Raw genomic sequence first — 67,495 nt, 5'->3', positions numbered from 1 at the left:
GCCGGTCGAGGAAGTCGGCGTGCCACCTGCCTGGCTTTCGGAGCGTGTGCCGTCATCGGCGAGACCGGCGGGAGGGAAGAAGGCAGGGCTGTCGTTGCCGTATAAAGCCCTATGCTGACGAGCGAGTAGTTCCCGGCGGCTTTCTTCGCTCATGGCGGCCGGGCTGAGGGAGCGATCGGACTTGTTTCCAGACATTTCGGCAAGCAGGCCTTTGAGAAGAAGAAAAGAATTAAAACCATGTTCGAAGCGGGAGCCATGTCCCAACGTAATATACAAGCCAACAAATACACATGGGCAAAAAAAAGTATGTATGGGGAATATTGGGGAAGAAAGATGCATGTGCAGAAAAGGCTCCAAAGACAGATGCTACCACGTACTTCGGTTGTACTGTTGCTCCTGGTGATAGTTGCGGAGCTCCCTCTCACGCTGTGCTGCCATCCGACGCTTCGCTTGCATCATTTGCTCTACTTCATTGGGGCGACCCTGGAATCGCTGAGAGGCATAGAAGCCCTGGACATTGGGACTGGGATGCATCCGAGAATCGAACTCGCTGATCGAGTGATGACGCTGGCTCATTGAGTTGACCATGCGGGGATCTGCCACTGGGGTTTAGAATGTGTCGTGATAAAATCAAATGATCTCGCAATATCATACCGTAGTCGGGATAGGGACGGCCCATCATCATGGGCATGGAATCCCTCCGGGGTGCAGCCCACAGCTTTCCACTCTTGACGAGGTTGTCAATAGCACGGTCGACCTCTGATGGATGTTAGCATGCAACCGAATTCTTGCTTGTCACAGAACGAGAAACAGGCCGCAGATCCGACACGGCTAACAAATGTATATGCTTGCGCACTACTGGACGGTCGCAGCACCAGAGTAGGCGAAACAATGCAGGGGAAGTTTATCCGTACCATCGAACTGAGAAGAAAACGCCGGGATTTCGTCACGCTGGGAGACGGAACTCGATCCTGCATAGAAGAATCGTCGTGAGCAATGAGAACCGTGATACCTACACTATATTCGGTGATACCAATCCATACCTGACCGCGATGGGGGAGCAGGTTGCTCCCAAGAGGCCTGGCGCGCGGCCGGTGCCTGCCAACCCTGAGGCTCGTAGTATGCCATGTTTACCGGAAGAGACCGTGGTACGAGGACGGACGGAGTCAAGCTTTGAAGCGATGGGGATGGATCCGCTCGAAGGCAGTCAAGAAAGGCCTGTCTGGATATGACGAGTGAGTAAATGTTCTGGGTGCGACAATAGACTTGAACGGCATTGACAGAAAAGCAAGATGCGACTAGAGCGTGGAGGCCGAAAATAAAACGGGCCAGGTGGCCGAGTCAGCGCACAGGAGTGACAAAATGGCGGATGGCGACCAGCGATGACATCGATCAGACTTATTATTAGATCTCCCAATTTGACTCCTCAGGTATCGAACTTATTTTTTCCTTTTTCCTTGCCTGCCTTCAATCTTGTCCCCTTTCCTTCCGGGCTCTTCACATGACAGGAATGAGGTGCGGACGCAACAAACTTTAATTGATGCGAGACACCAAGTTCGATTCAAGGCCAAGCGGATGCAGTGAGATATAGTGGATGGATTGCGTCCTTGTGGATTTGCGTTCCTCTAGAACTCGTGGAAGTGGTGTCTTATGGTCGAGTGCGGCACAGAGAGGGAAAAAAATGAAAATGAAAATAAAAAAAAAATAACAATGCTTCGGGACGGTAAAAATCCCAAAGAAAATTGTAGACTTACCAAAGCAAATGGATGTTCCCCTGGAGCAAAAAATCCCGGACGATTCTACCACGAGCGAACGAGGCAGAACAGGGAAGAGACAAACAGCTTCTCACCCTTTGAAGGCACGACAGACCAAAAAAAAGTCTGGCGCGAGGGATTTAAAAAGGGTTGGAGGAGGCGTGGGGGTGAGTGCGGGAAATAAGACAGGGAAGGGGGAGGAGGAGGAGGGAAGAAGAATGGCGAGGAAGAGGGAGAGATTGTAAGTAGGAGAGTGAGTGAGAGGGAGAGGAGAAAGGCGTCGGGTAGCAGAGGTGCAACGTCGAGGGAGATTGAGGAGGACCGGGGGTGGAAGAGGGGAGGACCAAGAAGAAAGAGGAGCGAGTAAGAGAGAGAGAGGAGGGAGTGAGAGAGAGGGGGGGCAAGGGAAGGGAAGCGAGATGCGTGGATATTATGATTTTTTTTGGCCCGGGGATAAGAAACACAGATTCAAAGAGAGGCAGCCAGCCAGAAAAGCTGCTAGGTAATAATAATGGAAACCATTTATCACTCCTAAACCAACTCACTACAAACTAATCACTAATCAATCAATCCGCAGATTTCCATTCGGAATGGACACCACCACTACTACTTGTAGATACTCCGTACTAGATCCTATCTATCTTCGCCCATCGACCAGAGAAGGTCAGGAATAAGATGGCGGTCGTGGGACGAGAACCAAAAAGGAAAGTAAAAAAGAAGAAATTAAAGAAAACTTAAGGTGGAAAGGTGAGAGGAAAAAAATTTCGAATCCAGTTCTCCATCCCTCTCCACCTTGGGAGAAAATGCGCACACCACCGGAAGCTCATGCTAGTATTTCCCAAGTAGTCCACCCACACACGCACACACACAACCCGTCAGTCTCCAACCTGTTTAGGAAAGGTTCAAGGAAAAAAAAGGGTGGGCATCGGACGGATTTGCATTGTTCTGGTTGGCAATGAAGATTCGGCTTGTTGAATCGCTAGTACTAGTCCACCGAGGGTCCGGTCCTCTTATTCTTTTTGCTTTTGTTTCTTTTTCTTTTTCTTTTCTTGTCTTTTCTTTTCTTTTCTTTTTTTTTTTCTTTTTTCCCCCTCCTTCTATTGATACCTTCCAGTTTGTATGACTGCCTTTGACGAATCTCCTTCATGGTTGGTAAACAAACTGCAAGCAAAGAATGTGAAGATTAAAGGGTCCTTGGTCTACAGCTCTCCTCTTCCCCATCGACTACGTACTTTGGCTATCAATAGAATCGTTTGTTCTTCAATTGACAGGTATGAATCCATGTGGTATCGTTTCCTGGAGTCCCACCTGTATTGGCAACGTACTTCCGGTAACTATTACTGGATATTACATTCATGTTACCCGTTCTACCTCGCAGGTGACTTTGCTGACAGCATCAAAACCGATGGAAAGGCAAGGAAATAAATGAATCTTGAATTTGGGTAGCAATTAAATGTGTTCTGTAGCAAATATTTGTTGATCTGTTGTATGGTTTAACCTCATTAAGGTATCTCTCCTTGACTGCTCGATACGTGGGTTCCATTAGTAGTCAGTTGCACCATTGCGGACTTTTTTACATTTTGATATGGAGTCCCTCCGTCGTAGCCGGTAGCCGGATATTTCGTGCACTGGGCAAGGACCTTGTACTCCTATGCTTCTATTAGCGTCGGCCCGTCAACCTTTTTTCTCAAAGAATTGTCCCACCCACCTTGGAATGCTAGTTACAGTTGTCATCATCTGAAGACTATCTTGGTAAGTAATTAGATACCAAGTAGATAGGTGCAGATTGACCATGGGAAGGGCTCTCGACTCATTCTAAACCTTGAGGGCGTATGTCTTGTCCCACCCTGCGTGTTCTGGTTCAAGCACCTAAGCAGAGATCAGATTCCCAGAAAGGTACAATCGATACTGAAGGAAGGTACTTCGTCAGTCATCCATCCCCTTATTTCGAAGTTGTGTCTATATCTACCCCCGACCAGGAACATGGGGATATGTATCGTACCACTATTGTCCTGCAAGGAAACAATACATGTACGACACCGGTATAGGTTTCGGTCTTGTATTATATCCTACCGATTAGTAAGTAAAAGTAGCTGAAGATAACATGACTGGATGATCAGCTCCAGACTACACAATGATTCTCTTAAGACCACACTGATCTGAAAATGACTGAGATCTTGGATGTTTTCCACAAAACGAAGACATGGGAACCAAACGGAATTTGAACAAAGTCAGTAGAGTCATTGGACCTCGTGGGGATAAATTTGGAACTTGGTATGCTCCTAATCGATCCAAAGCGGGCTAGCGTGTGGTGGTCGGCCACACTCCTTGCGGGTACACCATCTCACCTCCATCGGTCCCCGAGTCAGATTTGTCTTGGAAATCCACCCCGGGAATTAGCATCTCATTCCACGTCCTTAACTATGAAATATACATACTATGTACTCCGTACTATCCTCATAGTCTATTTTGTCGTGTTGCGATGGCTCTTCCATGGCTGGGCTTGAAATGAATCTTCAGCAAGGGTGTCTCTGTCCTGCAATCTGCACATCATGTGATCACTGTAATCCTGTTCGGGCTCTCCTTGACAGCAGCTGCATCACACGGTCGGCGAAGTTCTTACTTTGTAACTAGTCTTGTCTTGTCCGTCTCCAATCAGAAGTGGTGGGAAGTCCGGCATCTGTCACGGTTCAACCTTACGTCTTAGTAATGTTGGATAAATACTCCGTATCGCCTGGTGCGCAATCCAGGAGGACTGGTGGTGGGGCATGGCCAGTTCAACACGGATAACACTCGGACCGCCGTCCATCCCTCCCCCCTGGCTCGCTCCAAGGAGGAACATACCCAAATCACAAGATGGGTTTGTCCGTCGTCATCATGCTGCCAGTGGCTTGGATCAGCATGTCAACCATCATCCATCATCCAGCCTCTGGAATTGGGGAAACATTGGGATAGAAAAGGATCTTCCCAGTGGCGGTAAGATAAATTTGATGAGGAAATGTCAAACCAACTCCCAGTACTCGTTAAGGGTCCCCCTACGGCGTTATATTCGGCCGACATCGGATGGGGATCTAAGTTGAAGTTGACTTCGACGGTAGACCGTTGGAGAGGAAAACTTGTCCTACATAGTACTAGTATTTTTGTGCCAAGATATGTGCATACTATCTAGACTACATCATAGAGCATACTAATGATGTTTCGCTCAGCTGCCGCGCGCCTCTGCAGAGAGATGACCTCTGTGGCTGGCCGTGCTGGCTTTCTTGCATATTAGTTCTCGCAGCTCAACCCAAGTCAACAACTTCTACGCCACTCTGGGGTCCTTGGTCTTCTTATCCAGTTTTGGCCTGTAGACGATTCTAACCAGGTTAATCAAGCAGGTCTTCCGAATGATGGATTCGGGAGGCCCCCAATTAGGCAGATACTGAGTACTACTACTAAGGTACTCTACTAGTAAGGTTCATAGTCCCCCTCACCAATCATATTGAGATGTCAAGCATAGCCGCTGAGATCTTTCTGTGCCCAGTCTACAATTTCTTTCCATCTCTATAAGCTAACCGCAGCTCCTGCATGCAACTTTCGTCACCTGAACGAAAGGAGGCCAAGACCGTATAAGCAAAACCTAACCTACCGATACACAGGCCGAAGGCCAACGTTGTATGGCTTGCTAGAAAAGTCGGAGCGGAACCTCGAGGCAGCGACAATGTTCACTTCCACCTTTACGCAGCGATATGAGCCATCTATAAACATCGTAGCTCACCGGCTTGTTGAGCTGAATTTTGATTTTCTGGGAATAATTCCATCCCAACAAAGAGGGTGTGGCAATCTGCTCTATCGCATCTCCACACAAACTTAAACCGTTATGTGCGACAGGGAGACATCGGCCCCGTCATCACTGCAAGTGTTGGTGTAGTGGCTGAGAGTGGGACAACACCTGGCCCTTAGAACGGAGAAGGGAGTAGGAGTTTCAGACAGAATATGTATGCCAGTAGGCTAGACTAGACAGTTGATCCAAGACAAACGGTTGTTTGTGAAGAAGCGAGTTTCCAAAGGGGTTTTGGTGGAGTGGACCAAGGCAACTGGCCTGAAGTTCATTGGAACGCTGACTGGAGGCGTCGGCCACACGTGCCGCCAGCAAGACGCATTTGACCGGACTAAGGGCCGAGACAGTCGAAAGTTGAAACTCTCCCTGACAGGCGCACGGGAAACGCGGGGCAGAGAAAAGGGGGAAGAACAATGAACCCAGCCGGGCATCCTTAGTGGCAGGAACAGACTATTGGAAACCTTGAGGCGTCGAGTCAACATGACTTCTACCGCGTACCGGCGATTGAGATTCACACAAAGAAGCAAGAGGAGATGGGTTATCTAGACACTTTTCAGCGTCGGACATGATCGGGACGTGGCTCCCTTCCCCCCCTCTCACTACCATTTCGTTCCGCCCTTTCTTTGGTGCGGAGCGCTTCACTGCTTGTTGGAAACCCCCATTTTGTTACGGCCGGCTTAGCAGCATGAGGGGATGAACGGCTGCACTTGAAATCAGCAAGCAGGACGGAGGACATTTAGCCGGTCTAGATGTCGCATGCATCGGTGGTAAGTACTAGCATAGTGTACGGTAAGTAAGTACTAAACCGGAGGATGCACGTCACCCTGCTGAGCTAGTCGATTGGCCAGCTCATGGACGGGGATAAACAGGGCAATTGCTGCAGGTATCTCCATTTCGTAGAAGCAGATACCAGCATAAGTATGTATATAGATAGTTGGCTGCGGGTGTGAAATGGGGCATTACATTGATTGCCTCATGAATAGTGAATAATGAGAGGGAATTTCAGGTGGGTATGAGCAGGATCACCAAATCGGAGCAGGTCTCATAGGCCAAACAATACTAACTTATCATCCCAGATTACTAGTAGTAAAACATAACAGAAAATAGAAAAAGGCCCCTGTCTACTCCTCAATAATCCTCAATGGCTCAAGTAATCAAATATTCAGAACTCTTAATCATATAGTTTGTATGCCTGAGGCAGTAAAGGGAGAGAGGTGGGTTCGATGGGGAATAAAGAAACTACGGATGGAAACGAAGAAACAATTCAAGAGGGGGGAAAATGAGAAGTTAATAGGGGAATAGGGGAAACTGAAAAAGAAAAATTAAAATCAAAAACAGACATCGTAGATGACACTCGCCCTATTGATAGGAGATTCTTCCATTCTTTCCTTTCTCCATTCGCAACCGCCGCAATTAATTTGGCAAAGGCCAATAGCCTCCGATATTACCTGCCTCGGTGCAGACACGCCTATTTACCTCCAACACCACCAACCACTACCACCGCGGACTCCGTAAAAAACTACTATTTACTACTACTTTGTACTACCACTACTGCTCCTACTATTGTTGCTGTTGCTAGTTGACTCCTTCCCCGGCTAGTCCCCCAAGTCCATCAGGAGGGACACTGACCAGGCTACCTGTCATCTATCTGGGGCTACTTCCTTCCTTGCTTCTGTGCTTAGGTGAGTGACTGCTGTTCCAAAACGTGTTGTGTTGGTTCTTCAATTATCCTCAATCTCGCTTTCTATTGCTCGGTGTTCTTCTCCTCTAGAGTCTCACCCCTTCTGCTACAACAACCCCTCCAACGGACTCCCTTCATGATTTCCTATCTCTCTTATTCTCTGTAGACACTTGATTTTCTTTGGTTTCTTCCTGTAAACATCTTGCTTTCCCTGAGTCGTTTCCCATCTCTTCTTTCATCTCTTTCCTTATAGGAAAAGAAGAAGAAAAAAATAATTAAGGAAATAGCTTCCTTCCTTCCTTTCTTCTTTCTCTCTTGTTTTTCAATCTCAAGTGCTCTGTAAGTTTTGATCTATTTTTTTGCTTTTTCCTCTCTCTCTCTCTCTTCTCTTTACCCCTGTCTATTGTTGTTTAAAGGCTTGTGTGTGTGGAGGGGTCTATCTTCCCATAGAGCGATAATAGTTCCCTCTGGGCTGGAAGCATAAACGGCGGTTACCCAGCCGTGCCCACTTGTCGGAACGCCTGGCAGAGTTTCCCGCCGTTGGAACGCAATTGCAGTGTCCCCCCCTGGCTCTGGCTCTGGCTCTGGCTCTGGCTCTGGCTTTTGGCTTTTGGCTTACCTCCTCCCTCTGCAGCAAACCAAGCAATCACACCAACTACCACCACCACAACCACCAGCAGATCTCCCCCCCCTCCTCTTTGGTGCTTGCTTCGTCGATTGACTTGCCTAGCAACCTGTTGGAATTCTTCGTATATTCGTTCGCTCAATCACCTGGCTGGTCCTTACATGGAGCAAATTCGGTGTTGCTCTTCCGCGATACGACTCTTCCGCTCACCTTGTGTGGTTTTTTCCAGTGTGCCCTTCCTCCCGGCTAGAGGCCATCGCTCTCTCCCCTTAAAACACCGTCTATCTGTTTGACGATCGCCCGGTCCGTCCACTCAGTGAACCTTCTGCCCACTCTCCCCCGATTTACCTCGCGCTGGAAATCCCCATACCTCATTCACTCCTGTCTCCGGTCTGCTTCAGATTCTATTCAATCCAATTTCTGGCGGGTCCACTATTGCGAGAGTTGCTCTTTGCCTCCCCTCCCGTCCCCCTCTCAAATCGAGGACTGCGACACCTTTTGCCCGCGCATAGCACAGCACAGCAGCACAAAAGGCGATTTTGCTGACCTATCGCTGGCCGAGTTCTGCACAGAGTCCACTGCCTTCCCTTCGCCCCCGGCTCTCGCTTCCCCTACGGCTAGCATTTGTCCCGACTAAGACTCCCGCCGTGCTCCCGCTCGTTGACGGATTATATTACACTCGCTGGTGGCGGACTGTTTCCCGCCCGCAAGGTTGGATTTTAGGTGGACCTCGACTTCAGCGTCCGATCACCGTCGGACCTTCTTCGTCCCACCCTTCCCCGGAGGCCAACGTTGTTCGACCAACGTTGGAGTCGCTATATGATCCCAGACACCCATGGGAATGCTAAAATCTCTTCCATCCCAGGTGGAAGGTCACCGGTAACAGCACGGAAGGCCTCGAATATGCCGTGGAAGTTATCCACAGAAACGTCTCCCGAGGCAAAGAATCGGCCGCCATTGACTTCGCAGCAATCCAATTCCCTGCCCTCCACGCCATATCAACATGCGCGAAAAATCTCTTTTCACTCCAGGTCACCTTCGCCCCCGCAAGGGAACACCTCCCCTCGCTCCACCCACTCCGAGTCTACCCATCTCCCTCCCTCGTTACGGAAACAATTCTCAGGCTGCAAATATGAAACCGCCATGGCTTTCTTCCGTCGGAGAATGCCATACTCCTTGGGTGCCGACCTGCTGCCGGAGGAAAAGGATGGCCTCAAGGAGCGGTTGGAGCCAGAGGACGAGAAGAGACTCAGCGCAGATATGCTGGAGGTATATGATCAGCTCCTGCCGTCAGCAGAAAGCGACGACCGGCGACGTCAATTAGTCCGCAAGTTGGAGAAGCTCTTCAATGATCAGTGGCCAGGGTGTAATATCAAGGTTCACGTTTTCGGTTCGTCGGGGAATAAGCTCTGTTCAAGTGATTCAGACGGTATGTATCGGTTGTTTGGCATACGTTGTGTGTGGGTGTGTGAGTTCTAACAAGGATTCCAGTGGACATTTGTATAACTACCACCTATAAGGAGCTTGAGCACGTCTGTCTCTTAGCGGAGGTACTAGCCAGGCGTAAGCGAACCACCATGTGCCTTGCTTGCGTAAAGAGTTGCTGACAATGTTTTGGGATACAGATGGTATGGAACGAGTCGTTTGCGTATCGCACGCCAAAGTGCCTATCGTGAAGATCTGGGACCCGGAGCTGCGATTAGCGTGCGACATGAATGTCAATAACACTATGGCACTGGAGAACACGCGGATGGTCCGGACATATGTGGAACTTGACGAACGCGTGCGACCCTTGGCTATGATAATCAAGCATTGGACGAAACGGAGGATTCTCAACGATGCCGGTATGTGTCGAGTCGTCGATTTTGGACGGACAACTGGAGCGAGTTCTCGACTGACTGTCCGCACACAGGACTTGGAGGCACACTAAGCTCTTACACGTGGATTTGCCTGATAATAAATTTCCTACAAACGCGAGACCCGCCCATTTTGCCGAGCCTTCAAGCTCGGCCTCACAAGAAGAAATTGACAGCGGACGGGATAGTTTGTTCTTTCGATGATGACCTCGATTCTCTCATTGGCTATGGGCGAAAAAACAAGCAGAGTCTCGGAGAACTACTCTTCCAGTTCTTCAAATACTATGGTCATGAACTCGACTACGAGCGGCATGTGATATCTGTCCGTGAGGGGAAGCTCCTGTCGAAGGAAGCGAAAGGCTGGCACTTGCTACAAAACAACCGTTTATGTGTGGAAGAGCCGTTCAACACTTCACGGAATTTGGGAAACACAGCGGACGACACATCGTTTCGAGGGGTCCATATGGAGCTGCGCCGGGCATTTCAAGCCGTTTCCGAAGGGAACCTGGAACACTGCTGCGAACAATACGAATATCCACCGGAGGAAGAACGCTCATGGGAGAGACCGCCGCCTCAACCGCGTCCTGTGCTCACTGCAGCACCACCACCGTCCCGCGGAGGTCGTGGCGGAGGTCGTGGCGGACGACATTCGAATCAGTTCTCCCGAGGAGGTCATTCCGGTGGTCGTAGGGCTTCCAACACACCGAATAAGTCCGGCAACTTCCGACAACCCAACGGTATGACCGCCTCTGAGCTTTCTTTGCAAGCGCAGCACGCACAGTACCTCTTGCATGACCATCTCTATCAGCAAATACAGATCCTTCAGGCCCAAGAGCAAGAATTGCGGCTCCAGCTGCAGAACCAGGCGCTCCTCACCGGGAGGCCGCCGCCGGTCCTTATTCGCCAACCGTTTATTCAGTTCCCAATGCCTCAACAACAAGAATCCTCTGGCGACGATAACTCTCGATCAAGGTCGGGCACCGTGAACCATCCGCCTCTCAACACACCGCACCGCCAGAACGTGTATTACAACAGCCATTACCTCCCTGTGGGAGTTCCTGGCGTGCAGGGAAGCAACACAAATCCGCCGTCGCCTTCAGCCACTACTGCCATGCCGGACCTTCGGCGTAGTCCGCGTCGATCATCTGTTGCCAACGGATCACCGGGTGGGTCACTCCGAGCACACTCACAGCCGGCTCGAACGGTCAATTCTCTTCCGAGTTTTGCGCCATTGTATTCGATATCTCAGATGGCGGACAGCTCGCTGGGGTCGAAGGCGCGCAATGCTCCAGGTTCACCCGACGGTACACAGAGCGACGAGAACAATACCTTTATGCCGAGCAGCCTTCCCAACGTGTCCCGCTCAACCTACTTCGATGAATGCCGACCGAATGAGTATATGGGTTATTACCTTGCAACTTCCCCGCAGCTACAGACGTATCATCAAAATGCTTTACTATCGCCGCTGTCTCCAGTTGGGCTGGCATTGCAGAATGGCGGCGTTGTGCCGTTTGTTGCAAACCCCCAAGATTATATGGCGTCAATTGCGGCAAATGAAGCGACCGGTCAAGCCTCAGATAATGGGACTACATTGCCAATGAAACCAGGGTCGACGCCGCAGCGTGCAACTTCGCGATCAGCTGCATCTGGCGATCGGAGCGGACCTTTGATCGTGGACGGCTCGGTGCCCCCTAGTGAACAGCGTCTCTCAATATCGGCAGAAGGCTATGACCCGTACACGGCCATGAGCCACTGTACGTCGAATTCGGATGACTTAAATATGGATACGCCAGCGAGCGTCTCAGACTCCTTGTCTCAGGAATTCCAGGACAACAGCTCGGTCGATATTGATCAGCCGCCCTACTTCGGTCGCCAGGGCGTTGACATATACCAGACCGGGAAAGCGGCTGATTCCTTTGTTAATGGACACGGTGCAAAGCATAGTCTGCTCTCTAGCCGGTTGCAGAGCCTTCATCTGGCAAACTCCGAAAAGACCCCCGAACCTCAGTTGAAGAATAGTATCGAGAAGATGAAAGCGCCCCAACCAAACCAAGAAGCCGCGGAAAGAGACAACCATCGCTCGAAACAGGCGAATTCAGGGGAGAAACCACTGACCACAGGGCCATCGCCAGCGGCGGACTCGCATTCTTCTTCTAGTGGGAAACGGCGTTCTAATGGCGTGGATGCGTCTGAACGGACCAACGGGATTCCACACAAAGCGAAATCCAAGAATCACAATCAGCCTTCTGGTCCAACCGATAACGAGAAACGACATACCATTGCACAATCGCGAAAGGCTAACGGTGTCAGTTCGACACCAGACTCTGCTGTTGCTCATGCCGGTGGTGGTTGGCAGACGACCAAAAGGAAGCCGAAGAAGAATGCCAGACATTCAACAGAACACAGGCATGGCTTGCATAGTGGTGCAGAGCCTCTCCCAGCAGATGAATCATTGAGAAAGGGGGGTTGAAAATGTTAGATGATGTGTCATCGTGAGCATTTTCTGTTGTCCTTCGTATTGCGATGCCTCCTGCAGTCTCATCTAGCACAGGTCGCACGCGCAATACCCTCGGCCAAGCCGAGCCATAGCTGTGCTTGGTGTGGGAGCCCCTACCAGGTTTGTCTGTTCGCCGAACCAGCATCGGGTAGGGAGCTNCCATGACGGCCATATAGCGTGTTACATGCATGGCCTTTGTACAGCCTTTGCTACGATTTTACAAGTGCTTACATTTTTGGGGAAGTTGGGCTTGAGTATACCATCGAACCCCTCGATTGACTGGAGGGATGTTTCATGGTACTGTATAAATGAGGCGGCGTCCTCTTGCAAATGACATGATTTCGGTTGCACTTGTTTTCTTGCTACTTGTTATGGAAGTATATGGCCTTATTCCTCCATCCTTTTTCTCTTTTCATGTTCACTATTGGCGTTTTGCAAGGTTAAATAACGGAAAATTGGCAAGTCAGGGGGGGTTTGGCTGGTTACCATGGGTTACTTGTGTGAATTGCATATGATATATGTTGTGCCGTCCTCTATATCGTTGTCCATCTTATACGTTGTGATTGTGTTTTGATGTGGTTTGGAGCTTACATTGACTCCTTTGGGTTGTGATTGAGGGCTTTCCCCCCCCCAGGCTGTTGGTGCCATTGCATACGGGCTGTATCATCTCTCCCCTTGCTCCCTGCAGTGGTGCTGCATTGAGGGCAACAATACGCAAAAAAAAAAAGAAAATGCAGACCAAATGAAATATCCCTGCGGAAGCACTTCAGCTCCAAGTGGGGAGGAAAAAAGAAGTGTTAGAGCCGATTTGAAATGAGCTCTAAATCGGAGCCGAGTGGCATATGGCCTAGATGGCCCGTTTTTCTTCCTTCGTCTGGCCGGGTTGGTCTCCTCGCCCTTTTTTGTTTCATCATCAGTTTTTGTTGTTTTCCACCCGCTTTCGAAGATTATAGTCCATCGGCATGACCGTCATCATCATCATTGTCATCACCAACATCATCATTATCATTGTTGTCATTGTCATTGTCAATATACCATCATAGCAGGGAGCCGGGCGAGCGGGTTCACATGGTTTGACTTTCACAGGTTCTTGTTTGCGTGCGTGTCGATTTGTTGAAAGAGCTGCTGTTTCCGTTTCTTCTTTTTCTCTCTTGCCCATGTTACATATTCATTCGCATCGGTCGTGGTTGAGCAATGGGGGTTGCAAATGTAGACGTTGGGAATTTACATATATAGCAGAAAGAAAGGACAAAAAAATGACAAAACCTTGTTGACATCAAGCTTGTCGTCTTCCGAGTTTATGCAACTATTACCAGCCAGTACTGCAATCGTATGTCTACTGTGTTATTTACTTGTCGAGTGAGTGAGATTGCGCTTTAGTACCGAATGTCTAGTATTGATAGTATGAACCCATAATATAACTCGGTTGATCGGTTAAAAGATGTACAGAAGTAAAAAGGACCACTAGTTCTACAGGTTTCAGACGCTTGCTATCTTTCGAGATGAGACAAGCGATCACTTCCACCGTAGATAGAATCTAGGAACAACATAGGTAGTAATGAAACAAGAAGAAGACAACAAAATAGATTTCTAATAGTACATGTAGGATCAGAAGCAAGAAAGGGCGATATTAAAAGGTAACACAAGCAATATATGACAGGAGAAAGGTGATAATCAGATGAGATAAATACATATGTACGGGATAGGTGGTCATGGCTTCTTCGGCACTTGCAACTCATTGAAATGAATCAATCCGGTGCGGGTTCATTAGGTATGAATAAGCGGGTAGGGTAAAGATATATGGGATGGCATGTGAGTGAGAATGATGATGGTAGGGGTGGTAGTGGTGACGGCAGCGGTGATAATTCCCATCTAGCAGAATGCCTCTATCAGCATGTAGGGGAAGATCACGACGCATGCTGTCCAAAAGACCATAATGCATTTCAACAAAGCCAGAGGCAGCTTGTAGAAAGGTGGCTCGGTGATGACGAGCCACAGAGAGAGAAAGGCGACACTGAAGAAATGCCAGAATAGAACGTCCGGCTTTTTGATCAGTCCACCCAGAAGACCTATGGGCCCGCTGGTCATTCCTAACTCAAAGTAACGGAAGCAGCCCCGTTGGAGAGCACGCATATTCTCGTCTAGATTTGCCCCAGTGGGGTCTGGCGTTAGCTGCTGGGACGCTGGGTGTGATGGATGGGAAACAATGTAAAACGAACCTTTAGCAGCAAACAAGGCATAGAGAGCCTGCGCCAAAATGTTGATGACTGAACATGTTTTCTTCCGTTGCCAACGGAAGGAGGACAGCTGTTGCAGGACGCGCTCATGATTAGCGAGGGAAGGGACCTTCTCCGGACTCAGCAGATCACGAAGGACCACAACGTCGTTGAATGCGACGGTCATTCCTCCACCGGTCAGCGGATGCCGCATGTTGAGCGCATCGCCCAGGATGACCAGACCGGGAGTCTTGTTCGGGGTACTAGGCAGATATGAGTTCGGCATTGACCGCAGCTGACCCTTGTCCAACGCAGCTACGAATGAAGGCTGAATGCATTCGGGAAGGGACGGGAGAACGACGTTGCGAAGGTGGTTCTTGACGCCGCCGTTCTTGACGGAGGCCGACGGGAGGTTCTCTGGGATGTCGATGAGGATGCGGGTTTCATGGGTGCCAATTTGGTAGACGAGGATAGGGGCATTGTCGCTAAGGAGGACGTGGCCATGATAAGGCTTGGGAAGGTCTGCATCGATCAATTCCAAGCCCCAGAACCTGGAGCGGACCTTGGGAGTATTGGAATGGTATTGCTTGCGGAGTTTGGAGGCGTAGCCATCGGCCACCACCGTAAGATGGCCAAAGTAGCAATCCTTCATGTCGCCGGTCACACACTCGACACCAAGAACCTGCTTGGTGTGGGAGCAAGTGACCAAGTCGGTGGCCTTGGTCTCCACCACTGTGACATTGGGACAGGCCAGCGCAGCAGCTCGCAGCTTCATGACGAAGCGGCCATGGTGGAAACAACGCCCTTGCGGGGCGGGCGACGACGGGGAGGCTTTGGGGTAGGTGAACGAGACGGGTTTCCCAAAGTATGTCACATGGTAGCCTTTCGCTGGGATGGCATCAATGTCTTCGAGACAATCAGCAAGACCCAGTTTCTCAAGCGCCTCGACACCGCCAGGCTGTAGTAACTCTCCCACGATCCGGTCAGGCTCCTTCATGGACGCCTCCAGCAGCAGGACGCTGCGCCCTTGTCTTCCAAGTGCGACCGCCAATGCACAACCTAGGATCCCGGCGCCCACAATCACGACATCGGCATGGTGGTGGATCAGCCTGCGCTGTTTGGCGACATCGGCGGAGGGGGTGGTATGGCCGTTGGCGACAGCGGCGGCCATTTTTGATGCGGGAGACCGGAGGGGATTTGCGGCGGAGGTAGAAAGGTCAAGGGAGGTCAGAATCGACAGGACAGGGAGGAATGGCAGGTATGCAAAGGGCATATTTCGATGGCCGTGGATCGGAGAAAGAGAGTATATAATGCTGCGAAGAACGAGCAGGCAGCAATGAGGCAGGGATGAGGGAGAGAAAAAAAAAAGTACTGGGGTGTGTTGGGGAAGGGAAAGTTGGAAAGTTTGTTGTATTGACCAGGAGAGGGAGTGGCGTGACATGTGAAAAAGGGACAAAAAGGGCGCGCGCGGGAGGAGTTGAGCCCATGGCCTGATATTCTTCCCTCCGCTACTAAAACTAGCTAGTTTCTTGATAGTAATCGATCTAGACCATCAGAAAAAAGATTTCCTCTTTTTCTTTCTTTCTTTCTTTCTTCTTCTCATCATGTTTGTGTTTAAAGGTGGTTGTAATCTTGGCTTAATACTGAATATCGCATATTCTGCCACTGATTCGTCAATGATGATCTTAGCCAGTATGTTCTCATGTTTGGAGAAAATAACCTGTAAATCCTCTGATACAAGATAGTATAAGGCTAGCCTGGTGCCACCTGTCTGACCAAGTAGTACTGTGTAGTAACTAATTAACTAACTAACTAACCAACCAACCAACTACTACTACTACTACTAAGTTGTGAGCCTCCATTGAAGCCGTTGATTTGCCTGTTTATTATCTCCCGCCGCTTTTATCCCCATTTCTGGTGCCGCTTCAAACCATGGCACCTTTTAGTAAGACCATACATACATACATCTTGCACAATCTTCTAACAAGAAGTGAAACAAACAAATCATCATTTGCGAAATTGAATGCCTCGTGGCACCGGTTCGTACTTATGCAATTTAGGCAGTAACTCGGTGGATGCTGCCAATACTTTAAAAAAAGTCCAGCCGATGCCGATGCCAAGAATCTGACGTCTGAACGTTCATTGAAGCCGCGACTTTCTCCAATCTTGAACCGCTACAAAACAAAACTCTCTGTCCTACAACGCGCATCTTATTGTGAGCATGAATCAACAGCGTCATCCTTTCTAAATCTTCTCGGAAAATAGCCCTTTCCTGAACCCACCATCCAGTTGACAATCTCCACCACCCTTTCCTTATCCAGCCATGAACAACGACCAATTCCGCCGCCTCGTCCTCGACAACCCTTCCTCCAAACCCGCCAAATCCACCAGCCCAGATGCATCTTCTCCATCCCAACAGCAACCACGCAAAAGCATTGGCAATGCGACACCCGCAGCCGGCGCACTGGGCTCGCGCCTTCGCTCCAGCATCCCCATGACACCGTGAGCTGATTCTCTTCCTGTCCCTCAACCCCACTTGCGCTCTTGACCCTTAGTTTACACGATTGATATCACTAACCACGTCTCTTTTCGTCGCAGCCGCTCCATAACAAATGTCGACTTTGCGCGCCAACTAGCCGAATACCGCCGCGAAGCCCAACCCGCTTCCAAGAAATTCAAATCCTCCGCCGCCCCCAAGGGAACGAGATTACCGTCCGGTTATCAAGATCGGGCTGCGCTGTTGCGTCAGAAGGAAGCAGCAGAGGAAGGCGATAGTGCTGATGATGGATCGAATCTGGAGAAGCGCGTCAAGGCGTTGGAGGAGATGGTCAAACTAGGACAGATTGACCAGGCGACGTTTGAGAAGCTACGTGCCGAGATGGGGGTGGGTGGGGACCTGAAAAGTACGCATATGGTGAAAGGCTTGGATTGGGAGTTGCTGAGGAGGGTTAAGGGGGGTGAGGATGTCGATGTCTTGGAGAAGGAAGGGGAGAAGGGTGAGGGAAAGGAGGAAGAAGATGTAGCAGATGTGGATGAGGAGCTGGATCGGGTGTTGGGAGAAAAGGGTGAGGGGGTGAATGCATTGTCTGCTGCCCCGAATGAAAATAAGGAGAAAAAGAAGAAGGGGGTGATGGTGCAGAGAAAGTCGAGAGATGAGATCCTCAGGGAGTTGAAGGCCAGTCGTGCTGCTGCTGCGGCTGAGGCGGCGAAGCCGGCTGAGCCCGCCTTAGGAACTAAGTTTAGGAGGATCGGGGGAGAGTCCAAGGCGGAGAAGAAGCGATGGGTGGAGCAGGATGAGAATGGGCGGCGCAAGGAGATTCTACAGATCACAGACGCGGAGGGCAGGACAAAGAGGAAGGTGAGATGGCTAGACAAGCCTGGTGAGGTTGGTGGTGGCGATGGGCCTGCTGGATTATTGATGCCGGACAAGGATGCGAAGCCGCTGGGCATGGAAATTCCAGCAGAGGTTGCATCCAAGGCTTCTGCGCCGGCGGAGCACGACGACGACGATGATATTTTTGCTGGCGTCGGAGATGACTATAACCCGCTTGGTGATCTACCGGATGATGACGATTCGTCAGATGAGAGTGAGGATGGCGAGAAGCCACCAAGGGCCACGGAACCAGCTCCTGCTGCCGGTGATCCGAAGAAACCGGAGGCGACAACAAGCCGGCCTCGAAATTACTTTTCTACGTCTACAACGGATGAGGTTCCTGAGATAGACCGGTCGAACCCGTTAGCGAAGGATCCTACGCTACTAGCGGCCCTGAAACGGGCTGCTGCGTTACGACAATCCGAGGAGGCTGGTGCTACTAATGCTGATGCTGGAGATGTCGACGACGAGACGGCGCTTCGACGAAGGAAGTTTCTGGAGGAGGCGCGTCGGCGGGAAGCTTTGGATGCGATGGATATGGATATGGGCTTTGGGGGGAGCCGCAACGATGACGACGAGGAGGACGAGGAGGTGGTGCTGGAGACCGAGGGACGCGGCGGGAAGAAGAGGAAACGAGGGCCGAAGAAGAAGAAGGGCGACAAGGACAGTGTGACGGATGTGATGCGCGTGCTAGAAGGGAGGAAAAAGGAGTGATCCTTGAATGCTAGCGTCTTGTAACACGAGTCAGCTCCTCTGTGGCATAGGTGGTGCCTGGGGAGAAGGAACCCAGTCAAGATCGCCAGGTAAACACGGGCTAGCCTGTAGTCACACCTGAACCTTTTTTTTTTTTGGACTGCTGTTGCCATATTGTGCTCGCTGCATCATACAGGAAACCAGATGAGCAATCCCTGTGGCATTCTATCCCTTCCTGGAACAGCAAGTGATATGCTATCGTGAATCCACGTTCGAGAGGTTGTGCTTCTACAGGAGCTTATACAGCAGTATTGGCAGCATATCCAACGCATCATCTTCAATTGACCTACATGCTCAGTAGTAGGCATTACTACTATATATAGTCATCATGAAAGACCCAAAATGGTACATTAAGATATCATTCCATGAATATATTGTATTCCGTATACTTTGCCCCCCATCATCAATGTTCAACCCACTATTATAAGGTGTTTCATAGTTCCCAGCCACTCATCCGACCCATATTATACATCCCCAGACTAACTCAGCTGAGAATAAGTCTGTATTTAAGGGTAACAGAGCACACTATCAACATAAACCGGCTCCGACGAGGTATGTTCACCCGGCTGCAGCAGCGTGTTCCGTCCTGTGCAGCCTACTCCACTATAGTATACATTCGAGTCAGCATCTTCAAAACCCCCTTCAGAACCCTCAATATGCACTAAATACACTCAAGTATCGTGGGAAAAAGAGTCACACTTACGTAAACAGACGGCATGTCTTGGAGAGGAACACGCCACGAACTTCACTGTGACAGATAAGATAGATGTCAACGGACCTTCCCTTTCGTTCTTTCTCTTCGCGAGGACATCAGGTCGAATTGATGTTGTTGGTGATGCGACTTACAACTGCCCAACTTGAGTACAGTCATCGAACGGGATGTGGACCGTATGGCTGCCTTCGTCTGTCTCAAGACCAATCTATCCACAGCAGTGGCTTTGTTAGCAGACGACTTCCATGCTTATAGATTTGCATTGAGGTGCGCAGGTAAAGTAGAGTAAGACGTACAGTCGTAGTCAACTTGGCACTACCAACTCCGGCTAGGAGCAACGTGCTCAATAGGGAGATCACTTTGAAAGAATACATGATAGCTGGATGTGCTCGGCTCAAGGATATCAGTTAACCACGATTATGAGAGAGAATAGAGGTTCTTAATCGCATGCAGCAGTAGCAGCAGCAGCAGTAGTAGTACAGAGAACAGAGTAGCGCATATTTAAGAACACTCCTCCAAGGGCGAAATGCCAGGTATACATAACTTTTCCCGGGTACGGCGTATCCCTTGCATGGGGGGCAATCGCGTTCAAACCAAGGGGGAGGGAGGGCGTGAACTGGGTCATTTACCCCAGCCACTCAATATCCTGCCCGCTTGGTTTACATTTAGTAAGTACTAGCTAATTATGCATGTATGCATGCAGAAAACTAAGGTTTGCGCTGTGTGCCTGGGCGCTGCATGATGCTGCTTTTTTTTTTTCCTCAGCCATACATGCTTGCGACATCCATCGATTGGTGCTCGCATCGTGACAAACTTGGGGACAGACGTGCTTTGTACATGGAGAAGGATGGTTTTCTTACCTTGTAGAAGGGATTTATTGAGTGGGAATTAGGGAATTAAAGAGTTTAGGTCTATGTTTATTAACTCTGTTTATGGCTGCGGGTGCATTACATACACAAGGGGCGGCTTTAGAGGTATACAGTACATTCCATTATCCGGCTAAAAGAAACCTGCCAACTAGAGCAAATCCACCCAGGGAGAGCGTGTAATGCCTTTAGAACTGAGCGCTGACATTAAGAGTGGGGACTCGAGGCTCGAGTTCGGAGATACTAGTATCTAGATTGATTTACTGTGCCAGGTTAGTGGACATCCAGACTTAGTCGTAGTATGCGCAGCCTATCTACTAATTCAATTCACCCACCCTCTTTGAAATTGTGCCTCACTGTAGTTGAAACACTGCACAGGGAGCAACAGCAGTGTATGGACCCATACTGTATATCGATCAGTGAGGGTAGTAGTATATTCGATGTTCACTATATATCCTACTACCCAAGTCATAGTAGCTGCACTCGTCTGAGACAACATTGCAGTGAGTATTAGTAATGATATCATACGGTGGTAGAGCCATTTGATAGGTGCTCCTCTGATGGGGCGGTACTAGGTGTCACGTAAAGCGAGTTCGATCACGCTATATGGAAATAATATGGAACAGATGCGTGCTAACGACAGCCGATTAACCATGCCCTTCTTCAAAGTATATGGTGGAAAAATTCATGTAATTTCAAATGGACACCGAAACAGAGCCAGAGAACAAGATGTAACTATGAGAAAACCGTGCATGAAAGACTCATCAAGCAAGAACAAAAAACAGAACCCAGTAACATAACTCCAACGCCCTAAGCCGCTGACAGAACGCTGGCTATATGCAAGGTGGCGAGTGATAATTTCGAGGGAAACAGTCAGCATCAAGGGATGTTCGAGGCTAGTCAAAGCTAGGATGATCCATCAATCCATGCGTTGTTGGGGTGTTCTCCTCCGGGTCTGCCAACGCTGGCAGCTGGTACCGGTCTGGTACCGTCGGCCACGCATCCACCCCGTCTAACAGGGCCACGGCTAACCCACCGCTCTCGTGCATGGACAGATGACAGTGGATGAAGAACGGACCGGGGTTGACAGAATGATAGCGAATCGCCAGCCAGCTATGGTTTGGCGTCGATGCCGGCGTCTGGAAGGTGTCGCGGAGTTGAGGATTTACCAAATTGAAGCTATCAGGGATGTCTTTCTGTGCCTCGGCCACGGTAGACCATTTCCATACTCCGTAGCCCCAACCGAGGACATAGAATTTGTTGGAGTGTTTGTGAATCGGGTGCTGCGGCTGTCCGATCGTGGACATATTAAAGATAAGGTCCACCCAGGTGTTGTTCTTGGTCATGACGGTGTATTCGGAGGGAATCGAGGAGTAATTGAAAAGTGCCGGGGGCGTAAGATCCTCATTGGACATGGGATAACTGGCTTGGCCGAGGGTCCAGCGATAGGAGGCGTTATAGAGCTTGACATTAAGGATCTGGGTCTGGTCAGGCTCGGGAGCAGGGGCCTCATTTTCAAAGGGAACGATGTCGGCCTCATCGAGAATGATAGTGCCGTTGAAACCAAGCGCAGTGCCGACTTCATTGATGTACGGTGCGGAGGTGTTGAACTGGCTTGGCTGGGAGCCGGTGTAGGACATGATGGCGGTGCCGTTGATGATTTGGTTTGCGAACTTGTTAGCAACGCGGACGGTATATATGCTAACAGGTTGGTCTAGCTTCACAAGGACCGAGTACCGCGCTCCGGCGTACACATTGATAGCGTCGACCACTAGGGGCTCGACATAGCGGCCGTCGACCGCATAGAGATACATAGGATGTTCATCGATAGAGAAAACCAAGTTGGACGTGCCAGGTAGGCTGATGAGGTCGTAGCTGACGTATCGGGACCTCGGGTCGACAGAAAGCACTTCCTGTTCCCCATCGGTCGGTACGCAACCCTGGTAGTATCCCGACGGGATTTTTGTTTCGTCGAACGGAAATCCGCCCAGACGGGCTGCAAGGGGTGGCATACAGCTGGTATATGGTGAGTGAACCGGTCGAGTTCAAGGCCGAAGCTAGTAGACTTACCCCATATCGGACATGGTTTTATTTCCAAGCGCAGTCCGTTCACCCGATCGGGTGAGAGCATTGATGTGGTCCTGCGGGGGGCAGATGACCGCCCCTTTACCATTTATCAAGATGGCATTGGCACAGGTCGCCTGAACGCCAGAGTCTTCTTCGATCTGCAAAGTCTCCTCGGAGGTGAAAGCTCGCCAATCGGAGAGCATGATTGGATGGGTGTTCTTTTCAGCTTGCAGCATGGCCTGGAGTTCATACGGGACGGTGCTGATCTTGCTAAACGGTCTCTGCACGTCTGAACGCGGTTCTACATAGATAGCACCATAGAGACCATCGTCCATCTGAGCTCTTGTGTGGGCGTGATAGGCGTAGGAGCCGTAGTCGGTGGCCGTCCATTCATATTTATATTGCTCACCAGGCTTGATCATTTCTTGATTGAGCCCCGGGACCCCGTCTGACCATGGGGTGCCATACTGAGCGATACCTTGTTCGTATAAGTCAGTATCCGACAGGACAAGGGTCGAGGTTTGGGAGAGGCGTATTGCCGCGCTGCGATGAGCTTACCGTGCCAGTGGACCGTGGTGCCGAATGGCATTGAGTTGTTGACTAGAACTCTCACCTGGTCGCCTTGGTTCACGCGGATATTCGGTGCTGGGACTTGGCCATTGGTGTGAATTGCCTTACGGGAAATACCCGCCACATTGCTATCCTCCCATGTCAAGTCGAGTCTAAAATCAACGATGCGGGAGGAGGAGGACTGGACGAGCCACGACAGGACTGGCAGAACCAGCGCGTTGGGATGGGACCACTTCATGCTGGGAGAAGTGCCAGGATTGGAAGAAGAGGCGGATAATCAACGAGATAACCCAGTATGAGCAGGGGAGGGATGTGCGATGAATACGATCTAAGATGTTGACCCGGTCGAGGGCGGGACTTATATGCTGGGACCGCCATGCTTGCTATTGTGCTTGTTTATGATGGATTTGGGCAGGTTTCGCCAGAGCTGGAGCATTAAAAGATAGTTTACCGAACTCGGGCCAGCAATGTCGGCCTAAGGAGTGGAATGCAGAGGAATGCGGTAGCGAGATTGACTCAAGTGCGCTCATAGTGTTGGGAGCATCTCTTTTTCCCAGTAGGGGTTGGAAGGGTGGAATGAGGCGAGGATGGCGTCTCCGATCTCGATCCTCGATCGCTTTCGCTTCCGGTGCTGCGCTCGGTGCACGTGATCTCTCTGGCCTCCCGCAAACAAAGCAGACAAAAACTGGGAAACGTTGGGAAACCATCATCTCTACTAGAAACTACGTATCTCGAGACTTGGTCAGTTGTGGTGCTGACCCAAGTAACTAAACCTTCTCTCTAGTACCTATACTGCTATACTGCTATACTAGTCTATCAGTGTACTAGTGCACTACAATTTCTATCCATAGTATCTGGTTCCTCCCCCCACTGTTAGTCCCACTCTCTCCGGGGAGGATCAACCCGGTCGCAACCCTTGGTTCGCTCTGCTCTAGAGATTGAGATTATTCCTCTCTAATTTGAGAAGTACAAGGTGTGCAAGACAAAGTCATTATCGCCAAAGCACTATACTTACATCAAAGCCCGACATTCTAGACAGCATTACTTTTTGTTCCTCGGAAAGGAATAACAATAACAACAACAATAAAAATAATAATAATAGTAGACATGCCGGTGCGCTGAGACCGGCCCGCATAGTATAGCCCAGGCCCCTGCCTTGCTGGCCGAGAACAGCCCGCATCCGTCGCTCACCCATCTTGGTCCGATCGGACGCCACTCCGTGATCATCCTCAACATCAAGCCACTTTCATATCGACAAGCCCCCAAGTTCATGGTGGATCATAGCGTATTACTCATGGATCTCCCGCAAGCGCGGACGGCTTGTACCGATTCCCTATCCTGTTTCTACATGGCATACTCCGACCTCGAGTTGTCAGATACCATGAGGCGGAGACCGGTTTCGGCCATCCACCTCCCTGCCAAACAAGGCACGACAGGAGACCACCCCAGATGACCATTCCATCTAAATTGGATGCTTCGCACTGCACTAAGTTATACGTCCTACTAATGGGAATGCTTTGGGTTTAGAAGCAAAGATGAGCACCATAACCATCTTGTTGCTGCCTTGGAACTGACCGGCCGCCTCCGTACAGAATAGCACTTGTGCCTCATACGGTATGCTGACAGTGTACGAGGGCCTGTTTACAGACTTACTTATCTGGCTCAGGCTATCTGGCATATCACAGCTCTTGGATTGCTCTCTTTAGTTGTCTTGTCATAGATGGGTAGTCAAATCTGGATTCTGGCATTTGCCCCCTTACCCAAAGCAATGGAGGTGTGACTGCGCTGAACTCTAGAAGTAACAGATCAGAGCTTCTAAGAATTACTTTCTACTTTTCTAACAGAAGTCATCACTGAGAGATCCATCAAGAGGATAGTATTCTAGTGACAAACCCGCAGCATCACATGGCAGGGAGCCTTAGTATCGTCAAGAAAATATTTAACCGCACGCGTCTCTCTCCAGAGGAATGACTGCCAGGCTGCCTGTCTCTGAGATGCCTCATCTCCTGCAGGATATGCATCGAGTACTTTTACATAAGAATTTATCGAGCCCGATAGGTTCCACACTATAGAGTGCCTGCCATCCATCTAGGGGGGGTTCTCGGGAAATACCTGCAAGCACATTGTTAGATCTCTCCTTGCTTCCTCGGCTCAATGTCATGCATGAGCCCGTCGGTAACTTTCTGGTCCATTCATCTTGTCCCGATACTGTCGGCCTTGCTCAAAATCGGAACCGTGTGTGTGAGACAGCGATTCGGTTCAGGATTGTCACTATTCAGCTCTGTTGATGACGCCTTCGGAGTCGCATGCTCCATGGCAAAAACCCAGTCACACTGACGTGCCTGTCAAACATGCTCGCTTGGTATTTGATTCGTAGATTAGCCCGCGGCCTATGCAATTCAAGTCTGCATGAGGGGGGGACTTGACTCGGTCGATACTACTAACAGATGCCTCCGCGGTCCATCGCCGCAGCTATTGATCAACAACCAACGCGTTCACCAACATGTCATAAGAACAATAGAAATACAAACTGAATGAACTGAGTAGTGAAAGGATCAATGAACTTGGGCAATATTGTCCAAATTACCATGAGGCTGGGAGTCTTGTAGAACAGGAAATCAGTCCGTAGTAGAATTGTAACTTCTTGGATCAGCATCCTGTGTTGACAATAAATACGTCACCCAGTCCCATCTCGGAACCTGGCAGAGGCATCAATCGGAAATGCATCTCCAACGCACATCCACGCCTCGTTAGGTGGCGCAGACTAGCATGGATAAATAATTGGTTCTGGGTGCACTTACCACAGGACTATATCTTGGCAACCCCGCCATATTGTTCCATCGTGGTATACTTGGTAGATGGTTAGTAGTAATAAGTAGTATACAGTAGTAGCAAAGTAGTAAACCGCGCTATGCCTGTTGTACTTCGGAGGTCGGCCCGTCCAGCCGCCCCCCCCAGCAACTTCCATCCCCCCTCAATGACTACTAAGTACTTCCAGTTGGTCTCCTGAACTCAGACAGGATTGGATCATGGGATTTCTGAATCCCAGTCATTTCTTGCTTGATGTCGTACTGCCCTCGCTCCGCTTTCTCCACTCTCTTTAGCGCGGATCCATCCTTCTTGGCGGACATCCAACATGATGTAGTATATAAACATCCATCCCATCGTCGCTGCCTGATTCTGATACCCTTCTTCATTGAAATTGTCTCACCTTCCGACATTCAAAAATGGGTTCAGCAACAGCTTCAACCTTGCCTCCGGACTTTCTCTGGGGTTTCGCGACTGCCAGGTATTTTTCCACCCGTGTTCTTCTCCCCACTCAGCCAAAGCTGCATTTCACTAGCAGAGTGCTAATTTGCTCATCCACAGCTACCAGATTGAAGGCGCAGTAACCGAAGATGGCCGTGGTCCTTCTATCTGGGACACTTTCTGCAAAATCCCTGGCAAGATAGCCGGGGGAGCCAACGGAGACGTAGCATGCGACTCGTACCACCGTACAGCTGAAGACATCGCACTGTTAAAGGAATGCGGTGCTCAGGCTTACCGCTTCTCAATCTCATGGTGAGAATGATGTCATGACCGACGGGTAATGAACCGAACTGAATTCTAAACATCCAGGTCGCGCATCATTCCCCTCGGAGGCCGCAACGACCCCATCAACGATAAGGGTGTCCAACATTATGTCAAGTTCGTCGACGATCTTCTAGCAGCGGGGATCACACCCCTTGTGACACTGTTCCACTGGGATCTCCCCGATGCATTAGACAAGCGCTACGGTGGGCTCCTCAACAAGGAGGAGTTCGTTGCAGATTTCGCCAACTACGCGCGAGTCATGTTCCGGGCCCTGGGCTCAAAAGTCAAGCATTGGATCACCTTCAATGAGCCGTGGTGTTCCAGTGTCCTTGGGTATAACGTCGGTCAGTTTGCTCCCGGTCGGACGAGTGATCGGAGCAAGAGCGCAGAGGGAGATAGCTCGAGGGAGTGCTGGATCGTGGGGCACAATATCCTCGTGGCTCATGGAGCTGCGGTGAAGATCTACCGAGAGGAGTTCAAGAGTAGAGATGGTGGGGAGATCGGGATCACACTTAACGGTATGTATAACACTCCTCGGTTCTGTCTGTTGACTTATACTTCCAATTTACTTTGCTCAATTCGCGGCCTATATATATAGGAGACTGGGCTGAGCCCTGGGATCCCGAGAATCCGGCCGACATCGAAGCCTGCGACCGCAAGATCGAATTCGCCATTTCCTGGTTTGCAGACCCCATCTATCATGGAAGGTATCCAGACAGCATGATAAAGCAGCTTGGCGACCGACTCCCCAGCTGGACCGCAGAAGACATCGCTCTCGTCCACGGCAGCAATGACTTCTATGGCATGAACCACTACTGCGCCAACTACATCAAAGCCAAAACCGGCGAAGCGGATCCCAACGATACTGCCGGAAATCTGGAGATCCTGCTCAAGAACAAGAAGGGCGAGTTCATCGGCCCAGAGACACAGTCTGCATGGCTGAGACCGTATGCACTTGGGTTCCGGAAGCTGTTGAAATGGCTAAGCGATAGATACGGTCAGCCTAAGATCTACGTTACTGAGAATGGGACGAGCTTGAAGGGTGAGAATGACTTGCCGGTGGAGGAGCTGCTGAAGGATGAATTCCGGACGCAGTACTTCCGTGATTATATTGCTGCTATGGCTGATGCGTACACGCTGGATGGGGTGAATGTGAGGGCTTATATGGCTTGGAGTTTGATGGAGTAAGTACTGCGATATGCTTATTCCCTGGATGCATTGTGCGTGCTTATTTACTGACTGGATTAGTAACTTCGAATGGGCTGAAGGTTACGAAACCCGGTTTGGGTCGACCTACGTCGACTACGAACATGGCCAGAAGAGGATCCCGAAGGACAGTGCGAAACAGATCGGCCAGATTTTCAGCCAGTATATCGAGAAGAAATAAGTTTTTAATTGCGAGGAGTGCATCGATTGTTATTTATGTTATTCATGGGCACAGCTTACGGAATGAGAAATCACAGCCATTATGTCGTAAGACAATTAAAGTTCGTAGGACAGAATCCAGCTCTCTATCTCGAATAAGCGTAGTGGAACAGCTACTGCACACGAGTCTCAGGATGATATCGACGCTTACGTGGGGGTCTACAGCTTTACACACCCCGCGGGGTTGAAATTCCGAGGATCCTACCACGTCAAATGGGCTCACTCACCGCAATTCGCGAAATTAGGGCCGATACACCTAGCATCGACGCGGTGACACCATAGCAAAGATGAATGATAGGAATAGCAGAGCAGAGCGAAGCGGAATCGGGAGCCGCGTTCTGCTTACAACACAGGCATGCCGTAATTTGCAGGCTGTGGGCTTGTTGGACCAGACTGCGGTCTTTTCAGTCGAACCAAGCAGGACCGGGCAGAAGGAAGTAGGTCGAGCTGTGTGTTTTGGGACATCAGAATGCACAGGCAGGCTGAGCCAAATCGATGGGATTATCCACTGGACTGAAAAGGCTGTGGTATACACGAGCGGTCATGCGACGTTTGCTAGTCGATCGGGCTTCCGGCGTGGCTCGTAAGACAGCGGGACAGAGCAAGAGATAGAACAAACAGTGATCAGACAATTATTCGATGCTTATCTGTGATTGCATGATTGGAGAGTAGCATGACCGACGGGCACTTTCGGGGCTCCGGTGAGGCCCTCACGTGGTGAGAGTTTGCACTGTTTGCAGGTCTGGAAGTGGCAGGAGAATCTCCCCCGGATTCCGGCGGGGAGAAGGAAGGGAGTGCCCCCTTGCCAGCTCAGAATACTCCATAGTTTCCAAATCCAAGTATCCGACCGTCATATTATTGCAAGACTTCCCTCGATCAGCTCTCTCCAGAATCAGCTATCATGGCGTCGACCACCAGCACAGGTACGTGAGAACAAACCCAGGAGGCATGCTTTCTTGGCGTTCCTGGACATGTTCCTGGACAGATTCGCAAAGCGGCCGCGACCCACGAAATTTATCCACCCTCCCCAACTCCACGAGCACCGTGAACTTGCACCGTATCTTTGCATCCTTGTTCCTGTACCACTGTTTCATTGAGCGTATGCATACCTTCAGTGCCAGATCGTGATTGTTGGATTTGGCTCCGTGATCCCACAAGGCCAACCCCCTTTGTGCCACAGGCAGAGTGACTCATCCTCCTTTGACTGCGGTTCTTTTGTCTTTCCGATTGAGCGAACCCCTCTCTTTCTTGTTTTCCATAGCCCCTTCACGCCATTATGATTATGAATTTCACGAGGCGTGCTTTGCGAATGCGACAAATGTACCAGGGCTGTGGAGCCGGTGTTCCTCATACCCCTCGCCGTCTTCTTTTCCACCCAATCACGACTTCATATCGACAAACCGCTTGCTTTTCAGCCACCAAGCCGCCAGCGTGTGCTAATTTTGCCTCTTCAGATCGCTTCACCTCTGCTCTGCATCAGAACAAGGATTGGGCAGCGCAGATTGCCAAGGAGGACCCTTCGCTCTTCCCCACACTCGCCGTCGGCCAGCACCCGGAGATCCTCTGGATTGGCTGCTCTGATTCTCGGTGCCCTGAGACCACCCTTCTTGGTCTCAAACCGGGCGATGTCTTTGTTCACCGCAATATCGCCAACGTCCTCCATGCCGGCGACCTGAGCTCTTCGGCTGTGATCGAATATGCTGTCCGCTACTTGCAGGTCAAGCACGTAGTCCTTTGCGGCCACACCAGCTGTGGTGGTGTTGCTGCAGCACTGGGTAACAAACAACTGGGTATTCTTGATCCCTGGCTGCTGCCTTTGCGCCAGCTCCGCGCGAAACACCTGGATCTGCTGAACTCGCTGCCGGCCGACGAAGCCAACCTTAAGCTGGTCGAGTTGAATGTTCTGGAAGGGGTCAAGCTGTTGAAGGAGAAGAATGTAATCCTGGAAGCCGTACAGGATCGGGGTCTTCAGGTCCACGGGTTGATATATGATGTTGGCAGTGGTGTTCTTCGGGAGCTGGACACCGATGAGTCGGAGGCGGCGATCAAGGCGCGCCTAACATCGTTCAAGACCGACATCTAGGGGCGGGGGCATTGGTTGTATATTCTCGATTCCCTTCTACCTGTTGCTTCTTTTGCCTTTTCAGCGACCAGCGAGTGTTAGCAGACATCGATGTATTCGTCATCTTTGAATAATCTTTATTCCCCATTCTTCACCATTCACCCCGACAAGCGTAATTGCGCCATCCATCATGAAGAAATCCATCAAAGAGATGAACTGTTTGCAGTCCTCCAGTGTAGTTGATCGAGGAAACAAGTGGCAGATGATGCAAGAATAAAACTGGATGGAGGAAGTGAAGAGTGGGCAGAAGGGTCTGTGTATTGTCGGGGAAGAAGAGGAGGGGAGAGAAAGAGGAAGAGGAAGAGGAAGAGGAAGAAAAGCTGACGCAGCCTGAGAGGGAAAGCAGTCCCCGAAGGCTAGTTTAACCTTACATCAGAACGCGAACCATTCATTAGTTATTCTGTTTGCTGTCTCCGCATGTAACAGCCTCCTGCCCGGCTGGGAAAGTCGAGGGACCTTGGTGGATCCCCGGGTCGGCTGGATTGAGTATAGTCCCGGCCGAAGCGGCATTGACTCGGGATGATCTTGGTGAACATCCTGGCATGCTTCCAGGATCTTATGCACCTGGGATAGTTGGTTAATTCCTCTCGTTCGTACCTATTTCTTTCCATTGTGGAAAGTTATTGATGATACCCTCCAAATATTAGTAGAGTACTTAGATTACGGAGGGCCTGTTCGGTAAGAATACGCGGAGCCAGGTCGCTTGGCGCTTTGCGGTATCTACCTGAGGCAGGAATTGGCAACCGAGTCGACGTACACTCGGAGTCTCGGATAAGTGCAGAATGACAGGACAATGCGACGACTTTGTATGTACAGGAAGATGTTCATTGATGATTTAGAACTCGAGTTCTTCGACTTCCATCCCGCAGTCAACGCATTTCTTGACCCCAATCCCCGTCTTGGGATCTTCGACCGATCTTCCCCACTGATGTACATGTCGTCCACCACCCCCCAGGTCATCTCCAAAATTACCACCGGTCGCTCCTTGCCGGCTACGTCGGTATGCATCGACTCGCGTACGCTTCTTAAGGTCTTCAAGTTTGCTCTTGAATTTGACCTCCCGCCGGCGCTTCTTCTCATTCTCGCGTCGCTCAAACTCCGCGTCCAAGGCTTCGGGTGAGCCCCATTTCTTGGCGGAAAAGGCGTACTCTTCGACCTGATACCGTAGGTACAGCATCATGTTATTCCACGTTGATTTATGCGGATTCGGGCGCTCCAGGTGTGGGAGGAGTTCCTCATCCTGAAGTTCGGCTGCAGTTGGGCCCGTGGTCAGCGAACGCTCAGTGGCAAACCATGCCGCAAACCTGTGCAGGGGGATACTCACGATTGGTCAGGAGGTAGTCCTCTCGTGCCTCGGTCTTGGTAAGTAGACTGTATTTCTCCGGAAATTTATCCTTGCAAGCATGGCAGACACAGCACCGGAGCGCTTCTTCCCATTTCCAGTCGATTTCTAAGCTGCCACACTCTCGGCACGTTTTCTGTCGTGTCCGCTCATCCAACACACTGAGCCCCGGTTCGAAGGGTCCTGCACGATCTCGATGGAGATTCTTTAGCAGCTGTTGTCGCTCCCATTCCTTCTGCGTCATGTGCGCTGGCTTCTGCTCCGCCTTCTCATCCCGAACATGAAGGGCTTTGTTGTAGCGGTCATCCTCTTCGGTCAAGAACCCACCCTTCGTGTCGGTGATCTTGGAGAAGTCGTATTCAACGAATTTGGTAAAGTTGCGCGCCGGCTTGATGCCATCTAGGGGGCGATTATCTGTAGAGGCCGCATCGCGCAGAGTCGCCGGAGGATCGGAGGCAGTCATGGAGGAGTAGGTTCGCTTGACACCTTTGGTGGACGAAGGATCAGCATTGTGAGCTCGAGCTTGTTCGGCTTCGCGTTGTTCTCGTATTGCTATGGCTTTCTGGCGATTGTTTTCCTGGATTCAATATCGTGTCAGCTCCGAACTAGAGGAACCGTGATCATAGTATGTACTATTCTCCGCAATTGCTCTGGGGTTAGCGGATTCCGCTTGAGATCGCCTGGCGTGCTCATCCCGCGTTCGGGTGGCGGAGCCGACTGTTCCTCCGTCACCATTTCTTCTGTGAAAGAGTGACTGGGAGAGGACGAGCTTGACGATAAGAATTGCGAAATGGTCAAGGGTGGCGTTATCAGGCGGGAAAGTCGTCGGCGCGTTTATCGCCGGGTCGATAACCGGCGAGCGAATCCTCTGCATACTACTCACGTGATTTAATATGGGGGAGAAGGAACCTATTGGTGTCCTCCAATACCCAGCTAGAAACAGGCTCATGCTAGAGGGTGGGCATCCCTTTTACGCACCAATGTCTACCACAGCTTCTTTTCCTCGAAGTATGTCACCTTGGCAAGCCCATATCTGGCATACAAGTAACGGCACATAGGTGGGCAGCCACCTCCATTGTAGGAACGAATAATGTCGGCCTTAGAAGTGCAATAACTCACTAAATTACCCATGATATAGCCACCACATGGGGATTGATGTTAAAAATACTTGCACAAATGATGCAAGGTCACATCTATTGAGAGAATCCAGTAACTCCCCCCTCCCCCAAGACAACTTGTAGAAGCCGGACATGAACACCCGGGCAGAAGCAGACGAACCATTTACCACGGCTTTCGTGCCAAGGGTTCTGTTGTCGCGGCTAAAACCTGTGGGTCCATGAATCGAGTAAACGAGTTTGAGCTCCTCATGCCTGCTCCGTGTGTGTACATTATTAGCATGGCTGATAGTTACTTCTGGGGGTGGTTAATAGTCATCATGCTGGGCGAAGGACTGCGATCTCTGGGAGCCCAAATTATTTCACGAAAGCCCACTTTCAGTATCACTTCCTTGCTCACGCTTAAAGTCATTATTGACAGTGGTCGGGGGTTTGATGTTGCGCTTGCGCACGGTAGTGAACTCAAATTTTGTAATAAAAGCAGCATGAATGGGGGAAGCCAGTAGTAAGACCCCAACTTATTGAACAAAAAGGTCAAAGCGTTGCTTTTTTCTCTTGCAGTATCCGAGCGTTCTTACCCCGTACCAACCTGTAGGAGAACTCCTTAGACTTAGCCGATCTGCACCTCATTGGTGGTGAATGAATGTCGTGCGTGATTTTGAGTTCGGGGAGATTCCGGGGAAGATTGAACTACTACTAGGAGGGCCTAAGGCTAGGCAAAGCACTTGGCCGGCGGAAGACCAGCGCGGGAAAGGGTTCACCCTGCCGCTTCCATCCATCTTCGAACGTTTCTCCGCCATCGGTGGCCCGCGGGGCCTTAAAACATCCCCTCGCAGTTCCCCTTCTCTCTTTCCCCATCCCCCTCCCCCCCCAATTCTTCCTTTTCGAAACATTTCATTGCGATCTCCCACAAATCGCTGCCAATCTACCAACCCGTCCAACATGGCATCCTCCAACACCCAACCCGAAGAACCCATCACCATCCCCCAGGACCGGGATGGCGTTGCCTACCTCTACGGCCACCCTCTCCTCAACTCGCTCTCTCCTCCTCTCCATGCCGCCATCTACAACCACCTCGGGCTGAACTGGATTCAGATCCCCCTCTCCAGCGTCTGCGGCACCTCCGCCACCTACCCTCCCCCGTACACACGCTCCCCGCCCATCGACACCTTCCTGTCCTCCATCCGCGCCAACCCCAAGTTCGTCGGCTCCTCCGTCACTATGCCCTGGAAGGTCTCCATCATGCCGCACCTGGACGACCTTACCGAGGACGCCCGCCAGGCCGGCGCCTGCAACACTATCTTCCTGCGCGACAATGCCGACGGCTCCCGCTCCTACGTCGGCACTAACACCGACTGCATCGGTATCCGCGAAGCCCTCGTCCAGAACACCGTGAACGCTGCTGAACGGTTCGCTGGCAAGCCTGCCCTCGTTGTCGGTGGTGGTGGTACTGCTCGCTCCGCCATCTACGTTATGCGCAAGTGGCTCGGCGCCAGCAAGATTTACATTGTGAACCGTGATGCTAGTGAGGTTCAGGCCATTATGGAGGAGGATCAGCAGCGCAACCCGTCCGCGGATAAGGCGCCCTTGGTTCCCGTTACGGATCCGGAGGTCGCGAAGACGCTGGAGACTCCCGCTGCTATTGTCTCGGGTATTCCCAACTACCCGCCCAAGACCGAGGAAGAGATTCGTGCCAGGAATGTCCTGACGGCGTTGTTGGGCGCCAAGGACGATGGCAAGCCCAAGGGCGTTATTTTGGAGATGTGCTACCACCCTGTTATCTGGACGGAGATTGCCGAGTTGGCCGATGCCGCGGGATGGAAGGTTATTGTGGGCTCGGAGGCGCTGCTCTGGCAGGGTCTGGAGCAGGCCAAGCTTTGGACTGGAAAAGACGTGGTTGCTGTTCCGGGCTTGTTGGATATGGTCAAGGAGGTGGTGGCCAAGAATTTGGCGGAGAGGCAGAAGGCTACTCTGTAATCTTCTTCCCCTCCTTATTCCCTCACATCCGACATGTTTCACGATGATTCATTCCTGTATAGACTCTCGCATACCCGGTGCATTGCTTGTTATGGAAGACCAAAAATAACAAAACAGGGCTCAGTAAAGAGCCCCCGATGATAGATATGACGTGTGTTTGATTAGGTACATACGTGGATCTGGCTGCTGTATATAGTGCAATATGATGTCTTCATCCCTTTCCTTCCTGGTCGCCTCTATCTAGTACAGTAACTATTATAGATATTCTATCAGCAGTATGTGACGGTGTATATCTATAGCCGAGGTGCTCACGCGCCCGGCCGGGTATATTCCAGCTGCCGCACGCGCTTCCACACTTCCCGCACGGTGCGCTCCTGCGTCTGGCGTCCGGTCTCCGTCGCCGACGGACCAGCCGGCCTGCTGCAGTTAGATGCCGTACTGAGCTACAGGACAGAAGGTGAGAAGTAACATACCTAATGGCCAGATAAAGTCGGCTGCCGAGTCGAACGTCTTCAATGGCCGCAGTCTCCGGGTCCTCCGGAGGATTAGCGGTTGTGACTAGGCCACCTGCCTCCAAGAGGATGGCAATACCCGCTGCGACATCCCTACACACCACACTTGATTAGCGAAACACAACCCCGAGGAAGAAAAGACTCCTGGCTGAAAGGACGTACCACTCCCAACAGCCACCCTCCCACCAAATATCAAATGACCCCATAGCCGTATACGCCAAATCTAACGTGGCGCTTCCCAAACTCCTAACTCCGTGCACCATACCTCCCTTGCCACCGCGACTACCCACTTCCGCTGCTAGGTTCAGGAAACTCTCGATCTTGCGATACAGGTTCCCGTCGGCGATATCGCGACGGTCCTTGCCCCATTCGCAGGATAGAATGCACTTGCTTGGAGCATTAGGCGGCATGGGTGGGATAGTCGGATTGCGGATGAGGGGGAGACGGCGCTTTTCGTTTAACCATGCGCCGCGATTTACACAGGACGAAAAGAGCTGGTCTTGAAAAGGAGCGTAGATCACGCCGATGATGGGACGGTGGTTGACGATGAAGCCTATGGAGACGCAGAACATGGGGAAAATGTGTGTGAAGTTGACAGTTCCTGGTTCGAGGAGGCGAGTTATTTCATGTCATTGATGGCAGACGAGGGAGTATGGCTGGGGTTATTACCATCTAGGGGATCAATGCACCATGTTGGGTGCTCGTCGATCAAGTAGTCGCGCGACTGTCCTTTGGCGTAGGACTCTTCACCCAGGAACCTGAATAGGTCAGCTGGGAGATGTTTTGTGGACTGCGGAAGCTGGGAAGGGCGACTCAGGGACATACTTATGTGTGGGGTATTTGGACTGGATTGCGTTCTTAATGAATACTTCTACTTCTGTGCAGGGCAGCCCGTGGGTGAGATGCGAGTCGAAGGCAGGCTGGGGGCGGGTTAAAGCATACCTTCATCGGTCTGGGTGACAATGTCGACGGCGCTGTCCTTCTCCTCGACTGCCTGAGAGACTCCGTCGCCAATGCGCTTCTCGACGCTTTCCATCAGAAGCTGACCAGCCTTCCGGCCCAGATCGACTGCAAAAGCGTAGATCTGGTCCAGCTGCTCTTGACTCAGCTCCGAGGCCGCCATTTTGGTGGTGGGGTCGGTGATCTTGGGGAGGCGGGGGGCGGTGTGTTAGTTTACTCTTTAAAGGAGGGAACAGCGGAGCCAGATAGAAGCACAGGTAGCAGGAAGGAGTGAAAGGAAGGAAGAAAGAGAGAGAGGAAGAGGAAGAGAAGAGGATGTGTAAGAGTCAGACACACAGAGAGAGAGTCATGGAGTCTCTCACCGGAGACGCCGCCGATAACCGCCCGGCCCTTATCGGTGGGGCTGCCCCTCAAACTCCGGATTCCCTCTGGATTCCTTTATAGATCATCACAAATGTCTTCAGCAGTTATCCGGGCTCATACTTTGCTTGTTAGACTTCATCGGAAGATAGCGGATGAACGGAATTTTTCTATTTATAAGCCAGCGACACTGCTAGAACGTGAATTCATTAAGCGAGGTCGCATAACTACTAAAACACCCAATTGTCGCACAAGATTTTGTCCGTAATGTGTCTATGGTATCCAAGAGACCATGGACAGTTGGCAGCATTAGTCTCGACGTTGAAAGCCAGGTCCTTGCCGGGTGTGTGGAATGCGATGATGCAAGTCTGTAGTTTGGCACTTGCTGGCAATACTAGTTGTCACTCCGTGGCGAACATAATATCGAATCCAATTGTCTTTGGCCCTTTGCACTGGAGTACACAATTATCAGGCCAAACCAAAGGCATTGCAGTACTATATGAATAAGGTGTGTACCCTAATCTAGTCCTTTTGTCCACTGAAAAGAACTTGTGTGGGTACTTTCCCGACTGATTTGCTTATGGGATACATTCACAACCTTCGGGATGTTTGGACAGAAGCCAGCAGACAAACATTTCACTAAGAAAATAGAAGTTTGCAAGTCAGTGGGAGATTATTTATCTTCACGGCTGGCAATGGACACCGATTACTGTGAAGAGCAGCCGAGGCTGCTGCAAACGACAAGGTGGATGATGCGGAGAGAATGGCAAAGTCTGGTAGAGAGGAGTTTACAGTGAACTCTGCCTGGTAGCACTGGTTAGTAGATCCTCTGTGGCTAATATACCCGCAATTAGAGGGGAGAGCTCAGGTCTAATTTCCATGATGCTGCTAGTAACAACATAAACCAAAGACCTCAACTTCTTTGACGGTTGGCTTCGGATGCCTGGCGGCTAAGCGATCTTCCCGCCCCGCTGTTCAACCCCGGATGTCAGAAAGAACTTCATGGGACTGGCCTTTGACACCACACTGCCACCATGTAACCCCTATCATAGATAGGGGGGTCTAGACGACCTCGCTTTGAGTGTCACCTGCGAACTGCTGTCTGTATCTACGTAGTACAAAGCATCACGATGGTGGGACAACCCGGCAGATCCATCAAGGGTGGGTCTTGGAGAGAGGCTGAGCAACGCACGGAGTTCATCCTAATTAGACTAATAGTATGTACAACGTAGTAGTGGCCGGATAGATGGAAAGTCACTACTGATTTTCGCCCCAGTCTTACTGCTACTCACTACGGTGTAGACTAGTACTCTCTCATCCTACATGACAGGAAAGAGTTATCCGAGCTTCTCTTGCTCAGCTGGCACAATGAACTTCTCGTATACTACTTTAATTCCCCGCTACTGCTATTACTGTCAACCAAGCTGGCAACAACGTTGCATATTCCGAGTAGACATGGATGAAAATATGTCCAGAGAGATGAATTATCTTTCGGAGTTCATCGAGTCTGTCGGTTGCTTTTGGATCAGCCTTGTCATCACCATCCCTGTCCGCTTGAACTAGTCGCTGCCCCTTCAGTGCAACAGTCTTCCGGTTCCAGAGAAAATAACGCAGTAGATGCTAGGCTTCCACAGTCAGGGGCCGAATCACCAGAAATTCACGGATTACTTTGACTCCATGCCATATGCTAGAGAAAACATGCTGGCCCCCAAGTCCTGCTCTAACATGACTTGCTCCTTCTACGTCGGAGTAAGTAGTCGGCACAATTTTACACCCTGGTAGTTTCTGAAACCGCCCCAATATTACTGTCCTAGGACTACTACTAGATGAAGTGTCTTGATAGTACCATATAAGAGAACCAGATGATTATATATAGCCCTACCATGCCCTCCTCGTTGCTACTAAAACTATGCAATCATTCATTTAGCATTCACTCGTTTGTCCACCGTTGCCCTCGTTACTCTCACTCATTCTTACTACAGCACAATTTCACCCCTTACTCTTCATCATCATCATCATCAGTCGTTACTTTGTCACCATCAGCATATACGTTGTCACAATGTGGATCAGATATATCACTGTTCAGAAGGCCTTTGTTCTATCTTCTTTGCTCCTGGCGTCTGGGATCTCAGCAGCTGCTATCCCCGCAAGGTTAGCTGACCCTGCATCGGTCTCTGTGACGATAACAAATACGCAAGCGCCTACAGGCCAAAGGGATGGCAGGCCAACCTCACTCCCTTATGAAGCTGCCCCAAACTGTCAGGTGAGTGCTAATGACCCCCTGCTAAACTATGGCTTTGCTGGGCTCTAACCCGATTATTCTTAGTTCTGTCATGAAGACGAAGGCGAACAGACCACCGGCGAGTCCACGACGCAGGTGAAACGAGACAGTCACACTATCGCAGCAAGTATGTTCTAAACAATTCATTGCTCCCTGCCTCCCTTAGTATTATCATGGTTCAATCTGCTGCGAAGCTAACAAGAAATGGCAAATTGGTTCAGGAATGGATGCCGATGAAAAAAAATCCGATGAGGAAGAGACCAAGGAGATAGAAAAGAAGGTTAATGAAAAGTGTCATGGGAATGCGCTTTGTGAGATTATTTCCACACTGTCGAAGTCTTACTAGTAGCTCCGTTGGTAGAGCTGTGTAAAATAGGCGCAACGCCAAGTTAGAGGTGTTTAGATAGGATTATGTTGATCTGGACATAGTGCCACAGGGAGAACATCTGTACTTATTACGCTCTATCAGTCACGTTCATTTGATCCAGTGAATACCCGAAGTTGAGAACTGTTTCTATTTCCAGTTTCTTGATCATTGGCGTAGACACCACAGTGTAGTGGAAATAACTCAGAATAACCGACTTGAGACTAATCAAAGTATGATCTAGTCAAGATCTATCACTGATCGGACCAGCTTCAGCAACAGGATATAGATAACATTGGGCCTGTGTGGTTGAGCGTGTGCCATTCTCGGCCCCCATTCAACACCCTTGTGAATAAATAAGCACTACTAAGCGCCAGAGGCTTGAGTTGCCGTTAATGCTCCGTCCCCCATCTGGCCAGCCTTGGCGAGGCCCCCATGTACCACTACTATAACTACTAGCTAGCAATAGGCCCCAGCAATCAATCAACCATGGGCAGCTACGCGCTCCGTAAATCAATCGATCTACTGCGATCGGACATCGCCGGCTAGTAGCGAGCTACTCTTTTTGCGTTATGTCCGACAAAGGGACTTGTTTACGGTTACATATGACGAATGCTAGAAAGGCTCTGACTTTCTGGGAGTAACCCCAAACCACCTGACACTTAGATACCTCTAGCTATCACACTCACAATAACGAATGCTATCTGGATACATGACGGAGCACCTCTTGACATGATATGACCGGCAGAAAGTCCGGCCTGAACACTGAACTCTCCAGTCAAGCCTTGATTTCGGCGTACAACTTGAGCACAAAATCCCGACAATTGTTGAAGAGGGTGCTATATCCCTTCTTATTCATCTTTGCTGCAATCGCTTCCCCATGTCTTTCGATCTCCGTGTTATCCACGCCTGACCTGATCTTACCGAGCACCTCCATCTTAGTCTCGCTCCAATCATACCAACTGCTGGCACCACGGTCCGTGAACTCGATCTTCTTGCCATCGAGCTGAATGTCCCAGCATCCTGAGGCAAACTTGAGATAGGTGACGCCACCTTCGGTTTTCTCTGTCACGTAGCCTACAGCTATCAAATAATGATCGGGAACCTTCTTGCCGGCGACTCGAGCTCGTTCACTCCCTAAAGAGAAGTTTCAATCTCTTGTTAGCTTCACTGCACATTGCACTTAGGAGGATAGTATGGCAAATTGGAAATGGGGGCGCATTAGTGCATACTTATCTTGATGGCATAGCCCTGGCCAACCTCTGGTGTTTTCCCGAGCGCTTCCTTAAGCTTGTTATATTTGGCATCCCCGGTGGTTCTAGTAGCCCGTTTCACCTGAGTTGTCGGCTGGCGTGTGGTCTTGGATGGAGTAACATCATCTGAAAGGCTATCTTCAGGAACCGAGGGGAAGGGGTCCACCTCATGAATCTTGGAAGCAATATAGTTCACATCCACGTTGGATCGCTCTGTCAGGAAAGAGTCCCCGTCAACAGACCTGGGAGCAGTACCTGACTGGGATGTGTCCGAGCCAGTGAGAATCTCCCAGATGCTCTTCGAGGTGCCGTCTTTACGGCAGAACTGTAATTAAATCGGTCAGAGCTCAGTAGCGACCAAAAGAAGAGAAAAAGAGAGAAATAAGCTTCATTAGTACTTACACGGCAGTCCGGAGAACCGAAGTAGGGGACGGAGGATGGACTGCCATCCGCTTCAGTTGTAGGGACGTGTGTGTTTATCGGAACACCAGCTACAAATGAGGGCGTCGTCAAATCCGAGTCAACTTCTCTCGGCGGTATGGCAGCTGCTAATACACCGGGCGTCAGGAGCAAAGAAGCTAAAGCGACGGCCTTCTGAGTGGTGATATGTCTGAACCACATCTTGTCACAAAATTTAGGAACGGTAACAGTAGACAGAAATGATGAATGATAACAATGAACGAATTGAACGATTGAACAAAATGTCTATAAAATGAGCGTGATGAGAGCAATAGTAGACAGTAAATGAGTGTTTTAGAGTTGAATGAATGCGTGGAGGAGCAACGAAAAGGAACTGACGGACTAGAATTATATAGGTTTGCCGCTCTCCTATGTATTGAGGTACTCAATTTAGAGGATGGGGGCGGTTTCAGAAGCTACTGGAGTAGTATTGCATTACATGAGACTATCCGGTGACATATTGAACGAATAACAGGGGCTGTAAAGTCATATCTTTGGCCTAGGGCATGTCCGATCGCCTAGCATTCTATACCTGGACCCTGGACCAACAGGACTAATTTGAATCGAGGAGCCCTACAGGCATCTAGGACAGGGAGGTCCCCACCGAGTAAGTATTGGGGGCGGGCAGCTTCAGGGTCCTTTTCGTATGTGAATTTCCCACTTGTTTGATTATAGAATCTATTGGAGTTGATATTAAAGTCCCTGCAAATAATAGGAATTGAAGCGGTTGATCACTTCGTTAACCGTGGCTAGGAGTGAATGTAGGATATCTATCATGATTTCCAATGCAGGACCCGACCACCCAGGGCTCAGATGGATGATACTAGATAGCAGACATGTTACAGGACCACAGGGTTTTCTTCTATTGTATAGAAATTAAGGATGATCCGCAGACTTCCGATGATTCTGGCCCCCATTAGGATCACCTAGCGCCTCAAGGTACGGTGATTATCATTCCTTAAGAACGGGGGCCAATCGACAACCGTTACTTGACAGGACTGCACAGCCCAGTAGTTCTGTGATCCTTCCTAGATGACGTGAGTAAAAGCTTGCGGTAAGCTCCTAGATCGTCTGTCAATTATCGAAGCAGGTGAAAGAGAACCTCCGACAAGTCGATCTAAACTTGTACTTAGAGGGAGTAGAGTCTCTCCTTATGGTCTCTATACAGATCGAATGTAGTGCTCCGTCAAGAGCTGCTAATATCCGACATCAGGCCAACCTTGTCCACTGCGCCTTGCGAAATGAAGTAGTCGCCATGAACTAAGAAGGTGCCAAGGTAAGGTAGAGACCCTTGAACTCCAAATTAGGTGGGTCAGTAACAAGGCTGAGTTGGTTAGCCAGCAAACAAAACAATTTAACTGGTCTGTGGATAATTAGGGGGAATGCTACTAGGTACTAAGTTCTCTAGTAGTCTTCGCAGTGGAGAGGCTCTTGGGTACTAACCTATCTACTTAGTAGCTGCTAGGCTCTCCGCCTTGGCCACCTTAGCTGTAGCCCCCATGTCGCATCGGCCCCATTGATTAATCAATGCCAACAAGGCGATTCATAAGTCGTATGATTCATTGCCCACGAATCTGTTGTACAAAGAAAGGAATCCCTGGGCTAAACCGCTTCCTCCTCCCCTGAGGGACCTACAGAACAACAGTCATGATGGCCATCTTGGATAAGATAGCGTTCAACATACTCTTCAAAGATCAGAAGAAGAAGTTTGATCAGTTCCTTCGCAATACCACACCGGGTTAGTCGGTAAATAGCTGGTATGATTGAGGGATGAAATAACGGTGCTGACCAGAATTATTCAGATTCTGTGCTTTCTAATCTACACACCTGTCTAGTTCAAGAAGGAACCATCACTGTGACACCACAGGCCATCTTCTACACATCTAGCATTCAAGACGCGTCCCAGAAGCAACCTTGTACGTATCCTTACCCACATGAGAGCTCGACAACTCCAGTGAGATAGTCGGGTACCCCATACTGTATACAAACTAAGAATTCTTGATTACTGTTCCAGATTGGACGAAAAAGAGCTTTCAAACTCACCTTGCCAGGACTTATCCGGATACCACCATCCCAGAAACAGCTATTGATGTCCTCTGGTCTTGTTTCTGCTTCTACGCCTATCATCCTTTCCCACTCTCCGGAGTAGGCGATAGAAAGCTAGAGTTGCCAGCCTTTGAGAGTGCGCTGATCCTGCTCTCTCTTCAGGGCACAAAGCTTCTCGGGATCGAAGACGACGGCTTCGGTCGTCGTTGGGGGGCTTTTCGGGAGAATTGTAACTGCAGAGCTAGGATTAATCGGATCTTTCGAAGCATCGGCCTCAGTAGTCCTCAGGCAATCTCACATCCACACGCCACTGGTTTCGCCAGCCTCGTTACTGACGATGTGATCGATACTATGCGTACACTATGCCCCTGCCATCCTAAATTGGCTGCAACCCCTGAGAAGCTGACGCCGCTGGCGGAACGCTTACTCGACGGGAGGAAAGTGCAGTTTCAGATGAAGGTCAACGACTTGGCTGATTTACTCTGCCTGATCATGAGGCTCAGAGTCTACAAAACGACTTGGGGCCGCAGTTTTCATTACGGTTCCTTGGATGGGTCTACTCCAGAGAAGGAAGAACTGGCTAACGTCCTGGCCCGATCGTTCTGTCTTGACCAGGACGAGTCCCTGGCCCCCGCCTTGGTTCTCAGGGCTCTAGATATCTTGGTAATGACGATCCTGTTTACTATCTTCCAGTGCCTCTGCTAGATTGACTAACAATATCGTGCACATTAGCCAAATCTAGAGCAATGGTTTCATCAACTTTGGGCAGCACTATTCCAACCTTCGCCGACCACCGAGTTACTAAGCCTAGATACCGAATCATCAGCAGATTCCGCTTGGGATGGAATTCTTCGCGCAGTCTCATTGTTCGTCCCACCGTTCGAAATCCATGAGAAAACCGACTGGAATCGGAAAGTTAAGCCAGTCACCTTTTCAAAGTGCCATGATTGGACGTCTGGAAGCCTGACGGACAGCCTTGGTCTAAGCCATGTATTACAGCCTACTACCCATGATGACCCGAAGCATCGGTCGCATCTTGTTCTTCTCCTGGGACATCAAGGCCCGGACTCGACCAGAGTTGTTGTGGGGGCATTCTTCTCTGGTGGTACGCAGTCCCCTGCTGCAAACGAGGGAAAGGAGCCAGAGAAGATACAAAGATCAGCGATCGCTCTTCCGCAACTTCTCTTCCAGCTTCAGCCAAGCTTTGATCTCTTTCGATGGAGTGGAGAGGACACCAGGTCTTCATTGCCCATATGCGAAAGTGACACAGGGCAGACGGACTACCTTAACTACGTGGGGGACCCTACTCAATCGAGGGTAGGAGTGAGAATTGACCCTATCACCAGTCAAGCTACCTTTTTCCGGGGCACAGCTACGGCCGCTCGTCGGAGATCAGGGCAGTATGAAGAAGTCACGAGGAAGCATGAAGGATCTGATATCAGGCATGGGGATCAGCAGGAACGACAAACAGACTTTACGGTGACCCGTCTTGCTATTTTTAATGTGGAAGGTGGGCCATATTATGATGGTGAGGATCCTTTCTGAACTGGTACTAAATAGACTGGCGAGTTTGTATGCTGGCATGGAAGGAAGCATGAGAGTACTGCAAAGGCCCCTTGGCAAGATAAAGAGAACTTTATAAAAGCTTTCGCTTTCTATATATCGAGATCGAAATAGCATTTATTGGAGCCATTGCCACTTCATAGACAGTAGCTGTAGAATCATGATTTGGGAATGATATACAGATTCACTAGAGACTCGTAATCTCTAACCGCCTCTGCAGTCAATAGATACGTAGTTAAATAAAGTAAGTCTAGACTGTTTGGCTGCTTATCAATCACTGTCATCAACTTCCCCAGCGTCTCTGTCACGTGAACCCCGACAGTCGGGGAATCAGAAATACTTACTAGATAGACATTTCCTGCCAGCTTCGCCCATTGCGTCAGAATCAGCGTGGATGATCCAATAATTGCTTCTTCCGGATATTATTCCCCGATCACGTACCCCATAGTCTAGTAAGTAGTACTTAGTAGTAATTGGCCTTTAATCAGAGTTGAGCATACTGGTTGATCGTTGAACTGAAAGTGACTGACTAATGGCGCGCTTCCGTCATTGACGCCATTCCCCGGCCAGCTAATCAATCCCTCTCTTTCTCTCCCTCAGCTCTTTTTTTCCCCCCCTCTGAGAGCCCCTCCGCCCGCCCTCCGACCTTAAAGTTCTCTTGCCTGTCAGTGGCTGTTGTTCTCCCTCACATCAGCACTCCATGCTCTCCTGCCCCTCTCTCCGTCCTCGTCCCGCCCAGGCTCTACTTAAGAACCGGCTCCTTCTCTCCCCAACTACTAGCATCCTCGCCCGCTCCTCTCCCATCGTCGCGACACCTTTGCTCCAGGGTAAAGGCATTGCTACAGCCGCCCCTTCGACCGTTATTCCCCGACGCAGCACTCTGGCTCTCCACTCCTCGTCTCCGGTCGCATCCCGACTCTCTACTCTGACTAGACATTTCTCATCCTCCTCCTCCTCGGCTGCTGACGCAAACAACATGGCTCCCACTGAGGTCAAGCAGTATGACTATATCGTCATTGGTGGTGGTAGCGGTGGTAGTGGTAGCGGACGCAGAGCCGCCGGCTGGTATGGCGCGAAGACATTGATTGTAGAAAGTGGTCGCTCCGGAGGTACCTGTGTCAATGTCGGGTAAGATGCTCCTTCTTCCTCCCTTTCCACGCTACTATGTGAGAGAACCTGGTTGTTAACGCAGTATTATCCCTGCAGCTGTGTCCCCAAGAAGATGACCTGGAACTTCGCCTCCATCAACGAGACTCTCCACGTCGCCAAGCACTACGGCTACGACGTCTCCGAGAACGTCGACAAGAACTACCGCCACTTCAAGGAAATCCGCGACTCCACCATCAAGCGGTTGAATGGAATCTACGAACGCAACTGGGGTCGCGAGGGCATTGATCTTGTCCACGGCCGCGCCGGTTTCGTCGAGCCCAAGACCATCGAGGTGACTCTCGAGGATGGCTCCAAAGCACGGTACACGGCCCCTCACATCCTGATTGCGGTGGGTGGACGGCCCAGCATCCCGGACGTCAAGGGCGCCGAGCACGGTATCACCAGCGATGGCTTCTTCGAGATCGAGGAATTGCCGCCCAAGATTGCCGTTGTCGGTGCGGGATACATTGCAGTGGAGTTGGCCGGTGTGATGGGCGCCGTTGGATGCGAGACGCACATGTTCATCCGTGGCGAGACTTTCCTGCGCAAGTTCGACCCCATGATTCAGAAGACCATGACTGAGCGGTACGAGGCCTCTGGCATCCACATCCACAAGCAGCACCCTGGTCTCAAGGAGGTGCAGCTCATCCGTGATGGTAAGGGCAAGGACAAGCTGCTCAAGCTTATCTCGAATGACGGGTCGGAAATGGAGGTCAACGAGCTCCTCTGGGCCGTGGGTCGCTTGCCCGAGGTTGAGGACCTGAACCTCGATGTCCCCGGCGTTAAGCTGAACAAGTCCGGCCATATCGAAGTCGATGAATATCAGAACACCAGTGTCAACGGTGTCTATGCTCTGGGTGATGTGACTGGTCACGCCGAGTTGACTCCTGGTATGTTTTTCCCCCTCCATGCTGTCCCCTTCCATCCCTCATTGTCTCGTGCCCCAACTAATACCAAACCAGTCGCTATTGCCGCCGGTCGCCAACTCGGCAACCGTCTCTTTGGTCCTGACGAAGTTCGCGACTCCAAGCTTTCCTACGAGAATATCCCCACGGTGGTCTTCTCCCACCCCGAAGTTGGCACCGTGGGTCTCACCGAGCCCGAAGCCCGTGAGCGCTACGGCGATGACCAGATCAAGATCTACCACACCCGGTTCACAGCCATGTACTACGACGTGATGCCAGCCGAGGAGAAGAAGAAGAACCCAACCGAATTCAAGCTGATCTGCGCCGGACCGGAGGAGAAGGTTGTTGGCTTGCACATCCTGGGTCTGGGAGTGGGAGAGATGCTTCAGGGTTTCGGCGTCGCTGTGAAGATGGGCGCAACGAAGAAGGACTTTGACAGCTGTGTGGCTATTCATCCTACTAGTGCTGAGGAGTTGGTTACATTGCGTTAGACTAGATGGGGGTGTACACTAGATTACTATTATTTATATGTTAGTATGATGTTCAGATGTATAGAGTATATACAGCTTCGATGAGACTAAAATGTTGTGTTGCATTATCTGAGGTCAACAGTAATACTTAGTACGAATCGTGATTGATTTCGCGATACATAAGCGTACTGCTATCGCTACCTTGCTACTACTGTCTGACCATCCTCTTGGTCCTTACTCTCCATGATTCTCAATGTGTCTGCATAGTAATATTAGTAACAACTGGCGTGGCTACTATAGATCTCTTTTAAAACCTAGCGAGCTCCCCGGAAGAGGCATTGACCCGCTCCGACAGCGTTACCACGTGCTGGCCAATCAGAATTCTGGGCGGGGCTTGTCGGCAGTGCTCGGGGCCAGTTCTGGAAGCCGAGGCAGTAGATAAGGACATGGGAAGCGCACATCGGCCTGCGTATGACCTCCGTCCCGCCTGCACCTCGTTTTCGTATCCCCAACCTCAATGAGAGTTCAAGGTGGCAGTCGCAAAAGAAAGAGAATGTCCAAACTATCCCATCAACTCAAGGCGCTGATCAACGCCCCGGCAGCACGCCCCAACACTGTCCCCGCGCCGCCGAATATCCAATCTATATACAGGAAGATCCAACAAGGCGCGCAGTCCCAGAACCTATCCCGATCATCATGGCTAGCTCTATCGGTCAGTTGTCGTTCCATTCCTTAACTCGCAGCAGCACGAGCAGCTAATGTGTCCTCTGCCCCAGTAGACAGCCACCACCATGACGATGAACTCCCCTGAATCCCTGACAGAACTCTACCAACTAGCTAGCACCTCCCAATCCGCCAAGGAGAGCCTAGCGACAGCAGAATTCATGCGCGAAGTAGGCCTCAAGTGTATCAGCTTCAACGGCATCCCACGGACCATCAACTGCCTCAATGCCTTCAAAGCCAGTCTCCCCGAATCAATCAGTTCGCAACTCTCACAAACCCCCACCCGAACACCTACTCCAGAGAATATCCAAGAAATCTGCGCCCGAGGTCAGAATCTCTGGGACTCAATCTACCGACCCTTCGAGAAGAAACTCTACAACAAGCTGGCGGGTTCACACCCCGACCTGCCGGTCCATATTTTGAACGCGAACTATGGGGCGCTTCTGTCCGACCCTAAGCGGACTACCGGTGCAAATGTGGGCAGGTTAGCAACTTCGATTGTTGCTATCGCATGTCTTCGTGCTCAGACGGGGGTGGGCCCGCAGGTGACGTCACATGTGTTTGGTCTGCGGAAGGCGGTTGAAGATGGAACGTGGGTGGCTGATATGGAAGCAGAAGTGGGTGCCAAGTGGCTGGCCAGTGAGGAGGGTAATACTTGGATTATACAGAGTGTTGACGATATTGTCGAGACAATCAGTGGAGGGACGGGCTCGAATTTTACACCTGTTAGATCGGCCAAGATATAGATATACTATGGCCCGATATTCATGTATAATAGAAGCCATCTGGCAAGCACAGCTATATGATATATCCATACCTATTGCATAATATAGGTGACTGTTTTCCTTGTATGCCTCCTTGTTACTTAGATGAGTCATCCTCAATGCGCAACCCGTTCATTGCAACTACCAAAGTCACAATGCCTTGGATGCAAAGATGGAAAAACAGTCCAACAGTAACGCCCAGTAGGCAGCCATCAGATATGACAATATTCTCATTCAGTCAGTACTAGTACTTTAAATCTCTGTTGGGCACGATATTGGCCGATAATCCAGCAAAAACAGCAGTCGCGGAGGAGGACTTTAAGGAGCTCTCAGGCTGGGATGGTAGTAGGCTGGAATCCTTTTTCAAACGATACCAGGAAGAGCCTGATCTTACTATAGGTAAACCAGATGACGATAGTACTAAAAGTCAAAAAGAGGAGCTAGAAATGGGTACCGATAAGCCTTCGATAAAGAAACTCAATAAGGGCAACAAGATACTCATGCAGCTGCTCTATACTAACTATGAAGCGAAGTGGAGAAAGTGGATGATCTCCGACCCCGTAGTCCCTACTGTGTAGGAAATACTCAGCTTCTCGCAAGAATCTTGGAGAGCCATATATTCAGAGAAAAAAAACTCGATACAACATGGGCTGTGTCTTTAAAAGCAGCATGCTGCTCGCCCGGCTGGGCCAACTACTTGTGAACCCAAAAGTACCTCTACGCTATAAAAAGTGTTGTTTGACAATTCCATATCGCTAATATTTGATGATAACGCTAACTATTATTGTACACGATCATATCTAACATCCGACTTCTACCTTAGTTCGTCCACCCCTTAGGCCCCGCCCAAGTGCCCTTGACCAAGGACTGGTAGTACACCCAGGGGAAGAAATGCTTCTTCAGATGGTAGAAGGAGCGACGAGGAACAGCCTGGTCAATACCGAACCAGTTGCCGAAGGTCTCCTTGGGCTCACCACCATACTTGAACTCTGCAAGCAGGACCTTGCCGTACTCCGTAACCAGGGGGCAAGAGGCGTAACCATCATAAACCGCATCAGTAGCCTTGCCCTCCATGGAGCGCAACAAGTTGTGCACGAGAACGGGGGCCTCGGATGTGATGGCGGCCGCCGTCTTGGACGTGGGCAGGCTGGACGCATCACCAGCGGACCAGACGTTAGCGTACTTGGTGTGGCGGGTAGTGCCGGCGTCAACATCGACATAGCCGGCCTCGTTGGCCAGAGCGCTGTCCTTGACAAACGCGTGGGGACCCATCTTAGGCACGACGTGCAGAAGATCGAACTGTCTCGTCACCTGCTCCTGGCCATCGGGGCGGGCAAAAGTGGCCTTGTTGCCGTCGACGGCGACCAGGTCGTGCTGAAACAGGCCTTCAACGCCCCTCTCCTTGCGCATAGCCTCGAGGGCAGCGCCGTACTTGGCGACGGCGAACATGGAGGGCATACCGGTGGCAAAGCTGATGTTGATGGGCGAGCTGGCGGGGTTGCTGGGGTTGTACAGACCAGCCCGCTTCCAGTAGTCCAGGGCCATCCACAGGATCTTCTGGGGGGCGCCGGCACACTTGATGACTCCCGCGGGTTGGGTGAAGATGGCGTTGCCCTTCTGCAGCTTTTCCACGGTGGAGAAGACCTTGTCGCAGGTGTCATAGCCGTAGATAGAGGAGACCAGAGAATCCGGGTTGGCGAGTGCCTCAGGCAGACCCTTGACGCTGCCATAGTTGATGCTGATACCGGGGACAACCACCAGGTGTTCGTAGTTGACCTTGTCACCATTGCCCAGGGTGATGGAGTTGTTCTCCGGCAGGAAGGTGCCCACGCTCTCGTTGTAGAACTTGAACTTGGGGTCAATCAAGTCGTGCATTGGGCGGCGCAGATCCTCCTTGGTCTTGACACCACCACCGACCAGGGTCCAGCCGGGTTGGTAGTGATGCCACATGGAAGGATCGACGACGGCAATGTCATCTTGGGCGAATTTGCCAGAGCGAAGCAATTGATGGCTGATAGCCAGGCCAGCCGTGCCACCGCCGACGACGACGACCTTATGACTGCGTGCCACAGGGCTCACGGGGGCGGCCGTTGCGAAACTCCGCTGTGCTGCGGCGATTGAACGGCCAGCCCGTAGATGCTGCCGACGTGACGTTGCGGCAGAACATTTTTGGGGGTATTTTAGCGTGATTGATACAATGAACGGATGCAATATACACAGTATACACAAGTAGTTTTGGAGAAAAAGAAATTGAAGCTTCGCAAAGAAATGGGGAAAGAGCCACGAGCTGGACGAGACCCGCGTTCCTAAAGTCTATAGCCACACACCACTAGTACAAAGTAGTCTTTAATTCCCCAAAGTTTTCGGGGCCCCACCGTTTAAGTACGATGGCGTGATCACCTCTCGGCGACTTAGTCATCACCGTCGGGCCGTCTCGGTCGCCGACTGCCCTGGTCGCCGACCGGCTCCCCGATAACTACTCTCGATAGTATAGGAGTCCTTCGATTTGATTCATCTCATCCTACTACTTACTGGTGACGTGAATACGAGCTGTGGGTGGAGCAAAACAAGAACGATGGTTCGACCTGTGATGCAGTGGAAGAACTCATTCGCTAAGTCGCAGTCATCGCTGGCATTCCTCACAAGTCTCCATGCAGGTAGCGGCGTGAAATATCAATGAACATCATTGACAGTCGAGTATGCTCTAGGGGCTCTGTCATAAAATCATCTAAAGTGGTTCAAGAAAGAGCGGCATTCAACGGGTGATATTCTTGAAGGGTGCAGTCTGAAGCAAACGATAGACCATTCATATTAGATCCCCGCGTCTTCTCCGAGGTGGGCAGATACCTGAAGCCATCAATCAGCCCACACTGTGCCGGCTGGGCGACGGTCGCCATTCACTTTCAGTACCGTATCCCGACCCAGTGTTGAGAACCATGTTTGTTCCTGTTACCACTGGACTGTGGGGTTCTGGAACAAACCAAGGAAACAGAAAGAGGAACAGAAGGAGTCTATATCTGATCATGCTAATTCGCCCTAGGGGCGAGACTGCCCGGGTTCATCGGCGTTCGTCGGCTCCTAAACGTTTTGCATATTCGCCGATCCATCGGGCCGACCTATTGGCTGCTCTTCTAAGAAGCCATTTTGACAGTATAGGCAAGCCTTTGGATCCTGATGCCCAATATATTCTATGAGTCGTCTGATAGATACAAGCAACCAGAGTCCACGTATTTGAAACCACAGCCTTGCTCTCCTTTCCCAGCGTTCTACGGACTGCTCATGTGCTCGAACTGCGGCACTGCCTCGACAAACTCAGCCCAGAGCTGATTTCAGTTCGTTTCGCCCTCCCCCTCCCTCTGGTGATAGGGCAGTCTTCCTGGCTTCCGGTCTCGGTGATACATCCCTAGCAAGTGGCATTGCTGGCCGCGAGCGCCGTCCCTGCAACGTCACCCGTAAAGTCTGTAACACCGGAGGGATGCCCTTGACATGAGATGTTGACTCATTCAGAGCCGATAAGCTGCCCACACCTCTTCCTGACGTATTGCGGCATCCACCGCCGTCGGAGACACAGACACATCACTGGTTAACAGCACTGCGGCATGAAAACATGTTCCATGACTGACCACAGTCGGCATGGATTCACGCTCACCAGCGGGACAGTATCATCCCTCAATCGCCGGAGATCTAGCACTATCCGTCCCGACCGTAAGCCCGACTCTCGGAACAGGCATGTCCACTCTAAACCGTGCTTTCCTAATGGAACCGGTGGCGTAGCCAGCACAGCCGAGTATGCGCGCTGAAGTGCAGAACTAGCCGCTGCCAGGCGATGTAGAGTCGCTCTTCGCAGACTGCCTGACTCTGTCGGATACTAATCGGTTCAAATTCACAGCATACTGGCAGGTTCCTCAAATAGCCTTGAAACTGGCCATCAAGCTCCAGAACAGCACCGTAGTAACACTCGCTTGGTTCAATCAACTGACTGACAGTCGGCCTACGGTCACATTGCACAACGAGGCAAGTTCGATATTCGCCCGATTGAGGCTGAAATTGGCCGTTGCCACGGCTCGGGGGAACTGACGGCTCACACCGGCGTCGGTAATGATGCGATCGTTCGTATGAATTAGACATGAGACTCTCATATGTCGACGCTGGAAGATATAAGTACCTTTAGGCCACTGGAGAAGGCAAGCAAACTGCAGTAATCATCGTTGGCGTTTTAGGGACAGTGGAAGATGATGGTCGGATCACTAGTCCGATGAGACCATGTGCCAGCAGATGCGCCGTTTTACTTCAACATCAACTCCATTACATCAGTTCAATCGCCGCTGCTCATGTGCCAGCGGGCAATCTAAGCGTGAATGCGCATCGCCTGTGCCATCAGTAGTCCGCGGGCACGTAGCAAATGCACTGGGCTTTGAAGGCCGTCGGCATTGGTGTGGAAGTACATGAGCAGGCTAAACGCCGCAAGGGCCGTGGTCGAAGGGGAAGCAATGTGATCTAATAGTTCGAGTGCTTGTTTAGTGTATGCTGCATAGGTGCCTTTGGCTTGGGCAGGGATGGCTCACAAGTGCTGCAGTAAAGCTCCGGGGTCCCAGCGAAAGCAGTAGTGAGCGACATCGCCAGGGGAGGAGTCGGCCTTGTCGCTCCCTTGAACTTTGGTAATGCGATGCAGAGGGAGAAGATGGACATGGTGCGCGTGCTTGCGACATAGAAACACGGTCGTTTGCGCAGGTTACAGTCGAAACCCGGTTAACTGCAGTCGCAGCACAGTTTCTTGTCCTACTTCGCCGGCTTAATTAGGTATAGGAATTGAAACTTCAATCACATTGAGGTGCGATTCCATGGTCTGGCACAAGCTTAACAAGATGTGACCTCGCGCCCATTGGTGCAGCATGACGATCTGCGCTGTTGACTCATGGTACAAGGAAACATCGACCGTAGACTGTGATCAATACCAATGCCAATGTCTCAGATAAGGAAGAGAGGAGTTGTCTAATTAGACAACGTGGGCCATGCTTAGTATCCAATAAGGAAATAGATGGACAAGAGTTGTGGCCTGGACGACTCAGAGCTTTGGGGAAAGATGGGGTGTCTCCACGGACTAACTAGTCATTTCGAATTGGTTTGAGAGTGCTCAGGCAGCATAACATATCAATAATAAATTGCCTTGTATTCAATCACTCACCAGCTCTAAATCTAGGGCTGAGGGGGGTCTCGGACCACTCCGAGCCAGAACCTGGCGGACGCACCCGGAGCCAAAGCAGAGACAAGCAGCACCAAAGGTTCAAGCTCATGTCACCAACCTGACCATCAACCAAGGATACAACACACAGATACAGCATACTGGTGTAGCCACCGGAGAAACAAACCAAAGAGGCCGCGGAGAATATGATTACCGCTGTTAGTGGGATAGTAATAATCAGGCAACCAGATCGCCAGTTGCGAAATGGCGGAGACAACGCCGACGAGTGCCATGGTATTGAATTGGCCTAGATGGTCAGACAGAAAAGCCCAGCGCAATGGGCCAGACCATGATCCCGCATTGAATATATACAGCGTGTATGCGAGAGACGGAGATCCATGCCAGCCTCATTTGCCTTAAATGGCAGGTAGTCAAAGGGAACGAAGGGGGGAGAAGTTGCAGCGGAGTACACCAATGCAGAAGGCCGGCCAGGCCACCACGTTGTGCTGCAGTCCCGCCCATTTGTTGTTAGGTTTCTGAGCTACCTCAGTGGGGTCCAGATCATCGGTGATGTCTGCTCTAGGGACACCTGAAGATGAACCTCGGCTAGTTTCCTTCTCGCGCATTGCCGCAACACACTTGGGATAAGAAGGCCCCTCACAGCGATTCACTCCGGTAGCCATGCAGACACCGACGACCAGGAAAAGCCGTGATTATTGATGAAGTGAGACACCATGATCGGAAAGATCAAGTCTCCACAGCTACTGCCAGCGCTTGCGAGACCAGCAGCCAGACCGCGCTTCGTCGAAAACCACAACTGCGTGGTGCATATAACGGCCGGCAGCGTTGTACCTGAGCATGCTGAATCATAGGCATTGCCCTGGCAGAGGCTAGGGACACAGCGCCGAGGGCAGCAAAGGGAGCAATAACGGGACGGATGCCGTACCAGTCAACAAGCCCGCCGATGGAAATACCGACACCGAAAACGAGGAAGAAAGCAGTGGTGGTGATTCAGCCCAGCTGGGAGGACAAATAATCAGGCAGCATCACTTCGGAATGGTAGAGGGTGAAGACCCCACACCTGTGGGAGATTAGCATGCACCGGCCTATCTCGCATGAAGCAGATATCTGACGCGGCACGTGAACAAGTTCCTTTGTCTCCCTCCCTTCTCTCCGCTTTTCTGTCCGCTGATAATATGAAACTACAGAGCTTTGGTCGGCATTCGGGCCACCGGTACTCTGGCTAATGATTCTGACAACTGGGCCTTACTGGTTGCGGTTGTCGGATCTATCATGGCATTGGAAGCTCTCTGTTTCAGTTTAGTTTGGGTGCAAAGGGCGGGTGGAGTCCCTTGATGAAGGTGTAGTGGGATAGTTTGCTTCAGCGATTGGGATCTGGTATCCTGCACGAACCATGCATACAATATCAGCTCTTGCTGCATCTTCTTTGTATAGCGAATGATTATAGATCGTTGCTCGGGGGAGGGGGCGGGGTGATATCCCTCATTTGCGCGGTACTGAGCTGCTAGGTCATTTTAGAAAGCAGGATAAGCGTCGAAAAGCTCGATTGTTTGCAGTATATCATGAGGCGACTGGAAAGGACAGGGCGGCATAACGGCCGACTATGCCCAATCTGGCAAAGCTAACTACAAGTGACGGGAAATTCACAGATCCTAAAATCCTCGACCAGGTTCTGCCAACAGTATACAATTCACGGAATGGCGTATGTCCGACTATGTGGATCACTTTAGCCGAATTGAACAGCTCCCAGACCTTCTAGATGGTCCGACGAGTAGCCAAATCAATAGGGTTGCACTTTTGTGGGCATCCGTACGAGCGGTAGTGATAAATCAATCGGCTTATCTGATCGCGGGACAGCCGCACTACTCAGGAAAGTGGCTGTATATGTCTACTGCTTCCTGTATCAACCACAAATGGTCAATGTAGTGGGCAAACCACGTTATATTCCATCCCCGGCCGGGAATGTGATACAATCGGTGCCTGGTGATCAAGGATGGACGTGAGCCACCGTTGGAATCGGCCGATCGCGCGCGCAACATCGTGGAGCGCCAAGCTGCAGTCTTCTTCTTTTTTCCCTTCTTCGGAGAGAAATACCGGAAAGTATTGTTTTTCTTTTTTACGGGACCAAAGGAAGCGAGGGCCCCACATCCCCTGCAGGATCTAACCCTAGATAGATAGCCATCTTTCAAGACCGTACGGTACATCCTCCACTACACTTTTTCTTTCCGGGTGGAGAGTGACGGGCTAAATGCTCAGCCTGCATCAACCCCAAATTACCTAACACTTTTCCCAGGCAACTTCCTATGGCGTAAGTACTGGTGTATCTTACACTCTATGTTCTGTTACAGGATCCATCAATGTATTCTTACCGTCTGTCACCCCCGTATTTACATCGTCTGGTAAGTATCGTGTCTTAAGTGGATTGATTTGATGCCCACCAGCTGGCTCATTGTGCCCATCGCCCCCTCCCTCCCCTCTCTCTCTCTCTTTCTCTCTCTCTCCCCACTCCTATTTCCACTGTTAATCTGCCCATAGAATGGTAGCCTTGGCCACAAGATGTCTGCAATCCCAGTTGAGTAACGTAACGAGACCGGCATCTAATCGGGGCCTTCTTCTCCCCTAGACTAGATTTTCAGTACGTAGTATCTATCTAGCCCACCCCGATGGCGCAGATGATCCCCTCCTCCATTCGGACGTCTGCAGGACCCCTGGTTGAGTTTTTCTCGAACTGAAGCTGGTCCACTGTGGAACCCCCTCCAGTATTCTGGCAGCCGAAAAGCGGCCTTGTTCGTCCATGACGCACTGACAACGCCGCGTCGTCGAAGCAATAAATCAACCGCGGCGCCGGCCAGAATTTCTGCTGCTGTCCAGGCTTCCCCGACCATCGAACCTCGTCGCCATGGCATTCTTCACCAAGCTGGCGGGCTATCCCCGCCTGCTGCTGGCCGGTAACCCCTCCAAGTACGATTTGGGTACCTTGCTCTCTGCCATCGTGTTTGCTATCGGTTCGGGTGTCCCCTTTCCCATCATCGCCATCGTCTTCGGTCAGCTCCTCGACAACTTCAACGACGTGACCTGCACCGAAGAAAACGGCGGAGGCGACACCTCCTCCGACTCCAACAGCATCAACCACGAGATCCTCCTGATCGTCTACCTGGCAATCGCCCAGTTCGTCCTCATCTATGGCCACCTCACGTGCTGGACCCTGTACGGTGCTCGTCTAGCCCAGCGCCTGCGTGAACGCTACCTGAAGAACCTCCTCCGCCAGGAACCTTCCTTCTTCGATAACCTGCCTCCTGGTGAGGTAGCCTCGCGACTGAGCAGCGATATTCAGACCATTCGTTCGGGCACCTCAGAGAAAGTCGGCATCACCCTGGCAAGTTTCTCGTTCTTCGTCACAGCGTACATTGTGTCTTTCATCAAGGATTGGGAGCTGGCTGCCATTCTGCTTTCTTTGATTCCGGCCTACCTTCTGATGTCCTTCGTGGGCAGTCATTATATCGAAAAGTACTCTGGGCTCATGTCGGACTATGCCGCCAGTGCAGCATCCATTGCTTCTGAGGCCCTGTCGAACATCGTCGTAGTGCAGGCCTTCGGCGCCAATGCCCGCCTGGAGAAAAAGTTCGCTGGTGCGCTCAAGTCATCTGAAACCCAGGGTCTGAAAAAGGCTACCGCTGTGGGTATCCAGTCTGGAGTTTTGTACTTCATCGCCTATTCGGCCAACGGTCTGGCTTTCTGGAAAGGAAGTCACCGTATCGCCGATTCAGTCAGAGATGGCACGGCAGGTGTCACTGTCGGTGCTACTTTCACTGTCATCTTTGTCTTAATTGAGGGTAAGTTGATGTATCCTGTGCTGTTTCCTTAGCAGCCAATGCTAATCATATGTATAGCTACTCTGCTACTTAGTCAGGTCGCGCCTTTTCTCCACTTGTTCGTCGCTGCTACCGCTTCGTACGAGAAACTGCGCGAAGACCTCGATCGCGAACCCCAAATCGATAGCACCGGCGAGTCAGGCATCCGTGTCTCACAAGCGGAGGGCGGCTTTGAGTTCCAGAACGTCACCTTTCAGTATCCGTCACGCCCCGAGGTCACCGTTCTCGACAACATCAGTCTCTCTATTCCCGCAAACAAACACACGGCTCTCGTCGGGTTGTCAGGAAGCGGCAAATCTACCATCGCTGGCCTTGTTACTCGGTTGTATGATCCGGTAGACGGAAAAATTCTCTTTGATGGTCACGACCTGCGTGAAGTCAATGTCCGCGACCTGCGCAGCTACCTCAGTCTGGTGCAGCAAGAACCCTCCCTGCTCGATCGTTCCCTGCTGGAGAACATTGCCCACGGCCTGATGAATTCAAGTAACCCGGATCATGAACGCCTGAAGATGGCCCTGATGAGCTCCGACCTGACTGAAGTTGCCCGCGAGGTCCGGGAGGGCCAGGATCTTATGGCTGCCGCCGAGAAACGCGGCGCGGAAATTGTCGAGGTTGTCAAGATGGCCTGTCACGCTGCGAAATTGGCTGATGCGGATACCTTCATTTCAGCATTGCAACATGGATACGGTACCATGGTTGGATCTAGCGGACGTCTCATCAGCGGTGGTCAGAAGCAACGTGTATCACTAGCTCGAGCCCTGGTCAAAGACCCTGCTGTCCTCATTCTAGACGAAGCCACGGCGTCGTTGGACTCCCGGAGTGAACAGCGCATCCAGCGGGCCATCGCCGGCATTGCCAGTGGCAGAACCATGATCACGATTGCTCACCGACTGTCAACCATCACCAGCGCGGACAACATCATCGTCATGTCTAAGGGCAGAATCTTGGAGCAAGGGACCCACGCTGAGCTAATGGCCAAGGAGGGCGCATATTTCGACCTAGTCAAATTACAGACGCTGGGAACCGCGTCCGCCAAGACTGATGCCTCCGCAAGCGTGGACAGTATCAGCAAATCTGATGACACCTCGCTGACGGAACCTGAGAATGAAAAGGCCAGTCTCACCCTGGACACCCTCGAGAAGACGGAGGAGACCAAGGTCTCGGAAACCGAAACCCCAGCCGGCGATGAGGCTGCCGAAGAGGAAGAGCCGGAGACTCCCAAAAAGTCACTGTGGGCACTGGCTAAGGGATATGCCCCTGCATTGCGGCCACACCTCCTATATGTTTTCCTCGCCTTGATTGGATCCAGTATCGTCGGTGGAGCCTTTTCTGGTGAGGCTGTTATTTTTGGTAACACCGTCGGCAGCCTGAATCCCTGCAAGAGTGCCTCCAGTATCAGCAACCGCGGTGACTTCTACGGACTGATGTTCTTTATCCTCGCTATCATTGAGTTCTTCGCCAACGTGGTCAGCTGGTCCGGCTTCGGTTGGGTGTCCGAGAAGATCGTTTACACTGTTCGTGTCCTTTCATTCCGCTCGCTGTTCGAGCAAGACCTGCATTGGCACCAGTCAAATGGACGCAGCCCTGCCCTTCTACTGTCGTACATTACACGCGATGGCAACGCCCTGGCTGGACTGAGCGGCTCGGTCATCGGCACACTCTTCTCCATCACCGTCAACCTCATCGCTGCCATTATTCTCACGCACATCATTGCCTGGAAGATTGCGCTTGTCTGTCTGGCCCTGGTGCCGCTGCTCCTTGGTGCTGGTCTCATGGAGCTGCTTGTGCTCGGCAAATTTGAGGAGAAGCACGAGAATGCCTACACCAAGTCGGTGGACATTGGTGTGGAGGCAATCACCTCCATCAAGACCGTCTCCTCCCTGTCTATCCAGCAGGATATCCTGCAAACCTACCGCGCCTCCCTGAAGGGGCCCCGCATGGAGACCCTCGTAGTAACTCTGCAAGCCAGTCTCTGGCAGGCTATGACTTACTTCCTGGGCAACCTCGTCAATGCGCTCGCCTACTGGTGGGGTGCGAAGCAGATTATCGAAGGCACATACACGCAGACACAGTTCCTGATCGTGGTGTTCTCCCTGCTGGTCAGCGCCCTACTCTGGAGTCAGATGTTTGCACTGGCTCCAGAACTGTCCAGCGCGCGTGCCGCTATGGCTCGCATCCTAGGACTGATTGAGATCGGTTCCGACAAGATGCAAGGCCGGGTGCCAGACCATAGCAATTCTTCCTCCGATCCTGAAGCTTCCACCACTATTGAACCCAAGCCCACCACCCCCGCCAGCATCCAGCTCCGTGACGTGCACTTCGCCTACCCCGCCCGACCAGACATCCAAGTCCTCAAAGGCCTCACTCTCGACATCCAGCCTGGTAAATTCTTCGCCCTAGTTGGCCCCTCCGGAGCCGGAAAGTCTACCATCATCTCCCTCATCGAACGCCTCTACACCCCGCAATCCGGCAGCATCGCCATCGACCACACAGACCTGAAGAACCGACCCCCTAGCTTCCGCGACACCATCTCCCTCGTTCCTCAAGAAAGTGTTCTCTTTGAAGGCACTATCGCCTTCAACATCGGGCTCGGTGCACCCCCGAACCACAATGCGACGCAGGAGGAGATTGAAGCTGCCTGCAAGCTAGCTAACATCCACGATACTATCATGGCACTGCCAGATGGATATGAAACAATGTGTGGACCGAATGGGAACCAATTCTCGGGTGGACAGAAGCAGCGGTTGTCGATTGCGCGGGCCTTGGTGCGCAAGCCTCGGTTGTTAATTCTGGATGAGTCTACGAGTGCGTTGGATGCAGAGAGTGAGCGGTTGTTGGAGGAGGGCCTGGAGAGAGCAGCAAAGGGTATCACAGTCGTGGCAATCGCGCATCGACTGAGGACCATTCGCAAGGCGGATGTCATCTGTTTGATTGAAGCAGGCGTTTGTGTTGATCGCGGAACACATGAGGAGCTTATGGAGCGATCGGCGAGTTATAGGGAGAATGTGTTGCATCAAACCGTGGAGTAAACCTATGGTTATTCTTTTCATCAATTAATAGACTTTAATATATAGATCGCTTGCATGTTTGTATATACCATTCAGTTACGATTCGTTTGCAAAAAATGCAGTCTGGCATTGGAAGTTTGTTCTCTGATATTGACTAAAGACTTCTGACCGTGTTATGGTCTGTCTCAAAAGAAATTAATAAGTACGTAAAGCCTCTGCATGGGTAGCAGGGTTGCAGTTTCACGGCTCCCATATTTCACTATTATGAAAAACTCACAGATGTAGTCATCTGCCATGAATGAAAGCTCTCCTGACCATAGGCTATTTACAACCGCCTCGCGGACAACGGCGTATTAGCCGGATGTCTAGAATTTGAAGCGCCAACGAGTAGAATATCAACGTCTTCCCTACCCTTCACTGCCTTGTTCTCGGTCTTTTTCTTGCCATATCCATTAAATTGTCATATATAGCCTTGGCATAATTATTAGTTGGAAGCGCTTGTATCACCGGAACCAGGTATTTCTTAGACCAGAGTCTTGGGCTGTTTCAGTGCCTCGCCATGGCTAGTGCTAGTCAGGCAGCTAGCTCAGTAGCCCAGATACTCTGCAGGTGTGTCGGAAAAGACCGACCCGAGAGACTATCAATCAGCTGAATGTGGGCGCATGGATAAATAGGTCGATTGTTGTGTGTAAAGGCCATGTTTGCACTAGTAAGAGAGTATGCGGCTAGTAACAACACTAGTAAATGACAAGTGGGGATATTGATTGATAAGACTAATCAGATCTGATAGCTGCAGGACAGCCCACTACCAAGAAATTGTCCGGCCAAGGTATCCAGAACAGGTTAGTTTCTTTATAAATCATGAGAAGCTACGGAGAGGATAGTCGTAATTAATCTCTCATAAGAATCGATTCTCTGAGCCATGGGAGATGCATATCGCCGACCAATAGGATTTTTTGGGGGGAGGGTCCAGCTTGCTGGTGCAGGGAGCTGCAAGCGAGTTCTGCTAAACTTTTTCTTTCTCCTGCCAATATATTGTTAGGAACAAGGTTGGGCTGTTTTTGAGTTCTTGCCACCATAGTCCATAGTCCGAGTCGTATGATAATCGCGCTGTCTAGCCCGATCCAGAGTTACCACTTGAGTATCTAATCTAATCTGATTGTCTGTAAATTGAGGAAATCTGCTGAAACCTGGAACTTGAGTTTGGGCTCTGAAGAGCATTGGGCCTACACCACAACCGGAATCTACTCGCCTTGCACGTGGCTTTTTCTTCGGGGTGGTCTTGCATGCAACAAGGTTCGAGCTTAGTATGCAGGGTAGCTGGAGTGTAGCCGGAGCTGGCGGACAGTGTACTGCAACGCAACAACACTGGTTGAATTGATTAACATTTTACAATCCTATGTCCCCTGCTTGATATCATCCCACCCAAATATGGATTGATAGATCATTTGGCGTGCACATAAGGATTGCCGCTGTGTGAAATACCCTCCCACCTAGTGAAAGCTGGGAAAAACAGACCATCATTACATCTAGTATATCAATCATGCATCTTTCTTTCCTCCCATAAAATTCTCCTGTCCGGCGGCAGCTTGGCCAAGAATACGGTAAGTGCATTAGGGTACACCATGTGCCGTCTAATACCTGTATTGAATTATGGTGTAATCGACGGTAATGGTTCAAAACACAACTGTCACCCGCTTACCGTATACCCACCCACATCTCCGTCTAAAACGAGCGTGTCTCACACTGTTATCTGATTGACCCCACCAGCATCCTCATCATCCCAAAGCCCCTGCCTAAAGAAGCAATAAAAGAAAAAAGAAAAGAAGTAACCTGGAGTCAATTCCATGACTCATTCTATTCATCCGAGCAATTTCCTACCTCTTACCCAAGGACCAGCTTGGTCCTCGCTAAAATCTGATCCTGCCAAGCAACTTATCTCGGATCAGATAACTTTCTCCTAGTCACATGTTTCCCGCTCTCGGACCAGTAGATTTTATCGCGCCCACGGTGGGCATTCGGAAGCGGCCATCGGACAAATGCATTTTCAAGTCAGTTCACCGGTACGAACACCGCAATCTGAGGAAAATCAAGGCGTGCCTGTAAACGTAGGCTTATATTTCTTTTCACCAGCCATGCCTCCTTAATCAGACTAGACACATTTAACATGGTACATTGCTTATTCGCTGCGCTTCTTTTCTACCTACATGATAGGCCAGTCACCGGAAGCAGCATGAGTAAGTTATCTAAATCTTAATATGGAGATCCAAAATTGTCTTATATGAATGATATAAAGCAGCTGTACAGGGACTGGAAAAAGTAGAAATATCACATGTATATCATGATACTATATATATATAGTATGTTAACTTCGTTGCTATCTTGATCCACAAAGGGAGAAGAATCACAAGAACTCTGGTTAGTCGCGATAACTGGCTGAGCAGTCATAACCATTTCTGCATTATGATACCTTTCACTTATTTATCAATGATGTTTGGCCGCGCCATTCTCCTCTGGCTTCTGCTGGAATTCCGCGACTAAGAGTGGTCTTGAAACGGAGGCATGTGTGGTATGGGTATAGAATGTGCAACAGTGCTCCGTAAACTAGTGATTATTTAGGCGTAATCCGGGGGAAATTCATAGACTGCATGTCCCAGGGCTTCGAAAATTGAGCTGATCTCATTAATCGGGGCTACGAAGACCGCTGTTGCGAGGGTTGGAAGGAAGAATGACCGGGTCCAAGTGAGGAGGCTGCAACAGCAGAATCAGTCAATGACTCCATGAGGTACAACAAAAACAGTTAATATAATGGGTTCCGAGCGAGTCAAAGAAAGGTTCATCGATCGTGAGGGTTAAACAACCGCAAAACATGTTACCAAAGAAGCACAAGGATTTTGGATACAGAGGGCTACTGTTGAATAATTTACGATGTGATACAGGCGTAGGGGTAATGGGGTTGCAGAAGATTTTGTGGTGGGATTTCCGGTGGGATGGAGAAAGAAGCTGGAAGTCCGCAACGCGGCCTGGTGCATATGCTCCATCCCAGGAAACATTTGCTAATTAAAGACGATGCCGCTACTCTAGCCAGGTGTTCCCCACACTAGTGGCATTGCAACTGACTTATCCTACGTCACAAAGGGACTTTGATGTTCTGCGCCAACCGCGGTCCCCAGTGTGTCAATATGGCTGATTGGATGATGCAGAAATCCTGATTGGAGGTAGTCGTCGGGGCCATGTCGGTGTGTTGCTCACTGCCGCATTTATTTGCTATCGTGTACTTAGGCTTAGAAGCCCGCAAGTACCCACGGTTCGCCTAGTCTCTTTAGCGGGTTGTGGCGACGAAGAAGAGTGTGCGGTATGGGCGCTTTGGAGGTCGAAGAGGCAGATGTCAGGTTGTCTTGTATTCTGTACTTCACTGGGACTGGGGCTGCAGCACTCATCCCTCTACAGGTCCCACTCTCACCTCTTCGCGTCTCCGGAGTTCGGCCAACTCCTGTGCTTTCTCATCGGCAGCCCGTCGTTTTTTCTGCCTGCTCGCGAACCGCTTCTTCCCACCAAACTTCAGCTTCGTGATCAGGTCTGCGGCCTGGCCTCGTGTCAAATCCCCAGGCGCAATCCGTCCATTCCGAATCTTAGCTTTATTCAGCATCGTCACCTGCGCTGCAGTGGCCGGATGCTGACGCCAGGGCTGCCGGGTGGAGATGTACCGTTCGTCGAATTCAGAGGCCGCGAAGGTATCAGCAGCACGGACTGTGGATTCAAAGTCCATGGCCGTAGCGATCAAACGTGGCCGAGTGTACTGGGTCGATTCAGTAGCAGACTTGAACTTCATCACATGGTGGACGGTATATGTAGCGGGCGGGTCACTTTCTTTTCCCTTGTTAGATATGTTTCTAGTCTTCTCAAGGGTGATCCATCCTGTTGAGTCAGACAGTGTATATTTGTCCTCATCTACGCGGACCCAGGCGTAGCGACTGAGGGAGCGGATGTGTTTCTCAGACTTCATATCATGAATGAGGTCGTAGATGGTATCGTACTTGGTGAAGGTAAGTTTGATATCATCGGTTGTGTCGGGTTCTTCGGCAGACGTGCTTGTCTCTGGCGGATAATCGGTGCGGCCTTCGGCATCCATTGCGGCATCCTCCTTCTTTTCTCTTAGATTTTTTGCCCTCGCGCTTTCTAGAAGCTCGTCTGGGTGTAGTCCGAAGAGCGTAGGGGTAGAAATGACACCAGTGTCCAGGGTAGCCACCATGTCAATTATATGGCAGTCGGTCTTCCCCGGGTGCAGCCGTAAGCCTCGTCCGATCATCTGTATAAGAAGATTTCGAGACCGTGTCGGACGTGCCAGGAGGACGCAGTCAATATTGGGAATATCTGTACCTTCTGTAAATAAGCCGCAATTGAGAAGCACGGGATACTCCTGGTTCCGGAAAGCACGCAGCTGCTCATCGCGCACATCCCTCGGAGTTCCCGCCGTGATATACCGAGCGTCAATGCCCAGTGCGCGGAACGCCTCAGTAAGCTGTCTAGTATGTTCAACGTCGACACAAAATACCAGTGTAGACTTTCGATCGTGTGCGTTAGCCAGCCATGCGCGTACAGTGATATCATTAGTTTTCGTGGTATTGACGGCTTCCGAGAGCGAGCTGATAGCGAAATCACCGAATTTGTCCTTCTTAACGCGTGAGAGATTTGCTTCTGACCGAACAGTGGTAAAAATGGCATTGGACAGCCATTTTTCGTCAATCATATCCATGTAGTCCTTATGGTACACTATATGGTCGATTGCGGCACCCAATTTGAGTCCATCAAAGCGTGAGAACGTGGCAGAGACCCCGACGAGAGCTGGCGAGTCCGGCGACGGGTTACTGAGGCCAAAATGTTCGAGAGCAACGCGGTACGTCGGTGCAACAATGTGGTGTGCCTCATCCACCAAGACAAGCTTGAAACGTCTGGGATCAAATTTGGAGATCCTATCCTTGGAGGTGAGACTCCGTATGGAAGCAATGATGATATCCCCAGACCCAGACGCGACACTATTCCCCATCTCAATCTCCACAGCTCGATCGGGATAGGCAAGGCGACAGTGTCGGGCAGCTTGCTCTACTAGCTCCCTTCGGTGAACCAGAATAAGGGTCTTGTCATGGACACCATTCCGCGGCGGTATTCGTCCGATTAATTGGGTGAAGATGACCGTCTTCCCCGCTCCTGTGGCAAGCGAAATACCTAGACGTTTGTGACCCTGAGCCAGATGATCCAGCACAGACTGAATGCATTCTTCTTGGTAGTCGCGGAGAACGATCAGCGGGGGGGTTTCTGGGGCTGTAATTGCTGAGGGAAGGGCGGCGGATGTGACTGTAGAGCGGAAGCGCAGGTGCGGATAATGAATCGACGTAAGGGACCACCGCGGGCCTCTAAAAGCCCTCAGGACGCTGGAAACGGGATATCTCCCCAGTTTCTGGCGAATGCGATCCATTCAGATGCCATGAAGCAGGATCAGTCCGTGAGAGGCGTGCGAGTGACTTCCAGTTCGATGAACGTGTTGTGATGGGAAGCTGATCGGTATTCGGAAGGCCATTGTTCCGAAGAAGCTTGAGATACCTTTAAATGATGATCGGTTGAGCCAGGAAGAAGACTGAGGTTACCTATCTCTCTCTAGATCATGTGACGATATTTTTTACGTACACTTCCGGGAATAAGACCCACAGGCGATAGAGTAATCCCGTATAGGTCCGTATATAGGGTACTATATACCTATCTAGTATGACATATGTATGGAGTACTCCATCCTAAAGCCTTCATTCCCTCGATCGTTCTAGTAATTTTTTTCTCCCCTCGGGCTTACCGCCCTCACATAATCCGGCAGAATTTGTTGGTTTTCCCGGGCGGCGAGGGACCGTGTGATGAGTCAGCAGGGAGCAAGCGGGACGACAATTTCTCATCTGCGTTCAACCCATTCCGGACTCGAGAATACTCAGCGGTCCTTGAAGTGCTCTCACCCAGCACTTGCACGCCAGCCAAGTGCCCTTAACGAACTAATTATATTCCCCCCTAGACACCCTAAAATCGGTCAGTGCTTCTATTCCAGCCCAGTTTTGCCCCCCTACTGCCTTTTCCGGTAATTCTCGCTGCTTTCCCACCAACCCTACCCCCGTGTTTACCCAGCTCTCAACGCTCACCCCAGGCGGGATCGACACCTCACACCTCCCCCCTATATATGGTTCTCCGGGTTGAAGCCATCCCATCTGTTCACTTTACTGCCCACTCTCACAATCATTATCGCAATGATGGACTGTGCTGGTAACCCAACTAACACTAACATGCAGTCTCGTGACTGGTGTATCTGGCTCACGGTCTCATCATGCCGGCCGTTCACGGGGACTTGATGACCACGGTCGTCCCCACGGAGAAGGAGTTGCCCCTTGACATCGTGCCGCGACAGGTCATACTCAGGGATCGAGTCACGGTCGCCACCTTGGTCCCCTTCACTTCAGCGGATGCGATCCCTCGCTCTTTATTAGCTTATCTATCCGATCAGTTAAATAAGGAAATCGAAGGTGGTGATACCTATGCCATGATTGATCCCATCCCCTTGGAGCAGTTTGGGCCGTATTGGTTCTCCAATTTTGGCGCCATCATGCTTATGGGGGACATCAAGAGTGTGCAAGAGGTTCAAGCACTAGGTCGGAACCGCGCCAATTGGTCCAAGATCTGCTTGGGCAGCTTCAATATCCGACCCAATTATCCCGGTCGTAGTAGTCACGTCTGCAATGGCATGTTTCTGGTCACCGACGCCGCCCGAAACAAAGGTGTAGGTCGACTGATGGGGGAAGGCTATCTCGAATGGGCTCCTAAGATGGTTAGTATACCAGATACCAGTAATCTTTACTCATACCACTATCCTCGTTTCCTATCATAACCACTTAGTACTCCCCTTAGCCACTTCTTACCCTACCTCAACGTTGAAGGTTCTTTACCTTGTAGACATCCGGCTAACATTCACCAGGGGTACACATATGCGGTCTTTAACCTGGTCTATGAGAGTAACGTGGCATCTTGCCGCCTGTGGGATGCTCTGGGGTTTAAGCGGATTGGCAGGGTCCCGGGGGGCGGTCGGCTCATTTCCAATCCTGGTCAGTACGTAGATGCTATCATCTACGGCCGGGATCTAGGCCCGGAAGGGGAAGATTCTGTCACACAAGATCGGTTTGACAAGATCCGGTACTATCTCAAGCATTCCAAATACCCCAGGGGGGCTG

At 50.8% G+C, this 67,495-nt stretch overlaps 21 protein-coding genes across 21 annotated transcripts in view; 13 read left to right on the top strand and 8 right to left on the bottom strand.

Annotated features, from left to right (window-relative positions):
* The window catches only part of An03g03800 (uncharacterized protein), a gene marked incomplete at both ends in the record, with an annotated part of 1,704 nt that extends 576 nt beyond the window's left edge, over positions 1-1,128 (bottom strand). Inside the window, 5 exons of the mRNA XM_001390224.3 lie at positions 1-209; positions 378-596; positions 655-759; positions 915-971; positions 1,044-1,128. The exon at positions 1-209 is cut by the window's left edge and continues 576 nt beyond it. Of these exons, the coding sequence (XP_001390261.1) occupies positions 1-209; positions 378-596; positions 655-759; positions 915-971; positions 1,044-1,128 (675 nt within the window). The remainder of the gene's footprint in view (positions 210-377; positions 597-654; positions 760-914; positions 972-1,043) is intronic.
* A 2,458-nt stretch (positions 1,129-3,586) lies between these two features.
* On the top strand, positions 3,587-5,696 carry An03g03790 (hypothetical protein; the record flags this gene model as incomplete). The annotated part of the gene is made up of 7 exons (XM_059747029.1): positions 3,587-3,796; positions 4,279-4,425; positions 4,505-4,730; positions 4,772-4,848; positions 5,035-5,193; positions 5,278-5,517; positions 5,625-5,696. 7 exons carry the CDS (start codon positions 3,587-3,589, stop codon positions 5,694-5,696), a joined length of 1,131 nt encoding a protein of 376 aa, XP_059605203.1.
* Positions 5,697-8,783: 3,087 nt separating this feature from the next.
* An03g03780 (uncharacterized protein) lies at positions 8,784-12,206 on the top strand (the record flags this gene model as incomplete). Its single annotated transcript, XM_001390222.3, has 4 exons — positions 8,784-9,309; positions 9,372-9,443; positions 9,506-9,724; positions 9,793-12,206. 4 exons carry the CDS (start codon positions 8,784-8,786, stop codon positions 12,204-12,206), a joined length of 3,231 nt encoding a protein of 1,076 aa, XP_001390259.1.
* A 1,899-nt stretch (positions 12,207-14,105) lies between these two features.
* Positions 14,106-15,722, bottom strand: An03g03770 (uncharacterized protein; the record flags this gene model as incomplete). The annotated part of the gene is made up of 2 exons (XM_001390221.3): positions 14,106-14,374; positions 14,453-15,722. 2 exons carry the CDS (start codon positions 15,720-15,722, stop codon positions 14,106-14,108), a joined length of 1,539 nt encoding a protein of 512 aa, XP_001390258.1.
* Positions 15,723-16,772: 1,050 nt separating this feature from the next.
* On the top strand, positions 16,773-18,536 carry An03g03760 (uncharacterized protein; the record flags this gene model as incomplete). The annotated part of the gene is made up of 2 exons (XM_001390220.3): positions 16,773-16,951; positions 17,048-18,536. The coding sequence occupies 2 exons, from the start codon at positions 16,773-16,775 to the stop codon at positions 18,534-18,536; spliced, it is 1,668 nt and encodes a 555-aa protein (XP_001390257.1).
* A 2,513-nt stretch (positions 18,537-21,049) lies between these two features.
* On the bottom strand, positions 21,050-23,028 carry An03g03750 (uncharacterized protein; the record flags this gene model as incomplete). Its single annotated transcript, XM_001390219.3, has 3 exons — positions 21,050-22,169; positions 22,224-22,698; positions 22,779-23,028. The coding sequence occupies 3 exons, from the start codon at positions 23,026-23,028 to the stop codon at positions 21,050-21,052; spliced, it is 1,845 nt and encodes a 614-aa protein (XP_001390256.1).
* Positions 23,029-26,017: 2,989 nt separating this feature from the next.
* Positions 26,018-27,750, top strand: An03g03740 (uncharacterized protein; the record flags this gene model as incomplete). Its single annotated transcript, XM_001390218.3, has 5 exons — positions 26,018-26,079; positions 26,160-26,351; positions 26,409-26,881; positions 26,962-27,547; positions 27,612-27,750. The coding sequence occupies 5 exons, from the start codon at positions 26,018-26,020 to the stop codon at positions 27,748-27,750; spliced, it is 1,452 nt and encodes a 483-aa protein (XP_001390255.1).
* A 1,314-nt stretch (positions 27,751-29,064) lies between these two features.
* An03g03730 (uncharacterized protein) lies at positions 29,065-29,871 on the top strand (the record flags this gene model as incomplete). Its single annotated transcript, XM_001390217.3, has 1 exon — positions 29,065-29,871. One exon carries the CDS (start codon positions 29,065-29,067, stop codon positions 29,869-29,871), a length of 807 nt encoding a protein of 268 aa, XP_001390254.3.
* Positions 29,872-30,745: 874 nt separating this feature from the next.
* Positions 30,746-31,987, bottom strand: An03g03720 (uncharacterized protein; the record flags this gene model as incomplete). The annotated part of the gene is made up of 3 exons (XM_001390216.3): positions 30,746-31,161; positions 31,235-31,829; positions 31,886-31,987. 3 exons carry the CDS (start codon positions 31,985-31,987, stop codon positions 30,746-30,748), a joined length of 1,113 nt encoding a protein of 370 aa, XP_001390253.1.
* Positions 31,988-33,309: 1,322 nt separating this feature from the next.
* Positions 33,310-34,344, top strand: An03g03710 (uncharacterized protein; the record flags this gene model as incomplete). The annotated part of the gene is made up of 1 exon (XM_001390215.1): positions 33,310-34,344. The coding sequence occupies one exon, from the start codon at positions 33,310-33,312 to the stop codon at positions 34,342-34,344; it is 1,035 nt and encodes a 344-aa protein (XP_001390252.1).
* A 308-nt stretch (positions 34,345-34,652) lies between these two features.
* An03g03700 (uncharacterized protein) lies at positions 34,653-35,979 on the bottom strand (the record flags this gene model as incomplete). The annotated part of the gene is made up of 6 exons (XM_001390214.3): positions 34,653-34,761; positions 34,818-34,949; positions 35,019-35,457; positions 35,526-35,614; positions 35,682-35,733; positions 35,799-35,979. The coding sequence occupies 6 exons, from the start codon at positions 35,977-35,979 to the stop codon at positions 34,653-34,655; spliced, it is 1,002 nt and encodes a 333-aa protein (XP_001390251.1).
* A 2,256-nt stretch (positions 35,980-38,235) lies between these two features.
* Positions 38,236-38,803, top strand: An03g03690 (uncharacterized protein; the record flags this gene model as incomplete). The annotated part of the gene is made up of 3 exons (XM_059747028.1): positions 38,236-38,439; positions 38,503-38,584; positions 38,679-38,803. The coding sequence occupies 3 exons, from the start codon at positions 38,236-38,238 to the stop codon at positions 38,801-38,803; spliced, it is 411 nt and encodes a 136-aa protein (XP_059605202.1).
* Positions 38,804-39,599: 796 nt separating this feature from the next.
* On the bottom strand, positions 39,600-40,695 carry An03g03680 (uncharacterized protein; the record flags this gene model as incomplete). The annotated part of the gene is made up of 3 exons (XM_059747027.1): positions 39,600-39,958; positions 40,054-40,399; positions 40,477-40,695. The coding sequence occupies 3 exons, from the start codon at positions 40,693-40,695 to the stop codon at positions 39,600-39,602; spliced, it is 924 nt and encodes a 307-aa protein (XP_059605201.1).
* A 1,488-nt stretch (positions 40,696-42,183) lies between these two features.
* Positions 42,184-44,177, top strand: An03g03670 (hypothetical protein; the record flags this gene model as incomplete). The annotated part of the gene is made up of 5 exons (XM_001390211.3): positions 42,184-42,271; positions 42,369-42,449; positions 42,548-43,242; positions 43,312-44,107; positions 44,140-44,177. 5 exons carry the CDS (start codon positions 42,184-42,186, stop codon positions 44,175-44,177), a joined length of 1,698 nt encoding a protein of 565 aa, XP_001390248.3.
* Positions 44,178-45,118: 941 nt separating this feature from the next.
* On the top strand, positions 45,119-46,687 carry An03g03660 (uncharacterized protein; the record flags this gene model as incomplete). Its single annotated transcript, XM_001390210.3, has 3 exons — positions 45,119-45,270; positions 45,349-46,181; positions 46,254-46,687. The coding sequence occupies 3 exons, from the start codon at positions 45,119-45,121 to the stop codon at positions 46,685-46,687; spliced, it is 1,419 nt and encodes a 472-aa protein (XP_001390247.3).
* A 770-nt stretch (positions 46,688-47,457) lies between these two features.
* On the top strand, positions 47,458-48,731 carry An03g03650 (uncharacterized protein; the record flags this gene model as incomplete). Its single annotated transcript, XM_059747026.1, has 3 exons — positions 47,458-48,037; positions 48,223-48,354; positions 48,445-48,731. The coding sequence occupies 3 exons, from the start codon at positions 47,458-47,460 to the stop codon at positions 48,729-48,731; spliced, it is 999 nt and encodes a 332-aa protein (XP_059605200.1).
* Positions 48,732-48,972: 241 nt separating this feature from the next.
* An03g03640 (uncharacterized protein) lies at positions 48,973-51,178 on the bottom strand (the record flags this gene model as incomplete). Its single annotated transcript, XM_059747025.1, has 3 exons — positions 48,973-50,459; positions 50,686-50,738; positions 51,135-51,178. 3 exons carry the CDS (start codon positions 51,176-51,178, stop codon positions 48,973-48,975), a joined length of 1,584 nt encoding a protein of 527 aa, XP_059605199.1.
* Positions 51,179-56,255: 5,077 nt separating this feature from the next.
* On the top strand, positions 56,256-60,257 carry An03g03620 (uncharacterized protein; the record flags this gene model as incomplete). Its single annotated transcript, XM_001390207.1, has 2 exons — positions 56,256-57,189; positions 57,247-60,257. The coding sequence occupies 2 exons, from the start codon at positions 56,256-56,258 to the stop codon at positions 60,255-60,257; spliced, it is 3,945 nt and encodes a 1,314-aa protein (XP_001390244.1).
* Positions 60,258-60,795: 538 nt separating this feature from the next.
* On the top strand, positions 60,796-61,094 carry An03g03610 (hypothetical protein; the record flags this gene model as incomplete). Its single annotated transcript, XM_059747023.1, has 3 exons — positions 60,796-60,845; positions 60,911-60,945; positions 61,033-61,094. The coding sequence occupies 3 exons, from the start codon at positions 60,796-60,798 to the stop codon at positions 61,092-61,094; spliced, it is 147 nt and encodes a 48-aa protein (XP_059605198.1).
* A 2,578-nt stretch (positions 61,095-63,672) lies between these two features.
* Positions 63,673-65,712, bottom strand: An03g03600 (uncharacterized protein; the record flags this gene model as incomplete). Its single annotated transcript, XM_001390205.1, has 1 exon — positions 63,673-65,712. The coding sequence occupies one exon, from the start codon at positions 65,710-65,712 to the stop codon at positions 63,673-63,675; it is 2,040 nt and encodes a 679-aa protein (XP_001390242.1).
* Positions 65,713-66,597: 885 nt separating this feature from the next.
* Positions 66,598-67,495, top strand: part of An03g03590 (uncharacterized protein) — a gene marked incomplete at both ends in the record, with an annotated part of 1,722 nt that continues 824 nt past the window's right edge. The window contains 2 exons of the mRNA XM_001390204.1: positions 66,598-67,095; positions 67,243-67,495. The exon at positions 67,243-67,495 is cut by the window's right edge and continues 824 nt beyond it. Coding sequence (XP_001390241.1) covers positions 66,598-67,095; positions 67,243-67,495 — 751 coding nt within the window. The remainder of the gene's footprint in view (positions 67,096-67,242) is intronic.

This window comes from Aspergillus niger (assembly GCF_000002855.4).
Source record: "Aspergillus niger supercontig An03".
NCBI classification, from domain to species: domain Eukaryota; kingdom Fungi; phylum Ascomycota; class Eurotiomycetes; order Eurotiales; family Aspergillaceae; genus Aspergillus; species Aspergillus niger.
Note: the sequence above shows the minus strand (reverse complement) of the source record. Positions and strands in the feature narration are given on the sequence as shown.